At 46.8% G+C, this 66,437-nt stretch overlaps 1 protein-coding gene across 1 annotated transcript; it reads left to right on the plus strand.

Annotated features, from left to right (window-relative positions):
* The first annotated feature begins 34,304 nt into the window (after nucleotides 1–34,304).
* LOC133547905 (cholecystokinin receptor-like) lies at nucleotides 34,305–60,698 on the plus strand. The gene is made up of 3 exons (XM_061893390.1): nucleotides 34,305–35,008; nucleotides 45,707–45,955; nucleotides 60,037–60,698. The coding sequence occupies exons 1-3, from the start codon at nucleotides 34,786–34,788 to the stop codon at nucleotides 60,357–60,359; spliced, it is 795 nt and encodes a 264-aa protein (XP_061749374.1). The 5' UTR covers nucleotides 34,305–34,785; the 3' UTR covers nucleotides 60,360–60,698.
* The last annotated feature ends 5,739 nt before the right edge of the window (nucleotides 60,699–66,437 follow it).

Raw genomic sequence — 66,437 nt, forward strand, 5'->3', positions numbered from 1 at the left:
CATGTGTAGGCTGGCAGAGGCAGTTCAGCTCCCGGCTGGAATGCATGCCTCTGGGAGGCCTGGCTGCCTCTCATTATGTTTGTACCATGTTAGGCCTGATGAAGACTGAATAAAGTCGAAACGTTGCCTGTTCATCTGGATGGTAATTATTATTTCTTCATTTATTTTATTTTTCCATTTTTGAGCACTATTTTGACCTGGCTGTGGCTTGTGGCCTACTTAGCTCCACAGCTAATTAGCGGTAGCTCGCTGCTTTTGGTTCACAATAACCAATATTTTTGAACCTGCACAACCTCTTGCTGCTTCCAAAATGCTCTCATGCCGTGAATATTGGACTCTGCACGCGCCTGGAGGCCCCGGACCCCTCGGTGAGACACCTGGACACCGTAGGTGAGTCGCCATGACAACCACAAAATGGCTGGCCCCTATTTGACTTTAAATGACCCTAAAGGTCACTGGGCTAATTCGGCTTCACCATGCCCACTAGCAGCAATGTTGCTATCCATTATGCAACCACATTAGTGCAGAGGTTCACTCCCCATTTTACCACAAAAAAGAAGAATGTCAGTGAGGATTAACACAATTTTAATGAACATTGAGGTCCACAACACATCCAGCTCGCAGTCAAAAAGATGGCACGCAGCCCGCTGGAGCGGTCAAAAAGATGGTGCAAATCCTGCTTGAGTCACGTGACCTCTGACCCCGGATCAGCATCCTCCTCACGCCTGTGGCGCGTCCGAGCGCACAGGGATGGACAGCTACACGGTGTGTCTGGGCTCGACAATACCGCAACGAGTCCGCCGTCAGCACAGCAACCTGCGACCCGATAATCCGGCCCCCCCCAGCATGACCTCGAGGCCGCGTGAGGAAGAGCCAGAGAGAGCCACCCACTGCATAATGCCCAAGCAGGCAGCTCGGGGACAAGGTGCAGAGGACCAAAGCGAGCCAACTGACGGTACGACGAACCTGCGATGGAGGAGACCCTCAGACCGCCGCTTGGGGACCCCCTTCCTGCTGCTCAAGTGCGCCAGGCACGTGAGAGGTCATCCGGAGGGTCAGCACAATTGCCATCTTCCAACAGCCGTCAACCCACGTCAGTGGACGGGACACGGCCACGCTGACCTTCATAAACACTTCCACTGACATCCAGCGACAACGACCCCTCCACAAAGGTCATCTGGAGGGGTCATCCATCTTCACGCAGGGCACTACAGCTACCGCTTCCATCGTGAGTGTCTCTAGCGTTGTTGTCGTTGTGTGCCTGTTGTTTTTGGTCGGGGTCCCCCGGGACCTTGCGCGCAGTTTGGGCACCACCCTGGCAGTCCTTGACGGACTGTGCATTCCCCTAATCCCTTACCCTAACCCCAACCCCAACCCCAACCCTAAACCTAACCCGCCCGTGCCTCGGGACTGCCTCCTGGGGGGTGTCCTGCTGTTTGTGGGTTTTCTCGGGTGGACTCCGTGCCGGAAACACACAGGTGCAAAACAAATATCCAATAATAAAAAAATATATTTGTGTGGACATATTGGGTGAGAATTGGGAACAGATTCAATGTAATTCTCAAAAATTGCCATATTATGTGTTTTTGAAGTCCATATTGGATACTGCATAATTTATGGTATTTATAACATTATTATTATTTCTTTAATTTTGCCATAATGGTCTTTATTTACATATATATAGTGTCATTTTGCTATGTATATATATTATTTCTGTTTTATACCAGTCACCGGGTGATTTTGACAATATCTGCACTGGCCCTTTAAATCGGCATCCATTTTGTGTGCAAGAGCACGTCACCATGTGTAGGCTGGCAGAGGCAGTTCAGCTCCCGGCTGGAATGCATGCCTCTGGGAGGCCTGGCTGCCTCTCATTATGTTTGTACCATGTTAGGCCTGATGAAGACTGAATAAAGTCGAAACGTTGCCTGTTCATCTGGATGGTAATTATTATTTCTTCATTTATTTTATTTTTCCATTTTTGAGCACTATTTTGACCTGGCTGTGGCTTGTGGCCTACTTAGCTCCACAGCTAATTAGCGGTAGCTCGCTGCTTTTGGTTCACAATAACCAATATTTTTGAACCTGCACAACCTCTTGCTGCTTCCAAAATGCTCTCATGCCGTGAATATTGGACTCTGCACGCGCCTGGAGGCCCCGGACCCCTCGGTGAGACACCTGGACACCGTAGGTGAGTCGCCATGACAACCACAAAATGGCTGGCCCCTATTTGACTTTAAATGACCCTAAAGGTCACTGGGCTAATTCGGCTTCACCATGCCCACTAGCAGCAATGTTGCTATCCATTATGCAACCACATTAGTGCAGAGGTTCACTCCCCATTTTACCACAAAAAAGAAGAATGTCAGTGAGGATTAACACAATTTTAATGAACATTGAGGTCCACAACACATCCAGCTCGCAGTCAAAAAGATGGCACGCAGCCCGCTGGAGCGGTCAAAAAGATGGTGCAAATCCTGCTTGAGTCACGTGACCTCTGACCCCGGATCAGCATCCTCCTCACGCCTGTGGCGCGTCCGAGCGCACAGGGATGGACAGCTACACGGTGTGTCTGGGCTCGACAATACCGCAACGAGTCCGCCGTCAGCACAGCAACCTGCGACCCGATAATCCGGCCCCCCCCAGCATGACCTCGAGGCCGCGTGAGGAAGAGCCAGAGAGAGCCACCCACTGCATAATGCCCAAGCAGGCAGCTCGGGGACAAGGTGCAGAGGACCAAAGCGAGCCAACTGACGGTACGACGAACCTGCGATGGAGGAGACCCTCAGACCGCCGCTTGGGGACCCCCTTCCTGCTGCTCAAGTGCGCCAGGCACGTGAGAGGTCATCCGGAGGGTCAGCACAATTGCCATCTTCCAACAGCCGTCAACCCACGTCAGTGGACGGGACACGGCCACGCTGACCTTCATAAACACTTCCACTGACATCCAGCGACAACGACCCCTCCACAAAGGTCATCTGGAGGGGTCATCCATCTTCACGCAGGGCACTACAGCTACCGCTTCCATCGTGAGTGTCTCTAGCGTTGTTGTCGTTGTGTGCCTGTTGTTTTTGGTCGGGGTCCCCCGGGACCTTGCGCGCAGTTTGGGCACCACCCTGGCAGTCCTTGACGGACTGTGCATTCCCCTAATCCCTTACCCTAACCCCAACCCCAACCCCAACCCTAAACCTAACCCGCCCGTGCCTCGGGACTGCCTCCTGGGGGGTGTCCTGCTGTTTGTGGGTTTTCTCGGGTGGACTCCGTGCCGGAAACACACAGGTGCAAAACAAATATCCAATAATAAAAAAATATATTTGTGTGGACATATTGGGTGAGAATTGGGAACAGATTCAATGTAATTCTCAAAAATTGCCATATTATGTGTTTTTGAAGTCCATATTGGATACTGCATAATTTATGGTATTTATAACATTATTATTATTTCTTTAATTTTGCCATAATGGTCTTTATTTACATATATATAGTGTCATTTTGCTATGTATATATATTATTTCTGTTTTATACCAGTCACCGGGTGATTTTGACAATATCTGCACTGGCCCTTTAAATCGGCATCCATTTTGTGTGCAAGAGCACGTCACCATGTGTAGGCTGGCAGAGGCAGTTCAGCTCCCGGCTGGAATGCATGCCTCTGGGAGGCCTGGCTGCCTCTCATTATGTTTGTACCATGTTAGGCCTGATGAAGACTGAATAAAGTCGAAACGTTGCCTGTTCATCTGGATGGTAATTATTATTTCTTCATTTATTTTATTTTTCCATTTTTGAGCACTATTTTGACCTGGCTGTGGCTTGTGGCCTACTTAGCTCCACAGCTAATTAGCGGTAGCTCGCTGCTTTTGGTTCACAATAACCAATATTTTTGAACCTGCACAACCTCTTGCTGCTTCCAAAATGCTCTCATGCCGTGAATATTGGACTCTGCACGCGCCTGGAGGCCCCGGACCCCTCGGTGAGACACCTGGACACCGTAGGTGAGTCGCCATGACAACCACAAAATGGCTGGCCCCTATTTGACTTTAAATGACCCTAAAGGTCACTGGGCTAATTCGGCTTCACCATGCCCACTAGCAGCAATGTTGCTATCCATTATGCAACCACATTAGTGCAGAGGTTCACTCCCCATTTTACCACAAAAAAGAAGAATGTCAGTGAGGATTAACACAATTTTAATGAACATTGAGGTCCACAACACATCCAGCTCGCAGTCAAAAAGATGGCACGCAGCCCGCTGGAGCGGTCAAAAAGATGGTGCAAATCCTGCTTGAGTCACGTGACCTCTGACCCCGGATCAGCATCCTCCTCACGCCTGTGGCGCGTCCGAGCGCACAGGGATGGACAGCTACACGGTGTGTCTGGGCTCGACAATACCGCAACGAGTCCGCCGTCAGCACAGCAACCTGCGACCCGATAATCCGGCCCCCCCCAGCATGACCTCGAGGCCGCGTGAGGAAGAGCCAGAGAGAGCCACCCACTGCATAATGCCCAAGCAGGCAGCTCGGGGACAAGGTGCAGAGGACCAAAGCGAGCCAACTGACGGTACGACGAACCTGCGATGGAGGAGACCCTCAGACCGCCGCTTGGGGACCCCCTTCCTGCTGCTCAAGTGCGCCAGGCACGTGAGAGGTCATCCGGAGGGTCAGCACAATTGCCATCTTCCAACAGCCGTCAACCCACGTCAGTGGACGGGACACGGCCACGCTGACCTTCATAAACACTTCCACTGACATCCAGCGACAACGACCCCTCCACAAAGGTCATCTGGAGGGGTCATCCATCTTCACGCAGGGCACTACAGCTACCGCTTCCATCGTGAGTGTCTCTAGCGTTGTTGTCGTTGTGTGCCTGTTGTTTTTGGTCGGGGTCCCCCGGGACCTTGCGCGCAGTTTGGGCACCACCCTGGCAGTCCTTGACGGACTGTGCATTCCCCTAATCCCTTACCCTAACCCCAACCCCAACCCCAACCCTAAACCTAACCCGCCCGTGCCTCGGGACTGCCTCCTGGGGGGTGTCCTGCTGTTTGTGGGTTTTCTCGGGTGGACTCCGTGCCGGAAACACACAGGTGCAAAACAAATATCCAATAATAAAAAAATATATTTGTGTGGACATATTGGGTGAGAATTGGGAACAGATTCAATGTAATTCTCAAAAATTGCCATATTATGTGTTTTTGAAGTCCATATTGGATACTGCATAATTTATGGTATTTATAACATTATTATTATTTCTTTAATTTTGCCATAATGGTCTTTATTTACATATATATAGTGTCATTTTGCTATGTATATATATTATTTCTGTTTTATACCAGTCACCGGGTGATTTTGACAATATCTGCACTGGCCCTTTAAATCGGCATCCATTTTGTGTGCAAGAGCACGTCACCATGTGTAGGCTGGCAGAGGCAGTTCAGCTCCCGGCTGGAATGCATGCCTCTGGGAGGCCTGGCTGCCTCTCATTATGTTTGTACCATGTTAGGCCTGATGAAGACTGAATAAAGTCGAAACGTTGCCTGTTCATCTGGATGGTAATTATTATTTCTTCATTTATTTTATTTTTCCATTTTTGAGCACTATTTTGACCTGGCTGTGGCTTGTGGCCTACTTAGCTCCACAGCTAATTAGCGGTAGCTCGCTGCTTTTGGTTCACAATAACCAATATTTTTGAACCTGCACAACCTCTTGCTGCTTCCAAAATGCTCTCATGCCGTGAATATTGGACTCTGCACGCGCCTGGAGGCCCCGGACCCCTCGGTGAGACACCTGGACACCGTAGGTGAGTCGCCATGACAACCACAAAATGGCTGGCCCCTATTTGACTTTAAATGACCCTAAAGGTCACTGGGCTAATTCGGCTTCACCATGCCCACTAGCAGCAATGTTGCTATCCATTATGCAACCACATTAGTGCAGAGGTTCACTCCCCATTTTACCACAAAAAAGAAGAATGTCAGTGAGGATTAACACAATTTTAATGAACATTGAGGTCCACAACACATCCAGCTCGCAGTCAAAAAGATGGCACGCAGCCCGCTGGAGCGGTCAAAAAGATGGTGCAAATCCTGCTTGAGTCACGTGACCTCTGACCCCGGATCAGCATCCTCCTCACGCCTGTGGCGCGTCCGAGCGCACAGGGATGGACAGCTACACGGTGTGTCTGGGCTCGACAATACCGCAACGAGTCCGCCGTCAGCACAGCAACCTGCGACCCGATAATCCGGCCCCCCCCAGCATGACCTCGAGGCCGCGTGAGGAAGAGCCAGAGAGAGCCACCCACTGCATAATGCCCAAGCAGGCAGCTCGGGGACAAGGTGCAGAGGACCAAAGCGAGCCAACTGACGGTACGACGAACCTGCGATGGAGGAGACCCTCAGACCGCCGCTTGGGGACCCCCTTCCTGCTGCTCAAGTGCGCCAGGCACGTGAGAGGTCATCCGGAGGGTCAGCACAATTGCCATCTTCCAACAGCCGTCAACCCACGTCAGTGGACGGGACACGGCCACGCTGACCTTCATAAACACTTCCACTGACATCCAGCGACAACGACCCCTCCACAAAGGTCATCTGGAGGGGTCATCCATCTTCACGCAGGGCACTACAGCTACCGCTTCCATCGTGAGTGTCTCTAGCGTTGTTGTCGTTGTGTGCCTGTTGTTTTTGGTCGGGGTCCCCCGGGACCTTGCGCGCAGTTTGGGCACCACCCTGGCAGTCCTTGACGGACTGTGCATTCCCCTAATCCCTTACCCTAACCCCAACCCCAACCCCAACCCTAAACCTAACCCGCCCGTGCCTCGGGACTGCCTCCTGGGGGGTGTCCTGCTGTTTGTGGGTTTTCTCGGGTGGACTCCGTGCCGGAAACACACAGGTGCAAAACAAATATCCAATAATAAAAAAATATATTTGTGTGGACATATTGGGTGAGAATTGGGAACAGATTCAATGTAATTCTCAAAAATTGCCATATTATGTGTTTTTGAAGTCCATATTGGATACTGCATAATTTATGGTATTTATAACATTATTATTATTTCTTTAATTTTGCCATAATGGTCTTTATTTACATATATATAGTGTCATTTTGCTATGTATATATATTATTTCTGTTTTATACCAGTCACCGGGTGATTTTGACAATATCTGCACTGGCCCTTTAAATCGGCATCCATTTTGTGTGCAAGAGCACGTCACCATGTGTAGGCTGGCAGAGGCAGTTCAGCTCCCGGCTGGAATGCATGCCTCTGGGAGGCCTGGCTGCCTCTCATTATGTTTGTACCATGTTAGGCCTGATGAAGACTGAATAAAGTCGAAACGTTGCCTGTTCATCTGGATGGTAATTATTATTTCTTCATTTATTTTATTTTTCCATTTTTGAGCACTATTTTGACCTGGCTGTGGCTTGTGGCCTACTTAGCTCCACAGCTAATTAGCGGTAGCTCGCTGCTTTTGGTTCACAATAACCAATATTTTTGAACCTGCACAACCTCTTGCTGCTTCCAAAATGCTCTCATGCCGTGAATATTGGACTCTGCACGCGCCTGGAGGCCCCGGACCCCTCGGTGAGACACCTGGACACCGTAGGTGAGTCGCCATGACAACCACAAAATGGCTGGCCCCTATTTGACTTTAAATGACCCTAAAGGTCACTGGGCTAATTCGGCTTCACCATGCCCACTAGCAGCAATGTTGCTATCCATTATGCAACCACATTAGTGCAGAGGTTCACTCCCCATTTTACCACAAAAAAGAAGAATGTCAGTGAGGATTAACACAATTTTAATGAACATTGAGGTCCACAACACATCCAGCTCGCAGTCAAAAAGATGGCACGCAGCCCGCTGGAGCGGTCAAAAAGATGGTGCAAATCCTGCTTGAGTCACGTGACCTCTGACCCCGGATCAGCATCCTCCTCACGCCTGTGGCGCGTCCGAGCGCACAGGGATGGACAGCTACACGGTGTGTCTGGGCTCGACAATACCGCAACGAGTCCGCCGTCAGCACAGCAACCTGCGACCCGATAATCCGGCCCCCCCCAGCATGACCTCGAGGCCGCGTGAGGAAGAGCCAGAGAGAGCCACCCACTGCATAATGCCCAAGCAGGCAGCTCGGGGACAAGGTGCAGAGGACCAAAGCGAGCCAACTGACGGTACGACGAACCTGCGATGGAGGAGACCCTCAGACCGCCGCTTGGGGACCCCCTTCCTGCTGCTCAAGTGCGCCAGGCACGTGAGAGGTCATCCGGAGGGTCAGCACAATTGCCATCTTCCAACAGCCGTCAACCCACGTCAGTGGACGGGACACGGCCACGCTGACCTTCATAAACACTTCCACTGACATCCAGCGACAACGACCCCTCCACAAAGGTCATCTGGAGGGGTCATCCATCTTCACGCAGGGCACTACAGCTACCGCTTCCATCGTGAGTGTCTCTAGCGTTGTTGTCGTTGTGTGCCTGTTGTTTTTGGTCGGGGTCCCCCGGGACCTTGCGCGCAGTTTGGGCACCACCCTGGCAGTCCTTGACGGACTGTGCATTCCCCTAATCCCTTACCCTAACCCCAACCCCAACCCCAACCCTAAACCTAACCCGCCCGTGCCTCGGGACTGCCTCCTGGGGGGTGTCCTGCTGTTTGTGGGTTTTCTCGGGTGGACTCCGTGCCGGAAACACACAGGTGCAAAACAAATATCCAATAATAAAAAAATATATTTGTGTGGACATATTGGGTGAGAATTGGGAACAGATTCAATGTAATTCTCAAAAATTGCCATATTATGTGTTTTTGAAGTCCATATTGGATACTGCATAATTTATGGTATTTATAACATTATTATTATTTCTTTAATTTTGCCATAATGGTCTTTATTTACATATATATAGTGTCATTTTGCTATGTATATATATTATTTCTGTTTTATACCAGTCACCGGGTGATTTTGACAATATCTGCACTGGCCCTTTAAATCGGCATCCATTTTGTGTGCAAGAGCACGTCACCATGTGTAGGCTGGCAGAGGCAGTTCAGCTCCCGGCTGGAATGCATGCCTCTGGGAGGCCTGGCTGCCTCTCATTATGTTTGTACCATGTTAGGCCTGATGAAGACTGAATAAAGTCGAAACGTTGCCTGTTCATCTGGATGGTAATTATTATTTCTTCATTTATTTTATTTTTCCATTTTTGAGCACTATTTTGACCTGGCTGTGGCTTGTGGCCTACTTAGCTCCACAGCTAATTAGCGGTAGCTCGCTGCTTTTGGTTCACAATAACCAATATTTTTGAACCTGCACAACCTCTTGCTGCTTCCAAAATGCTCTCATGCCGTGAATATTGGACTCTGCACGCGCCTGGAGGCCCCGGACCCCTCGGTGAGACACCTGGACACCGTAGGTGAGTCGCCATGACAACCACAAAATGGCTGGCCCCTATTTGACTTTAAATGACCCTAAAGGTCACTGGGCTAATTCGGCTTCACCATGCCCACTAGCAGCAATGTTGCTATCCATTATGCAACCACATTAGTGCAGAGGTTCACTCCCCATTTTACCACAAAAAAGAAGAATGTCAGTGAGGATTAACACAATTTTAATGAACATTGAGGTCCACAACACATCCAGCTCGCAGTCAAAAAGATGGCACGCAGCCCGCTGGAGCGGTCAAAAAGATGGTGCAAATCCTGCTTGAGTCACGTGACCTCTGACCCCGGATCAGCATCCTCCTCACGCCTGTGGCGCGTCCGAGCGCACAGGGATGGACAGCTACACGGTGTGTCTGGGCTCGACAATACCGCAACGAGTCCGCCGTCAGCACAGCAACCTGCGACCCGATAATCCGGCCCCCCCCAGCATGACCTCGAGGCCGCGTGAGGAAGAGCCAGAGAGAGCCACCCACTGCATAATGCCCAAGCAGGCAGCTCGGGGACAAGGTGCAGAGGACCAAAGCGAGCCAACTGACGGTACGACGAACCTGCGATGGAGGAGACCCTCAGACCGCCGCTTGGGGACCCCCTTCCTGCTGCTCAAGTGCGCCAGGCACGTGAGAGGTCATCCGGAGGGTCAGCACAATTGCCATCTTCCAACAGCCGTCAACCCACGTCAGTGGACGGGACACGGCCACGCTGACCTTCATAAACACTTCCACTGACATCCAGCGACAACGACCCCTCCACAAAGGTCATCTGGAGGGGTCATCCATCTTCACGCAGGGCACTACAGCTACCGCTTCCATCGTGAGTGTCTCTAGCGTTGTTGTCGTTGTGTGCCTGTTGTTTTTGGTCGGGGTCCCCCGGGACCTTGCGCGCAGTTTGGGCACCACCCTGGCAGTCCTTGACGGACTGTGCATTCCCCTAATCCCTTACCCTAACCCCAACCCCAACCCCAACCCTAAACCTAACCCGCCCGTGCCTCGGGACTGCCTCCTGGGGGGTGTCCTGCTGTTTGTGGGTTTTCTCGGGTGGACTCCGTGCCGGAAACACACAGGTGCAAAACAAATATCCAATAATAAAAAAATATATTTGTGTGGACATATTGGGTGAGAATTGGGAACAGATTCAATGTAATTCTCAAAAATTGCCATATTATGTGTTTTTGAAGTCCATATTGGATACTGCATAATTTATGGTATTTATAACATTATTATTATTTCTTTAATTTTGCCATAATGGTCTTTATTTACATATATATAGTGTCATTTTGCTATGTATATATATTATTTCTGTTTTATACCAGTCACCGGGTGATTTTGACAATATCTGCACTGGCCCTTTAAATCGGCATCCATTTTGTGTGCAAGAGCACGTCACCATGTGTAGGCTGGCAGAGGCAGTTCAGCTCCCGGCTGGAATGCATGCCTCTGGGAGGCCTGGCTGCCTCTCATTATGTTTGTACCATGTTAGGCCTGATGAAGACTGAATAAAGTCGAAACGTTGCCTGTTCATCTGGATGGTAATTATTATTTCTTCATTTATTTTATTTTTCCATTTTTGAGCACTATTTTGACCTGGCTGTGGCTTGTGGCCTACTTAGCTCCACAGCTAATTAGCGGTAGCTCGCTGCTTTTGGTTCACAATAACCAATATTTTTGAACCTGCACAACCTCTTGCTGCTTCCAAAATGCTCTCATGCCGTGAATATTGGACTCTGCACGCGCCTGGAGGCCCCGGACCCCTCGGTGAGACACCTGGACACCGTAGGTGAGTCGCCATGACAACCACAAAATGGCTGGCCCCTATTTGACTTTAAATGACCCTAAAGGTCACTGGGCTAATTCGGCTTCACCATGCCCACTAGCAGCAATGTTGCTATCCATTATGCAACCACATTAGTGCAGAGGTTCACTCCCCATTTTACCACAAAAAAGAAGAATGTCAGTGAGGATTAACACAATTTTAATGAACATTGAGGTCCACAACACATCCAGCTCGCAGTCAAAAAGATGGCACGCAGCCCGCTGGAGCGGTCAAAAAGATGGTGCAAATCCTGCTTGAGTCACGTGACCTCTGACCCCGGATCAGCATCCTCCTCACGCCTGTGGCGCGTCCGAGCGCACAGGGATGGACAGCTACACGGTGTGTCTGGGCTCGACAATACCGCAACGAGTCCGCCGTCAGCACAGCAACCTGCGACCCGATAATCCGGCCCCCCCCAGCATGACCTCGAGGCCGCGTGAGGAAGAGCCAGAGAGAGCCACCCACTGCATAATGCCCAAGCAGGCAGCTCGGGGACAAGGTGCAGAGGACCAAAGCGAGCCAACTGACGGTACGACGAACCTGCGATGGAGGAGACCCTCAGACCGCCGCTTGGGGACCCCCTTCCTGCTGCTCAAGTGCGCCAGGCACGTGAGAGGTCATCCGGAGGGTCAGCACAATTGCCATCTTCCAACAGCCGTCAACCCACGTCAGTGGACGGGACACGGCCACGCTGACCTTCATAAACACTTCCACTGACATCCAGCGACAACGACCCCTCCACAAAGGTCATCTGGAGGGGTCATCCATCTTCACGCAGGGCACTACAGCTACCGCTTCCATCGTGAGTGTCTCTAGCGTTGTTGTCGTTGTGTGCCTGTTGTTTTTGGTCGGGGTCCCCCGGGACCTTGCGCGCAGTTTGGGCACCACCCTGGCAGTCCTTGACGGACTGTGCATTCCCCTAATCCCTTACCCTAACCCCAACCCCAACCCCAACCCTAAACCTAACCCGCCCGTGCCTCGGGACTGCCTCCTGGGGGGTGTCCTGCTGTTTGTGGGTGTTCTCGGGTGGACTCCGTGCCGGAAACACACAGGTGCAAAACAAATATCCAATAATAAAAAAATATATTTGTGTGGACATATTGGGTGAGAATTGGGAACAGATTCAATGTAATTCTCAAAAATTGCCATATTATGTGTTTTTGAAGTCCATATTGGATACTGCATAATTTATGGTATTTATAACATTATTATTATTTCTTTAATTTTGCCATAATGGTCTTTATTTACATATATATAGTGTCATTTTGCTATGTATATATATTATTTCTGTTTTATACCAGTCACCGGGTGATTTTGACAATATCTGCACTGGCCCTTTAAATCGGCATCCATTTTGTGTGCAAGAGCACGTCACCATGTGTAGGCTGGCAGAGGCAGTTCAGCTCCCGGCTGGAATGCATGCCTCTGGGAGGCCTGGCTGCCTCTCATTATGTTTGTACCATGTTAGGCCTGATGAAGACTGAATAAAGTCGAAACGTTGCCTGTTCATCTGGATGGTAATTATTATTTCTTCATTTATTTTATTTTTCCATTTTTGAGCACTATTTTGACCTGGCTGTGGCTTGTGGCCTACTTAGCTCCACAGCTAATTAGCGGTAGCTCGCTGCTTTTGGTTCACAATAACCAATATTTTTGAACCTGCACAACCTCTTGCTGCTTCCAAAATGCTCTCATGCCGTGAATATTGGACTCTGCACGCGCCTGGAGGCCCCGGACCCCTCGGTGAGACACCTGGACACCGTAGGTGAGTCGCCATGACAACCACAAAATGGCTGGCCCCTATTTGACTTTAAATGACCCTAAAGGTCACTGGGCTAATTCGGCTTCACCATGCCCACTAGCAGCAATGTTGCTATCCATTATGCAACCACATTAGTGCAGAGGTTCACTCCCCATTTTACCACAAAAAAGAAGAATGTCAGTGAGGATTAACACAATTTTAATGAACATTGAGGTCCACAACACATCCAGCTCGCAGTCAAAAAGATGGCACGCAGCCCGCTGGAGCGGTCAAAAAGATGGTGCAAATCCTGCTTGAGTCACGTGACCTCTGACCCCGGATCAGCATCCTCCTCACGCCTGTGGCGCGTCCGAGCGCACAGGGATGGACAGCTACACGGTGTGTCTGGGCTCGACAATACCGCAACGAGTCCGCCGTCAGCACAGCAACCTGCGACCCGATAATCCGGCCCCCCCCAGCATGACCTCGAGGCCGCGTGAGGAAGAGCCAGAGAGAGCCACCCACTGCATAATGCCCAAGCAGGCAGCTCGGGGACAAGGTGCAGAGGACCAAAGCGAGCCAACTGACGGTACGACGAACCTGCGATGGAGGAGACCCTCAGACCGCCGCTTGGGGACCCCCTTCCTGCTGCTCAAGTGCGCCAGGCACGTGAGAGGTCATCCGGAGGGTCAGCACAATTGCCATCTTCCAACAGCCGTCAACCCACGTCAGTGGACGGGACACGGCCACGCTGACCTTCATAAACACTTCCACTGACATCCAGCGACAACGACCCCTCCACAAAGGTCATCTGGAGGGGTCATCCATCTTCACGCAGGGCACTACAGCTACCGCTTCCATCGTGAGTGTCTCTAGCGTTGTTGTCGTTGTGTGCCTGTTGTTTTTGGTCGGGGTCCCCCGGGACCTTGCGCGCAGTTTGGGCACCACCCTGGCAGTCCTTGACGGACTGTGCATTCCCCTAATCCCTTACCCTAACCCCAACCCCAACCCCAACCCTAAACCTAACCCGCCCGTGCCTCGGGACTGCCTCCTGGGGGGTGTCCTGCTGTTTGTGGGTTTTCTCGGGTGGACTCCGTGCCGGAAACACACAGGTGCAAAACAAATATCCAATAATAAAAAAATATATTTGTGTGGACATATTGGGTGAGAATTGGGAACAGATTCAATGTAATTCTCAAAAATTGCCATATTATGTGTTTTTGAAGTCCATATTGGATACTGCATAATTTATGGTATTTATAACATTATTATTATTTCTTTAATTTTGCCATAATGGTCTTTATTTACATATATATAGTGTCATTTTGCTATGTATATATATTATTTCTGTTTTATACCAGTCACCGGGTGATTTTGACAATATCTGCACTGGCCCTTTAAATCGGCATCCATTTTGTGTGCAAGAGCACGTCACCATGTGTAGGCTGGCAGAGGCAGTTCAGCTCCCGGCTGGAATGCATGCCTCTGGGAGGCCTGGCTGCCTCTCATTATGTTTGTACCATGTTAGGCCTGATGAAGACTGAATAAAGTCGAAACGTTGCCTGTTCATCTGGATGGTAATTATTATTTCTTCATTTATTTTATTTTTCCATTTTTGAGCACTATTTTGACCTGGCTGTGGCTTGTGGCCTACTTAGCTCCACAGCTAATTAGCGGTAGCTCGCTGCTTTTGGTTCACAATAACCAATATTTTTGAACCTGCACAACCTCTTGCTGCTTCCAAAATGCTCTCATGCCGTGAATATTGGACTCTGCACGCGCCTGGAGGCCCCGGACCCCTCGGTGAGACACCTGGACACCGTAGGTGAGTCGCCATGACAACCACAAAATGGCTGGCCCCTATTTGACTTTAAATGACCCTAAAGGTCACTGGGCTAATTCGGCTTCACCATGCCCACTAGCAGCAATGTTGCTATCCATTATGCAACCACATTAGTGCAGAGGTTCACTCCCCATTTTACCACAAAAAAGAAGAATGTCAGTGAGGATTAACACAATTTTAATGAACATTGAGGTCCACAACACATCCAGCTCGCAGTCAAAAAGATGGCACGCAGCCCGCTGGAGCGGTCAAAAAGATGGTGCAAATCCTGCTTGAGTCACGTGACCTCTGACCCCGGATCAGCATCCTCCTCACGCCTGTGGCGCGTCCGAGCGCACAGGGATGGACAGCTACACGGTGTGTCTGGGCTCGACAATACCGCAACGAGTCCGCCGTCAGCACAGCAACCTGCGACCCGATAATCCGGCCCCCCCCAGCATGACCTCGAGGCCGCGTGAGGAAGAGCCAGAGAGAGCCACCCACTGCATAATGCCCAAGCAGGCAGCTCGGGGACAAGGTGCAGAGGACCAAAGCGAGCCAACTGACGGTACGACGAACCTGCGATGGAGGAGACCCTCAGACCGCCGCTTGGGGACCCCCTTCCTGCTGCTCAAGTGCGCCAGGCACGTGAGAGGTCATCCGGAGGGTCAGCACAATTGCCATCTTCCAACAGCCGTCAACCCACGTCAGTGGACGGGACACGGCCACGCTGACCTTCATAAACACTTCCACTGACATCCAGCGACAACGACCCCTCCACAAAGGTCATCTGGAGGGGTCATCCATCTTCACGCAGGGCACTACAGCTACCGCTTCCATCGTGAGTGTCTCTAGCGTTGTTGTCGTTGTGTGCCTGTTGTTTTTGGTCGGGGTCCCCCGGGACCTTGCGCGCAGTTTGGGCACCACCCTGGCAGTCCTTGACGGACTGTGCATTCCCCTAATCCCTTACCCTAACCCCAACCCCAACCCCAACCCTAAACCTAACCCGCCCGTGCCTCGGGACTGCCTCCTGGGGGGTGTCCTGCTGTTTGTGGGTTTTCTCGGGTGGACTCCGTGCCGGAAACACACAGGTGCAAAACAAATATCCAATAATAAAAAAATATATTTGTGTGGACATATTGGGTGAGAATTGGGAACAGATTCAATGTAATTCTCAAAAATTGCCATATTATGTGTTTTTGAAGTCCATATTGGATACTGCATAATTTATGGTATTTATAACATTATTATTATTTCTTTAATTTTGCCATAATGGTCTTTATTTACATATATATAGTGTCATTTTGCTATGTATATATATTATTTCTGTTTTATACCAGTCACCGGGTGATTTTGACAATATCTGCACTGGCCCTTTAAATCGGCATCCATTTTGTGTGCAAGAGCACGTCACCATGTGTAGGCTGGCAGAGGCAGTTCAGCTCCCGGCTGGAATGCATGCCTCTGGGAGGCCTGGCTGCCTCTCATTATGTTTGTACCATGTTAGGCCTGATGAAGACTGAATAAAGTCGAAACGTTGCCTGTTCATCTGGATGGTAATTATTATTTCTTCATTTATTTTATTTTTCCATTTTTGAGCACTATTTTGACCTGGCTGTGGCTTGTGGCCTACTTAGCTCCACAGCTAATTAGCGGTAGCTCGCTGCTTTTGGTTCACAATAACCAATATTTTTGAACCTGCACAACCTCTTGCTGCTTCCAAAATGCTCTCATGCCGTGAATATTGGACTCTGCACGCGCCTGGAGGCCCCGGACCCCTCGGTGAGACACCTGGACACCGTAGGTGAGTCGCCATGACAACCACAAAATGGCTGGCCCCTATTTGACTTTAAATGACCCTAAAGGTCACTGGGCTAATTCGGCTTCACCATGCCCACTAGCAGCAATGTTGCTATCCATTATGCAACCACATTAGTGCAGAGGTTCACTCCCCATTTTACCACAAAAAAGAAGAATGTCAGTGAGGATTAACACAATTTTAATGAACATTGAGGTCCACAACACATCCAGCTCGCAGTCAAAAAGATGGCACGCAGCCCGCTGGAGCGGTCAAAAAGATGGTGCAAATCCTGCTTGAGTCACGTGACCTCTGACCCCGGATCAGCATCCTCCTCACGCCTGTGGCGCGTCCGAGCGCACAGGGATGGACAGCTACACGGTGTGTCTGGGCTCGACAATACCGCAACGAGTCCGCCGTCAGCACAGCAACCTGCGACCCGATAATCCGGCCCCCCCCAGCATGACCTCGAGGCCGCGTGAGGAAGAGCCAGAGAGAGCCACCCACTGCATAATGCCCAAGCAGGCAGCTCGGGGACAAGGTGCAGAGGACCAAAGCGAGCCAACTGACGGTACGACGAACCTGCGATGGAGGAGACCCTCAGACCGCCGCTTGGGGACCCCCTTCCTGCTGCTCAAGTGCGCCAGGCACGTGAGAGGTCATCCGGAGGGTCAGCACAATTGCCATCTTCCAACAGCCGTCAACCCACGTCAGTGGACGGGACACGGCCACGCTGACCTTCATAAACACTTCCACTGACATCCAGCGACAACGACCCCTCCACAAAGGTCATCTGGAGGGGTCATCCATCTTCACGCAGGGCACTACAGCTACCGCTTCCATCGTGAGTGTCTCTAGCGTTGTTGTCGTTGTGTGCCTGTTGTTTTTGGTCGGGGTCCCCCGGGACCTTGCGCGCAGTTTGGGCACCACCCTGGCAGTCCTTGACGGACTGTGCATTCCCCTAATCCCTTACCCTAACCCCAACCCCAACCCCAACCCTAAACCTAACCCTAACCCTAACCCTAACCCTAACCCTAACCCTAACCCTAACCCTAACCCTAACCCAGTAGGCACAGACTCGCAGTTAAAAAGATGTTTACATCCTGCAATCAGTGCAAAGCCAGCCTGAAGAGGTCAAGAGACCGAAACGCGTCGCTGGATGGCAGGACCAGTCATGTCCGCTACTAATTAGGCTGTTTGTGTCTGACGCAGCATGCGCACCTTTCAGGGTCTTCGGGGGGTTCCGGGGTTGGTGTGGGCGTCGCCCGGGCGGGCTGCAGACGGACTGTGCATTCCCCTTCCCCCAATCCTAACCCTAACCATAATCCTAACCAAGCCTGTGCCTCCAGTCCGTCTGGGTGGCGTCCCATCATTCGTGGGCCTTCTGGGGACTTTGTTGTGGTGTGTGTGTTGTTGGGGGGCCACAAGTTGAGTACCGAAACTTGTTTTAGACACAACAATAAACAGGAGTCGGAGAAACATCAAAGCAAACATTTTAATGCTTTCAAAAAACACCATAATACTTACCTGTGTGTTTGTCCACGTTGTGATGCACATTGTATGTCGAGTAGACACATCACAACTGTAGGATTAGTTTGGAGAAGTCAAACATCGACGCTGCAGTGTTGAGCTGGAGCCCCGCCCACTGCAGACCTCCCTATATATTCTCCTCCTGCTCAAAACGGCACAGAACTCTCCAGCAGTCGTATGGAGCACATCCTGCTGTAGAGAAAAATAGAGTAGCCGTAAGTCTAGGGGATTAGAAGTGCCCCACCTACTAGGGAATTAGAAGTGTCCCAGTAGGCACAGACTCGCAGTTAAAAAGATGTTTACATCCTGCAATCAGTGCAAAGCCAGCCTGAAGAGGTCAAGAGACCGAAACGCGTCGCTGGATGGCAGGACCAGTCATGTCCGCTACTAATTAGGCTGTTGGTGTCTGACGCAGCATGCGCACCTTTCAGGGTCTTCGGGGGGTTCCGGGGTTGGTGTGGGCGTCGCCCGGGCGGGCTGCAGACGGACTGTGCATTCCCCTTCCCCCAATCCTAACCCTAACCATAATCCTAACCAAGCCTGTGCCTCCAGTCCGTCTGGGTGGCGTCCCATCATTCGTGGGCCTTCTGGGGACTTTGTTGTGGTGTGTGTGTTGTTGGGGGGCCACAAGTTGAGTACCGAAACTTGTTTTAGACACAACAATAAACAGGAGTCGGAGAAACATCAAAGCAAACATTTTAATGCTTTCAAAAAACACCATAATACTTACCTGTGTGTTTGTCCACATTGTGATGCACACACCATGTCGAGTAGACACATCACAAATGTAGGATTAGTTTGGAGAGTCAAAAATATCGACACTGCAGTGTGAGCGTGAGCCCCGCCCACTGCTGACCTCCTATATATTCTCCTCCTGTTCGAAACGGCTCAGTACTCTCCGGCAGTCGAATGGAGCACATCCTGCTGTGGAGACAAATAGAGAAGCCGTAAGTCTCGGGGATTAGAAGTGCCCCACCTACTAGGGAATTAGGAGTGTCCCAGTAGGCATAGACTTGCAGTGAAAAAGACGATTTCGTCCTGCAATCAGTGCAAAGCCAGCCTGAAGAGGTCAAGAGACCGAAACGCGTCGCTGGATGGCAGGGCCAGTCATGCCCGTCACTAATTTGGCTGTGAGTGTCTGACGCAGCATGCGCATCTTTCGGGGTCTTCGGGGGGTTCCGGGGTTGGTGTGGGCGTCGCCCGGGCGGGCTGCAGACGGACTGTGCATTCCCCTTCCCCCAATCCTAACCCTAACCCGAATCCTAACCCTAACCCTAACCCATATATATAGTACTTGTTTTGCTATGTATATATATTATTTCCATTTTATACCAGTCACCGGGTGATTTTGACAATTACAGCACTGTCACTTTAAATGGTCATCCATTTTGTGTGCAAGAGCACGTCACCATGTGTAGGCTGGCAGAGGCAGTTCAGCTCCCGGCTGGAATGCATGCCTCCGGGAGGCCTGGCTGCCTCTCATTCTGTTTGTACCATTTTAGGCCTGATGAAGACTCATTAAAGTCGAAACGTTGCCTGTTCATCTGGATGGTAATTATTATTTCTTCATTTATTTTATTTTTCCATTTTTGAGCACTACATTTGGTCTGGCTGTGGCTTGTGGCCTACTTAGCTCCACAGCTAATTAGCGGTAGCTCGCTGCTTTTGGTTCACATAACCAATATTTTTGAACCTGCACAACCTCTTGCTGCTTCCAAAATGCTCTCATGCCGTGAACATTGGACTCTGCACGCGCCTGGAGGCCCCGGACCCCTCGGTGAGACACCTGGACACCGTAGGTGAGTCGCCATGACAACCACAAAATGGCTGGCCCCGATTTGACTAAAAATGACCCTAAAGGTCACTGGGCTAATTCGGCTTCACCATGCCCACTAGCAGCAATGTTGCTATAAAATATGCAACCACATTAGTGCAGAGGTTCACTCCCCTTTTTGCCACAAAAAAGAAGAATGTCAGTGAGGATTAACACAATTTTAATGAACATTGAGGTCCACAACACATCCAGCTCGCAGTCAAAAAGATGGCACGCAGCCCGCTGGAGCGGTCAAAAAGATGGTGCAAATCCTGCTCGAGTCACGTGACCTCTGACCCCGGATCAGCATCCTCCTCACGCCTGTGGCGCGTCCGAGCGCACAGGGATGGACAGCTACACGGTGTGTCTGAGGCCGACAATACCGCAACGAGTCCGCCGTCAGCACAGCAACCTGCGACCCGATAATCCGGCCCCCCCCAGCATGACCTCGAGGCCGCGTGAGGAAGAGCCAGAGAGAGCCACCCACTGCATAATGCCCAAGAAGGCAGCTCGGGGACAAGGTGCAGAGGACCAAAGCGAGCCAACTGACGGTACGACAAACCTGCGATGGAGGAGACCCTCAGACCGCCGCTTGGGGACCCCCTTCCTGCTGCTCAAGTGCGCCAGGCACGTGAGAGGTCATCCGGAGGGTCAGCACCATTGTCATCCTACAACAGCCGTCGTCACATGCCAGCGGACGGGACACGGCCACGCTGACCTTCATAAACACTTCCACTGACATCCAGCGACAACGACCCCTCCACAAAGGTCATCTGGAGGGGTCATCCATCTTCACGCAGGGCACTACAGCTACCGCTTCCATCATGAGTGTCTCTAGCGTTGTTGTCGTTGTGTGCCTGTTGTTTTTGGTCGGGGTCCCCCGGGACCTTGCGCGCAGTTTGGGCACCACCCTGGCAGTCCTTGACGGACTGTGCATTCCCCTAATCCCTAACCCTAACCCCAACCCCAACCCCAACCCTAAACCTAACCCTAACCCTAACCCTTAGGGTTGGGGTAAGGGTTTGGGTTGGGGTTAGGGTTGGGGTTAGGGTTGGGGTTGTGGTTGGGATTGGGGTTAGGGTTGGGGTTAGGGTTGGGGTTGTGGTTGGGACTGGGGTTAGAGGGTAGGTCTTAGGCATAGATAGACAGTTGGTTGGGGTTAGGGTTGGGGTTAGGGTTGGGGTTAGGGTTGGTGTTAGAGGGTAGGTCTTAGGGATAGAAAAGACAGTCGGTTAGGGTTAGGGTTGGGGTAAGGATTTGGGTTAGGGTAAGGGTTAGGGTAAGGGTAAGGATTTGGGTTGGGGTAAGGGTAAGGATTTGGGTTGGGGTTAGGGTTGGGGTAAGGGTTTGGGTTGGGGTTAGGGTTGGGGTTAGGGTTGGGGTTGTGGTTGGGATTGGGGTTAGGGTTGGGGTTAGGGTTGGGGTTGTGGTTGGGACTGGGGTTAGAGGGTAGGTCTTAGGGATAGAAAAGACAGTCGGTTAGGGTTAGGGTTGGGGTAAGGATTTGGGTTAGGGTAAGGGTTGGGGTTAGGGTAAGGGTAAGGATTTGGGTTGGGGTAAGGATTTGGGTTGGGGTTAGGGTTGGGTTAGGGTAAGGATTTGGGTTGGGGTTAGGGTTGGGGTTAGGGTTGGGGTTGGGGTTAGGGTTGGGGTTGGGATTGGGGTTAGAGGGTAGGTCTTAGGCATAGAAAGACAGTCGGTTAGGGTTGGGGTAAGGGTAAGGATTTAGGGTTAGATTTAAAGAGAAAGAGAGACGGGTAGGATTCAGGCATAGAAAGAAAGGCGGTTAGGGTTGGGGTTAGAGGGTAGGTTTTAGCCATAGAAAGACAGTCGGTTTGGGGTTAGGGTTCGGGTTTGGGGGTCAGGGTTGGGGTTGTGGTTGGGATTGGGGTTGGAGGGTAGGTTTTAGGCATAGAAAGACAGTCGGTTGGGGTTAGGGTTGGGGTTAGGTTTAGGGTTGGGGTAAGGGTAAGGATTTGGGTTGGGGTTAGGGTTGGGGTTAGGGTTGGGTTTGGGGTTAGGGTTGGGGTTGTGGTTGGGATTGGGGTTAGAGGGCAGGTCTTAGGCATAGAAAGGCAGTTGGTTAGGGTTGGGGTAAGGGTAAGGATTTAGGGTTAGATTTAAAGAGAAAGAGACGGGTAGGATTCAGGCATGGAAAGAAAGTCGGTTAGGGTTGGGGTTAGAGGGTAGGTTTTAGGCATAGAAAGACAGTCGGTTGGGGTTAGGGTTGGGGTTAGGTTTAGGGTTGGGGTTGGGATTTGGGTTAGAAGGTAGGTCTTAGGCATAGAAAGACAGTCGGTTGGGGTTAGGGTTGGGGTTGGGGTTTGGGGTTGGGGTTAGGGTTGGGGTTAGGGTTGGGGTTGGTTTAGGGTTGGGGTTAGGGTTGGGGTTGGTTTAGGGTTGGGGTTAGGGTTGGGGTTGGTTTAGGGTTGGGGTTAGGGTTGGGGTTGGAGGGTAGGTCTTAGGCATAGAAAAGACAGTCAGTTAGGGTTAGGGTGGGGGTAAGGATTTGGGTTAAAGTAAGGGTTGGGATAAGGATTTGGGTTGGGGTTAGGGTTGGGGTAAGGATTCGGGTTGGGGTTAGGGTTGGGTTAGGGTTCGGGTTGGGGTTAGGGTTAGGGTTGGGATTCGGGTTAGGGTTAGGGTTGGGGTTAGGTTAGGGTTTAGGTTAGGGTTGGGTTAGGGTTAGGGTTAGGGTTAGGGTTGGGGTTAGGGTTAGGGTTGGGGTTGGGGTTAGGGTTTAGGTTAGGATTGGGGTTAGGGTTAGGGTTTAGGTTAGGGTTGGGTTAGGGTTAGGGTTGGGGTTGGTTAGGTAAGGTTAAAAAATAAAAATACTCCTCTGAAACTCATAATCCTAACCCTTAGGGTTGGGGTTGGTGTTAGGGTTGGGGTTGAGGTTGGGTTAGGGTTGAGGTTAGGATTATGGGTTAGGGTTGAGGTTAGGATTATGGGTAGGGTTTGGGTTAGGGTTGTGGTTGGGGTTGAGGTTGGGTTAGGGTTGAAGTTAGGATTATGGTTAGGGTTTGGGTTAGGGTTGGGGTTGGGGTTGAGGTTGGGTTAGGGTTGAGGTTAGGATTATGGTTAGGGTTTGGGTTAGGGTTGTGGTTGGGGATAGGGTTGTGGTTGGGGTTAGGGTTGGGGTTGGAGTTAGGGTTGGGTTAGGGTTGTGGTTGGGGTTGGGGTTAGGGTTAGGGTTAAAAAAAAAATACTCCTCTGAAACTTAGAGGTTGTGCACGGGCTCAGGTGGTCTCATCCTCCCAGATAAAAGAAAAGGGGATAAAAGAAGGGGGGGTTGAAAAGTAGGGTTAGGGTTCGGGGATTAGGGCTAGGTTTAGTGATAGGGTTAGTTAGGGTTAGGTTTAGTGGTTGGGTTAGTTTTGGGGTTGGGTTTAGGGTTAGGGTTGGGTTAGGGTTGTGGTTGGGGTTGGTTAGGTAAGGTTAAAAAATAAAAATACTCCTCTGAAACTCAGAGGGTGTGCACGGGCTCAGGTGGGCTCATCCTCCCAAATAAAAGAAAAGGGGATAAAAGAAGGAGGGGGTGGTTTGAAAAGTAGGGTTAGGGTTCGGGGGGGTGTTTGTGAGGTATCTGTAGTTATTGTTTGTATGAAAAAGGAGTTGTGGTTATGTTCAGGCATATAGGGAGGTATAGTTGAATTGAGAGAAAAAGTTATGGTTATGATTGTAATGATGTAATATGGTGCAAAAATGAGAATATGGTAGTGTGGAGGAAGTGGAAAAGGGGGGGGGGGGGTAGGGGGTGAAGGGAAGGAAAAGAAAAGTAAAATATGTATATGCACCCTTCCCTGGAATGTAAAATATCTAAAATCCTTGCAGAGCCCACCCCTATACCGTAGAAGATAATTAAAATAGGCGTTTCCAACTGGAGTGGTAGTTAAAATTCACTAAAAGACCTTGGAATTGATGAATCTATGGATGAAGAAAAGGGAAAGTTAAAACAAGCATATATTACATCACACAATGAAATAGAAACCCATACAAAGTGCTGTTTGTTGTCCACAGGAATTTGTACGTGGAGGACCTCTACTGGCCGAAAAAAGGAAGTGCTATCCCCCATACAACTGGGGCTACGTTGGAAACATCATGCTGTAAAAAAATAAAAAGTCATGCCAAAATAACACTCTTTTTGGGGGGGAAGTGCTTGAGTTGAAATAAATAACATATATAAAAGTGAAGAATAAATAAAAAATAAAAGCAAGTAAAATTGAGATTATGTAATTCAAATTGAGTGGAATTGCCTTCATGATTTGTGTTTAATGGTAAAAAAAGATAAGGATAAACTGTAGTGTTTATTATAAGGGGTTCTCCTATGGAAAGGAGAATGACCCAGAAATCAATCAATCAATCAATCAATCAATGTTTATTTATATAGCCCCAAATCACAAATGTCTCAAAGGACTGCACAAATCATTACGACTACAACATCCTCGGAAGAACCCACAAAAGGGCAAGGAAAACTCACACCCTGTGGGCAGGGAGAATTCACATACAGTGGGACGCCAGTGACAATGCTGACTATGAGAAACGTTGGAGAGGACCTCAGATGTGGGCAACCCACCCCCTCTAGGGGACCAAAAGCAATGGATGTCGAGCGGGTCTAACATGATACTGTGAAAGTTCAATCCATAGTGGCTCCAACACAGCCGCGAGAGTTCAGTTCAAGCGGATCCAAGACAGCAGCGAGAGTCCCGTCCACAGAAGACCATCTCAAGCGGAGGCGGATCAGCAGCGTAGAGATGTCCCCAACCGATACACAGGCGAGCGGTCCATCCTGTGTCCCGACGAGCGGTCCATCCTGGGTCTCGACTCTGGACAGCCAGTACTTCATCCATGGTCATTGGACCGGACCCCCTCCACAAGGGAGGGGGGGACATAGGAGAAAGAAAAGAAGCGGCAGATCAACTGGTCTAAAAAGGAGGTCTATTTAAAGGCTAGAGTATACAGATGAGTTTTAAGGTGAGACTTAAATACAGATGACGTCACTTCCTGTTCATTCTACGACCGCTGGTGTGGTAGCCATGTGGTACATGAACCATTAAAACAAACGTGATTAAAAGATCTTCCCGGATTCTAGGGGCAAGTCCGCAGGGTGGGGGAATAAAATAACATGTAATAAGACCTTTGGAATTGGAATAGAAAGAAAGGACATAAAATACTCTATGAAATTTGGTAGTATCTAAAATATGGTAGCCGATGCTAGGCTAATGCCCCTTGACCCACGTGACAGGGGAGGATGCCGTTATGAATCGATAAGTGCTATAAAACAAAGTTAGAGGTAAGAAGTGCCATAATTGGTAAAAAGTGCCATAATTGGTAAAAAGTGCTAAAACTACATAAAAACACACCTAGACATAATAAATAACACACCAACTTCTAAAAGATAAATACAGAAAATCACACAAATAACGGTGCGTGCACGGCCTTCTGCCCGGGTATAATGGGGGTAAATAAACCGTTACCAATCTATGTATATTTTTTATGATGCAGAAACTTTCATATTGAGGCCTAGGGGCTCAATAGTATTTAAATTATTAATCCAAATGTTTTCTGTCCTTTTCCTTTGGAGTAAGGACCAGTCCCTCTTACTCTCCAATCCAAATGTCTGTATGTTAATTATTGTATGCATTTGAAAATGCATATACAGGAGGCTGTCCCTATTCCCTGTTTTGATTTTGTATCTATGTTGTTTAATTCGTTCTTCTAGGGTATTTTTTGTTTCCCCAATATAGATACTCTTACATTGTAGACACCTGATACCGTAAACAACATTGCTGGTTTTCAATCCTATGTTTTGCCAGACGGGGGCGCTCTTACCCGACAACGGGTTGGTAAGTAACTTCAGGTAAGTAAAATATTCTATATTACAGGGTTTTTGTTCCATCTTAGAATGTACTAAGATGTCCCTGAGATTTTTATTTCTCCTGTAAGCAGAAATGATCCAGAAGTCCCTGAGAGCTATGTTCTGTTCCAGGGCCTCCTAGAAGTGAGTTCTCAGTCGGGAGCCGAGCCTTACCGTGGACAGAGAGAATGTGGACACGAAGGGGATCAAAGGTCGGTCATCCGTTTTCTTCTGGTAGATATCCGATTTACCAAATGATTCCCTAACCTCAGTCCTAATGTGTCTCAAGGGTTAGGGTTGGGATTTTTGTTGGGGTTAAGGTTTGGGTTAGGTTAGGGTTATGTTTGGGGTGGGGCAATAGGGTTAGGATTAGTGTTTGGGTATTGTTAAGGTTAGGGAATGGGGTTAAATGCAGGGTTATGGTTAGTGTTAGGGTTGAGGTTAGGGATGCTACAGGGTTAGGGGCACTCTAACCTGGGTGTGAATTTTTTAACCATTATTTGGACTTATTCTGACTATGACATTTTGTCACCCACTTCAATCAATATTTATTCACATAGCCCTAAATCACAAGTATCTCAAAGGGCTGCCTAAGCCACAAAGACATCTGCGGTAAAGAGCCAACATAAGGGCAAGGAAAAACTCACCCCAGTGGGACATCGATGACAATAACTATGAAAAACCTTGGAGAGGATCGCATATGTGGGAGACGGGTCAGCAGCACAGAGATGTCTCCAAGCGATGCACAGGCAAGCGCTAATCCCGGGTCCTGACTCTGGACAGCCAGCACTTCATCCATGGCCATCGGACCTGTGTCTCCCCCATCCCCCCTCCACAAGGGAGAGGGGGTAGAGGAGAAAAGAAAAGAAACACACTTCAGGTGTGACTTTGTTACGTGAGTTTTGGACATGTTGGCCATCCCGGGATGCGTGCGGCTGGCGGCGGGACTTGTGGCAATCGAACCTTGGTGTGTATTTAGAAAATTTTTTGGACTTATTTAGATTTTTTTGAAATGTTCTCCCCTCCTTCAGGTTTGACTTTGCTGGTGTGTTTTGTACATGTCGGGCACCCCGGAGTGCATGCGGCCGGCAGCAGGACTTGTGGCACTCTAACCTGGGTGTGGATTTTGAGCATTTTGTGGACTTTTGCCTACTTTCCCAACCTTTCTCCCCCACTTCCAGTATGACTTTGCTGGGTGCGTTTTGGACATGTTGGGCATCCCTGGACTCAGGAGGCCAGCTGCGGGACTTCGTTTTGCCCCTCCAAGCTTCTCCATTTGTTTATAATGCCAACTTTCTGCTGGATCTACTCTCTATTTTGTGTAGGGAAAAAAATAGACGGCAGCAGTGAATGTTTGAAAATCGACCCCCCCCCCAAAAAACACGGCCCACGGCCGAACACAGCCTGCCGGCGTCCAGAATCCGGCCCAAGGGGAAGTCTCCATTTTTTTTTCAAATGTATTGTTTATTTGTCCGACCGCTTCTATGTGGCCTGTCAGGCTTGCCCCGGACAGTTTGGCTATGTTTCAGTTTTCCCTCTGCATTTTTCTTTGTTTCCTGTCTTTAGTTCCTGTCAGCACTCTTATTTTGGTTATTCCCTGATTGTCTCCTTGAGCGGTTTTTCCCCTCAGCTGTGGCTGATTGGCTGATTTTGCCCCACCCAGCTCCCTCTCTTTTGCTGGAGGGAACATTACAACATGACTTGGGCCAATACTACTATCCTCAGAGTGCAAAATGACACACCACAGCGAGCTGCTAGCATTAGACTTGCTGATGATGTCGGTCTTGTGACCCCCTCCATCCAGCTTCGGGAAACACAGACATGGGCCGAGAACCCGAAGGATTGACCCCATGGCACCTGCTACACATCTGGAACACAGAATGACAGACGACAGCACAGCAGACCTGCGGCTGACACTCCTGCTACCCGCAGCAAAAAGCCTAACATAGAAAAATGGCAGTGCGAGGACAAAAGCAGCAGACCCGCACACAGCTCCCGGCTGGAGACTTCCTTCGGTCTGTTCCAGGAGCATCAGATACAAGCGGAGACATTCGGTGAGCTTCCTACCTGAAGCAGCGCGCCTGGAACGCAGAGGGATGGACGTCATCCCACTAATTACATCAGGCCCATTAACAAAACGCCCGTCGCCCCGCCTTTTCCAGTCTCACCTGTGATGTCCAACGCCTTGAAGTCCACTATAGATGTCAGCACTGCTACGGAAGACTCCGCCATGAAAGTGCTGACACATTGGATCCAGCGGCTCATTTGGCGTCTTCATCAGCTCGATCCTTCGGGGGTACCAGTGACAATTGAATGTGTTTGATTGGGCTCTCCCGGGGGGCCTTGGTGGACCTAGCTTGAGTTCTAAGGGTTGTCGTGGACAGCGCGTTCCTTTGAGCTTTTGGGTTCTTCCTCCTAACCCAACCCTAAACCTAAACGTGCACCTCCCCATGCCCCACCCTAACCAAAAACTGCTAACCCTAACCCCCTTGACGGAAAAAAATCATTTTGACAGAAAATGAATAACACAACAACATACTATATAAAGAAAGGGCTATAGATAGAGTAGGTTGTATTAAGCATAAGTTCATAGGTATATATTATGAGTATAAAAATAGAATAGTGTGTACGCACATACACAAAAACCCATGTGTGTGTGTGTGTGTGTGGGTGTGTCCGTGCGTGTGTGTGTGTTGGGTTTCAAGTGTTTGTAAAATATAGTCTAAATATTGTATTATTGGAAACCCGCTGTGGATATTACAACGTGCTCTGTATCTTTGCTACGTTTATGAAGTTTGCATCAAAATGTGTGTTTAGTGTTCTTGTGAGACATGTAAAAAGGCCAACTCAATACCAACCCAAACCGGAGTCAATCACAAATCCAACTTCGGCCTTTCCATCTTCTTGGACCACTTTCAGGTAAGCCACAGCACCAATGGCCTTGCAGGATGCATCTGAAAACACGCACAACTCTGTGAGCACTGCATCGCACAGTGACTTTGCAGTGTACCTGCGTGGAATATGAATCTTGTTTAAGCCTTGAAGAGACTCTTTCCAAGTTTCCCACTTGTTCTTTTTGGCTTCTGGCAGGGGCGTGTCCCAGTCTGCTAACTCGCAGGTAAATTCTCTGAGAAGGGCTCTTCCCTGAATTGTGACAGGTGTGAGTATTCCTAGGGGATCAAAAACACTGTTTACTGTAGATAAAATACCAGGTCGAGTGAATGGCTTGTTTGTTGGTGATGCAAAGTATGTAAATGTGTCAGATGTAATCGCCCAGAGCAAACCTAAGCTCCGTTGTGTGAGTGTAAAGTCTCCACTCTAATCTAAGTCTTTGACCACAGGGGCACAATCTTGAGGGGAGAAGGCTTTGGTGACTTCCTCAGAGTTGGATACAAACTTGTGCAAGCGAAGGTTCGACTCAGCGAGTGAACACTTTGTCCTTTGGAGCAGGTCAATGGCCTCACCTTCAGATGGTAGAAATACCAAGCCATCGTCCACATAAAAGTGCCTTTCCACAAACCTGACAGTATCATCTCCGTGCTGCTGTGCACCTTCCCTGAAGGCCTTTCGCAGCCCATAGATTTCCACAGCAGGAGATGGTGTGTTGCAAAAACACGTGGACCCTAATGCGATACTCAATAACTGGCTTCCTGAGATCATTGTCCTGATGCCACAAGAAACGTAGGAAATTTTGATGATCTTAATGCACCAAAAAACAATGAAACATCTGCTGGATGTCTGCCATAATCGCAACTCTTTCCTTTTGCCCATCAAGGAGTTGTTGAGGTTGGGTCCAGAGAGTAGCACGTAATTTAGGGAAATACCTGCGTGTTGGGCGCTGGAGTCAAAAACGACTCTGATCTGGTCAGGTTTTCCATCCATCCATCCATTTTCTACCGCTTATTCCCTTTTGGGGTCGCGGGGGGCGCTGGCGCCTATCTCAGCTACAATCGGGCGGAAGGCGGGGTACACCCTGGACAAGTCGCCACCTCATCGCAGGGCCAACACAGATAGACAGACAACATTCACACTCACATTCACACACTAGGGCCAATTTAATGTTGCCAATCAACCCATCCCCAGGTGCATGTCTTTGGAAGTGGGAGGAAGCCGAAGTACCCGGAGGGAACCCACGCAATCACGGGGAGGACATGCAAACTCCACACAGAAAGATCCCGAGCCTGGATTTGAACCCAGGACTGCAGGAACTTCGTATTGTGAGGCAGACGCACTAACCCCTCTGCCACCGTGAAGCCCCTGGTCAGGTTTTCGTGGGTGGTATACGCCAAAGGATGGCAAATACCAGCACTTTTCATCTTTCCTCAATGGCGGCGCTACCTCTGCATGCTTGTTGGTTATGAGCTTTTCTGTGAATGTGACATACTGTTCCTGCATTCCCGGTTTCCTTTGGAGGGTTCGTTGAAGTGACATGAACCGCTTGATTGCCTGGGCCTTATTGTTTGGCAAACATTGACGTGGTTTCTTAAATGGGAGTGGAGCGACCCAATTGTTGGATCCATTTCTGTAGGTTTGGATGTCCATGATCTTTAGAAAGAGGAGGTCATCCATTGATGGAGCAGGTTTGTTGTCATGTTCAGTTTGGTTGAAAACTGTCGATCCCAGCATCCTTTCTTGTGATTTGCAGGACTGGTTGAAGGTTTGTTGCTTCTTAACACACATGAGGCTAGTGCAGTGTAGAAAGATGGAATGACGTCCATTTTCCCAAACGTTTGTTTTCATTGAATTAATTGTTGGTTTGTGTGTATTGCCTAAACACACTTCTCCCATCACCACCCGGCCTAAATCCAGACGTTGTGCAAAAGGAGCGTCGTGTGGTCCATTTACTTGCTGTATGACCTTGTGTGCCCCGATTACATCTCTTCCAAGGAGAAGGAGTAGTTTGGCTCCGGGGTCCAATTCAGGGATGTGTTTGGCAATGTGATGGAGATGGGGTTGATGCAAAACTGCAGTTGGTGTTGGGATCTCATTCCGATTATTTGGAATCTCTTGACACTTGAGGAGTGTTGGAAGTGAGATGCGAACTTTACCATCTAGGGACTCAATCTGGAAACCCTCAGCCTCCCTGCCGTGTGCCTCTACAAGGCCAGAACAAGTTCTGAGATGATAAGTGATTGGTTTGCTGTCCACATTGAACATTTTAAACAATTCTGGTCTTGCCAATGATCTTGGTCCTCCAAAATTACATAGGCTTTGATGGCCTTGTCCTTGAAGTCTTTATGGTACATTTTCCCATCCATCCATCCATTTTCTACCGCTTATTCCCTTTCGGGGTCGCGGGGGGCGCTGGCGCCTATCTCAGCTACAATCGGGCGGAAGGCGGGGTACACCCTGGACAAGTCGCCACCTCATCGCAGGGCCAACACAGATATACAGATAACATTCACACTCACATTCACACACTAGGGCCAATTTAGTGTTACCAATCAACCTATCCCCAGGTGCATGTCTTTGGAGGTAGGAGGAAGCCGGAGTACCCGGAGGGAACCCACGCATTCACGGGGAGAACATGCAAACTCCACACAGAAAGATCCCGAGCCTGGATTTGAACCCAGGACTGCAGGACCTTCGTATTGTGAGGCAGACGCACTAACCCCTCTGCCACCGTGAAGTCCTATGGTACATTTTAGTAAGGCATATTTTTCAGCATGATTGCCCCCACTGACCTTGACCGCAAACATCTGTACAGCTCGTGCTAGCATCAGGCATGTTATACTGTTCTTCTCCCTCTCCGCCATCCTCTTTAAGAGATGGAGGAGCCTTGGCCATTTGAGGGGATGGACCATGATGCATTGCTGCCTCATCATGAGTGCTTCCACATTCCTAACACCTCACAGAAGACTGGCAGTATTTGGCGAGATGTGAAACTGAGGAACAACATTTAAAACATATCCCTTTTTCCTTCAAAAATGCCTTTCTAACATCCAGGGATTTGTTTCGGAATGTCCTGTATCCCTTAAGAGAGTGTGGTTTGTTGTGTAGAGGACAACATTCATTGGGGTCACTATTGGTTGTTAAAGTGTCTGTTTTGTGCACTGTGATGGGTCTTAGGGTTAGGGTTAGAGTTAAAACCTTTTGCAACGTGTTTGTCAAGGTTAGCAGTTGTATTGTACTGTTAGGTGAAACTGGGGTCATTTCGTTTCTTTGCCTCGGAGCACACAAAAACACAGAAGTAGTGGAAGGGAGGGAAGCAACCATTATTATGTTCTTTGTACAAAAACCCAGAAGATGTCCATTTTTCTTGAAGGCTTTAAGGAAGGTTGTCCACAATCGACCTAATTCCACGTGACGTATCCAGATAGGACAAGCCGGTGACATAGCCGTCCTTGAAACCTTGAATTTCCATGAGCAAATCTCCCAGTTTGCGTAGCTCAGTGTTGTCTTTATTAGAAATTTTGGGGAAATTGTCCAGCCGATCAAATAGTGATTTTTCAACGATTTCAGGGGCAGCATAACAGTCACGCAGTCTCTCCCATGCTTTGTGTAGAGCCAGTTCTGGATGGTTTACATACATTGAGCGGATGCGTCTCACATGTTCTCAAGACTCCTTACCAAACCACTTTGTCATGAGGTCTAGTTCTTGGGTCGTTGTGAGGTGAGCACCGCTGACCGCTGTAGTGAATGACGACTCCCATGCGCGATAATCTTCTGGTTTATCGGCGAAGAAGTACAGTCCTGAGGTGATGAGATCTCGTGTTGCCAAATAGTGGGCCAATGGTTCCACTGAAGACGGCGTGCTGGCTTGTGGAACCTGTCGGGGAACATAGGGCGGAACATGTATGTTTGAGCCAGACTGTCTTTTTTCTTCGAAGTTTGTCATAGCTTTAACTGGTTCATTTAAGTTTGGTGTGGATAAGTGGGATTCTTTATGGCTCTTAAAGTTTGTTTTATTAGGACTGGGTTGCATATATGGAGTATTTTCATCCAGATGCCAGGTGTTGATAGTAGCTTGTGTTAACGGACACAGCTGGAGATGCCAACTGCTCTTGAAGGTCGATCTGTGATTGAACGTATTCACTGGTGCGTTCAATTTTTGCCTTTTCAGATTCAGATTTCCTGTCTTCGCCTGTGGATTGTGCTCCCGTAGCCTCCTCCAACACTTGAGATTCCGACTCAGCTGCGTCTGCTTCTCGTTGTAGTGTCAGCACTTCTAATTCTGTGCTTATTCTCGTTGTTTCTAATTGATTATGAGCCTTTGTTCCATTTTAAGCTTAGCTTCTTGGTTTGCGTACAACGCTTGTACTTTCGCGGCTTCTGCTTTAGCTCTAACAAGAGCTGCGCTTGCTGTGGATACTGACGTTTTGCTGCTTCCACTGTGACTTGTCGCCATGTTGATACCGTAGGGCAGCCGAAACGTGCCTTTTTCACTTTAGTGTTCTCGTGAGACGTGTAAAAACGCCAACTCAACACCAAGCCAAACCGGAGTCAATGAAGAGAACGTCGTTGTAAGCTTGACCATTTACTTTTGACAATTCTTCATAGACAAGATGGTGAAAAACTGAAAAGAACAAAGAGACACAACACACAACACACTTATTGCCTCTGTACATATTTGTCTACAATGACATATAAATGTAACGGTAATGTCTGAAAATGTCCAGCAGAGGGAGACTCCCGTCTGCCTAAATGACTTGAACACATTGTATCTAGTTCGACAATTATGTTTAACATATCGGCACTATTACACTTTTTTAAACGTGTCTGACATCTTATTAGATTATTAAAGACGACTTACGGCATTGCTTCTTCGCCGCTTTGTGTAGGATGGCAACAGAAAGTACTACAGAAGACCACAACATGTATCTCTAGCTTTCGAACAAATACCGGCAGTCAAACAACAGGAAGTAACTTAGCGGAAGTGACATCATCTAACTGCTGTTTACCGATTACAGCGTACAACAAATATAAACAACTCTAACTCCAAATAAATAGCACTGCAAATACTAATACAAAATATTATGAATTAATACAAAAATATTATCATGTAATTACGTAAATAATATTAACGGTTGACTTCAGGACAACACAGTGTGAAAATCAGTTTATAAATGAGAAAATGATGATGGTTGAAATTTGCTGACACTATACTAATCCTGCCACAAGGTGGCAATATCGACTGGTTCAAGATGGCGTCCCCACTCGCCTCAGTAGATGAGATGCTGGTTACTTCAATGACCGGAAGCCAGGCATATGCCAGTCTCCCCCCTGCTGGAGTACATCAGAAAATACACCTTTTGTGTGCAATTCCTAGTTTGTCAGGTATTCTGCTGCAAACTTGGTGAAACAAATGAACTACCTCATGAAACATTAATCAATAATACACACACGCTTGATGCTTGTGAATGTTATGATGCAGTTCATGAGAGAGAGAGAGAGAGAGAAACAGAGAGAGAGAGAGAGAGAGAGAGAGAGAGAGAGAGACAGGGGAGCGAGAGAGAGAGAGAGAGACAGGGGAGCGAGAGAGAGAGAAAGACAGGAGGGAGAGAGACAGGGGAGACAGAGAGAGAGAGTGACACAGAGAGAGGGAGAGACAGAGAAAGAGATGGAGAAGTAGAGAGACAGACAGAGAGGGAGAGACAGTGAGAGATGGAGAAATAGAGAGAGAGGGTGGGAGACAGACAGAGAGAGAGAGACAGATAGATAGATAGAGAGAGAGATGGCGAAGTAGAGAGAGAGGGGGAGCGAGGGAGAGTGACAGAGAGAGAGGGAGGGAGAGAGGTAGAGAGACAGAGAGAGGAGAGACAGAGCGAGCAAGAGATGGAGCAGTAGAGAGAGGGGGAGAGAGACAGAGAGAGATGGAGAAGTAGATAGAGAGGGAGAGAGAGAGAGAGAGTGGAGAGAGTGAGAGAGGGAGGGAGAGAGAGGTAAAGAGAGAGAGAGAGGTATAGAGAGCGAGGCTGCAGTAGACCAGGTTTATGACTTCAGTCTGCAGACGTCGTGCGTCGACATTCAGCACCTTCAAGCTTGCTAGTCGATGTTCTACTGCCTTATTGAAAAGATTTATTTTGTTGCCACTTGGCTTGAAGTTTCTCTGACAAAGGAGACCGTGGGCGTGAAGATGTCCCTGAAGGAGGTGAAGCTATGGAACATGTCCCTGCAGGAGGTCCAGCCGTGCAACATCAGCCTGACACTGAGCAGCAAGAATATGAGCTGCACAAGCCAAGCAATAGTTCCTAAAGCCGCCAACAGAGCCAAAGGTAAGTCTCCCCTCTTCTCATCAAGCATTCTCTTCACTCCTTCCATTCATCCTCCATCACTCTTAATGCTCTTCATAGTAAAATTGCACAAAAATTGCAAGTTGACATTTTGTTATGGTTTTTTGATGTCATGCCTGATTTCAAATGCCATCAGCAGGCCAGGTGTGATATCACTTTTGGAGTAATAGCAACCTTAACATATGAACATCTTTATGTTCCCCTTCACATTTGCAGCAAACATCTTTTGCTACACTGAATAAATGATTCATGCTGTGTGCTGCATCACATTTGCCGTATGGCAACAGAAACATTATGGTCTGCATCACATGTGCCGTATGGAAACAGAAACATAAATGATTTGCAGAAAATAACCCATTTCTGTAGTGATAGATGAATGTCAGTTACATTGAAGTTGAATGTTTATTCAAATTATAATATACCATCTCCAATGGGAAATAAATACATATTTTTGGAAACCACTTCTACTAATGTATACAGACAAAGACTGTTTACTCCAAAGATACTCATGAAAGGCCTACGGAAATGAGATTTTCTTAATTAAACGGGGATAGCAGGTCCATTCTATGTGTCATACTTGATCATTTCGCGATATTGCCATATTTTTGCTGAAAGGATTTAGTAGAGAACATGCACGATAAAGTTCGCAACTTTTGGTCTCTAATAAAAAAGCCTTGCCTTTACCGGAAGTAGCAGACGATGTACGCGTGACGTCACCGTTTGTGGAGCTCCTCACATCCTCACATTGTTTATAATGTGAGCCACCAGCAGGAAGAGCAATTCGGACCGAGAAAGCGACAATTTCCCCATTAATTTGAGCGAGGATGAAAGATTTGTGGATATTGACAGTGAAGGACTAGAAAAAAAATAAAAATAAAATGAAAAGCGACGGCTCCAGGTGGCGGCAGTGTGAGCATTTCAGATGTAATCAGACACATTTACTAGGATAATTCTGGAAGATCCCTTACCTGCTTATTGTTTTAATAGTGTTTTAGTGAGATTTTAAAGTCATACCTCAAAGTCGGAGGGCTGCGGTGAACACGCCAGTGTCTCTGAGAGAAGCCGAGGATCCAAGCTCACAGCTGCCTTTTTTGACAGCTACTGGAAGAGGAATAATCCACTGATGTCTCCGGTAAGATATATATCACAATTTTCCCATCCAAAAACATGCTGGTTGACGTAGAGAAACATGTTCGCTTGACCGCTCTGTGTAAAAGATTCACAACAAACAAAGAAACACCGGCTGTGTCTCGGTGCTAAAGGCAGCTGCAATACACCGCTTTCCACCTACAGCATTGTTCTTTATAGTCTCCATTATTAATTGAACAAATTGCAAAAGATTCAGCAACACAGATGTCCAAAATACTGTGTAATTATGCGATGAAGAGAGACGACTTTTAGCCGTAAGTGGTGCTGAGCTAATATGTCCCCTCCAACCAATAATGTGACAAACACACATCATCATACGCGTCATCATTCCGCAATGTTTTCAACAAGAAACTCCGCATGTAATTTAAAATTGCAATTTAGTGAACTAAAGCGGCCGTATTGGCATGTGTTGCAATGTTAAGAGTTCATCATTTAACATGCGCCAGGTATATGATTTGTGTCTGCCTTCAATTAGAGCTGGGTGAAACTTGATCCCCAATGGTTACTTTAACCACCTGGTCAACATTGTGACATCACGTGTGACCCTCCCCCTGCCGTCAATCAAAACGACGGAGAGGTTTATTATTTTGCTCCCAATGTGTGTAAACCAGGGGTCTTGTTCCACAGCCACACAGATCACACTAATGGTGGCGATACAAACATCTTCAACACTTCCACCAACACGCGCCACACTCCGTGAAACCACATTAAACAATGACAAACCCACACTTCAGGAGAACATACGCCCTGCAAAACACCACAAAGGCCACACAACACCCACCCACAATGCAATGCATCCACAACTCCTGGCTACACCGTCCATACACCCGCTTGGCATTGTCGATTTGAGGCCTAGCAGGCGCATGTTCCCCAAAACTTTTCCATCCATCCATTTTCTACCGCTTGTCCCTTTCGGGGTCGCTGGGGGTGGTAGAGTCTATCTCAGCTGCATTCGGGCGGAAGGTGATGTACACGCTGGACAAGTCGCTACCTCATCGCAGGGCCAACACAGATAGACAACATTGACACTCACATTCTCACACTCGGGCCAATTTAGTGTTGCCAATCAACTTATCCCCAGGTGCATGTCTTTGGAGGTGGGAGGGGCCTATCCCCAGGTGCATGTCTTTGGAGGTGGGAGGGGCCATCCCCAGGTGCATGTCTTTGGAGGTGGGAGGGGCCTATCCCCAGGTGCATGTCTTTGGAGGTGGGAGGAAGGCGAAGTACTCGGAGGGAACCCACGCAGTCACGGGGAGAACATGCAAACTCCACACAGAAAGATCCCGAGCCCGGGTTTGAACTCAGGAAGTTCATATTGTGAGGCACATTCACTACCCCCTGTACCATCGTGCTGAAAAAACTTTGTCTCCCACAACTCGGAATTCTTCTCATCTTCATCAAAGCATAATCTGTTCCTTTGGCCTCCAACTTCCCTCCTGGGCTCATAACCTGTTGGTTCCATCCATCCATTTTCTACTGCTTATTCCATTTGGCGTTGCGGGGGGCGGTTGTGCCTATCTCAGCTACAATCGGGCGGAAGGCGGGGTACATCCTGGACAAGTCGCCACCTCATCACAGGGCCAACACAGATAGACGGACAACATTCACACTCACATTCACACACTAGGGACCATTTAGTGTTGCCAATCAACCTATGCCCAGGTGCATGTCTTTGGAGGTGGGAGGGGCCTATCCCCAGTTGCATGTCTTTGGAGGTGGGAGGGGCCTATCCCCAGGTGCATGTCTTTGGAGGTGGGAGGGGCCTATCCCCAGGTGCATGTCTTTGGAGGTGAGAGAGGCCTATCCCCAGGTGCATGTCTTTGGTGGTGGGAGGGGCCTATCCCCAGTTGCATGTCTTTGGAGGTGGGAGGGGCCTATCCCCAGGTGCATGTCTTTGGAGGTGGGAGGGGCCTATCCCCAGGTGCATGTCTTTGGAGGTGAGAGAGGCCTATCCCCAGGTGCATGTCTTTGGAGGTGGGAGGAAGCCGCAGTACCCGGAGGGAACCCACGCATTCACGGGGAGAACATGCAAACTCCACACAGAAAGATCCCAAGCCCGGGATTGGACCCTGACTACTCAGGACCTTCGTATTGTGAGGCAGAAGCACTAACCCCTCTTCCACCGTGAAGCCCTAACCTGTTGGTTGTGTCATTTAAATAGAGTAGGTTAACCGTGTAATGATATATTCTGGGGGGAATAATATAAAGAAAACTTTACCGGAACTCGAACAGAGGCATAATATAAAAAACACACTCCTTTCAGTGTAAGAGCATACAGATTCCAATACCATAAAAGAGAAAGGAATAAATGATTGCCATGTTAAGGGTACACATCCCTCACCTCCCAGGAGATGATCAAGGGTGATGGGTCAAATGCAGAGAATAATTTTGCCACACCTAGTGTGTTTGTGACAATCATTGGTACTTGAACTTTAACTTAACATACTGATCCAAGTCTTCCTCCACATATACACCACCATCTGATGTATTCTTCCACGGCCCGTGTATTGTGTAAATAATATGATACTTAGTGTAGTGTGGTCATGATGTTTACACAAATGAAGAACATTTACATGAGCATTGCGGCCCTGAACGCTTTCAGTCTATGTGTTTAAAGGATTTGTAGTAATTTTAGCTTCTGCTTGCCTGCTTACCTTTAAAAATCTAGAGATAGATAGAGCTCATGCACTGCGCATTGTTTATTCTCCCATTTCCCAGTTAGCAGCCTTTTGGTCTTTGAATACACTCAAAATAGAAACGATGAACTCAATTATATCAATATATATTGACTTTTTAAATCATTAAATGCAGCTGAGCTTGTAAGATCTGAAAGGTCCATGTAATGTAGGTTCAATGTATTTCTCCCAAGAGAAGAACTAATTGAGTTGGATAAGTTGTCTCAGCAGCAGCACTGATGTCAAGGAAGTCATTTGCCACAACTTTAATGCAAACCTACTGCAGGGATAAGAAGAAGGCACATATGGTTATTGTACAAAGCACAAGCTGTGCTGAGTATTAAACTATACTAAATAAAGCAGCACAGTGGACAGGGGTTAGAGCATGTGCCTCACAATACAAAGGTACTGTGTTTGATCCCCGGGCTTGGGGTCGTTCTATGCCCCTCCCACCTCCAAAGACATGCACCTGGGGATAGGCCCCTCCCAGCTCCAAAGACATGCACCTGGGGATAGGCCCCTCCGACCTCCAAAGACATGGACCTGGGGATAGGTTGATTGGCAACATTAAATGGTCCCTAGTGTGTGAACGTTGTCTATCTGTGTTGGCCCTGTGATGAGGTGGTGACTTGTCCAGCGTGTACACTGCCTTCTGCCCGAATGCAGCGGAAATAGACTCAAGCACCCTCCGTGACACCAAAAGGGACAAGCGGTATAAAATGGATGGATGGAAAAATACTAAATAAATGTCAATAAACGTCCGCATACAACGCAGCCAATGGAAGCTCCACTGTTCCACCCATGCAATCCGATAAATAACCATTCAAAAAGCGACAACAATACTGAATTTACCTTTCATGACTTGACAATTAAGTGATATTGTTATTCATCGGCAGTCACTCGAACGAGGATGATGATCCTCCTGGTAGGGGTGTATCCCTTTATGGAGGATGCCTGTGCATGACTTAGTTTAAGGTGGGGAGACTGGTGCACAGACAGTCACCACACCATCCTAGACAGAATTGGGTCAGGGTCCAGTGGCATGGAGTCCAAGACAACTGGGGAACCTTTTCTGCTGCAGCCTTTTTAACGCCATCACAGCTCTTGTGGTAGTTCTTATATCTACTGTCTTCTGCCTGCTCCGCCGTTGAAGTCTTAACCGTATCCTTGGCTAGGTGGCAGTCAGGTACTAGGCCTTTGCCAAGGGCCACCTGGGGTAACAGTAGTAAAGGGCTTAACCTCCTAGTGCCCCACGACCCCATAGAGGACCTTCCACTACCGGATGCACTTTAACGTCATGCCCAGGACACATATTGTCATGCCCAGGACACAATATTGTTATCATAAGCGCTAACAAAGACACACTATTCATAGCCACTGCCGTGTCTCCCTATGTTTACACCATGGAGTGGTCCGCTGTTTCCTCGCTTCCCTGGTGCCTGTAAGCTTATTCTAGATCATAAATCATGCATCTCACCTTGACTTGAGACATCTGTGTAGGTAATCTGACAAGTTAGGACACTTCGACTTGGAACTGGTGAGAACGACACAAAAAGCCCTTGTTTCCCCCCCCATTTCTATGCGAGGATTATGAGACATTCTTCACCTAAATAGGAATACATGAACATCCTAGCAGTCTGCATATCCTAATGAAAGCTTCCATTGTACAGGAAGTGATGTTTTATTTTGTTTGTTGACTCTCACAAACTCTGCAGTGAGCAGAAATCATTGATTGTAAAAAAAAATAGATTAGATTAGATAGTACTTTATTTATTCCGTCAGGAGAGTTCCTTCAGGAAAATTACAATTTTCAGCACAATCCCATTCAAGATCAGACAAACATTACAGGGAGACAGAACAGGATCGCTGATGGGTCTGCCGGCTTCCAGCGTCCCTTACAAAGAAGATGACATACAGGTAAACGGATAGAAGATTAAAAAAAAATAAGCAAAAGTGATGCGTTTTTTAAATGAATGTGCCACGTATGCTTAAAATGATCACAATAGGTAAGTTTTAAATGTTAGGGGCTCTATAGGCAGGATTGACCAGCTCCCATAGGGTCTATTGTAAGCGGACTTTTGATCGCATTAGTTTAATATTTACAATGCATTTTTAAAAATCCATCCATCGTCATATCTTTCATACTGATGGTGAATGATAGGCAAAATAAATAAAAAAAAGTGCAGTTGCCCTTTAACAATGTGTACTTTTATGCAGGTGTACTTTCCAATTGTTACCTCAATTGGCTTCATACTGTCAGACGCTAACTCTTTGTGGGACACTTTGGATGTTGAAGCGCTGTCCCTTTTATGCTTTGCTGGAAGTCCTCTCCCATTTTCAGCAATTATTTTGCCTGGATTGTTTTCTTCCCCCCGGTCACCGCCCACTGCTTTGCTCCAGACTTTGGGATATCTGACTGACCGCCACCCTGAATCAGGGTGCTCAGTCCAGACTTTAGGACATCTGCGTGACAGCCATCCTGAATCAGGGTGCTCAGTCCAGACTTTGGGACATCTGCGTGACAGCAGTCCTGAATCAGGGTACACAGTCCAGACTTTGGGACATCTGCGTGACAGCCATCCTGAATCAGGGTGCTCAGTCCAGACTTTGGGACATCTGCCTGACCGCCATCCTGAATCAGGGTGCTGAGTCCAGACTTTGGGACATCTGCATGACCGCCATCCTGAATCAGGGTGCTCAGTCCAGACTTTGGGACATCTGCATGACAGCCATCCTGAATCAGGGTGCTCAGTCCAGACTTTGGGACATCTGCATGATCGCCATCCTGAATCAGGGTGCTCAGTCCAGACTTTGGGACATCTGCGTGACCGCCATCCTGAATCAGGGTGCTCAGTCCAGACTTTGGGACATCTGCATGACAGCCATCCTGAATCAGGGTGCTCAGTCCAGACTTTGGGACATCTGCCTGACCGCCATCCTGAATCAGGGTTCTCAGTCCAGACTTTGGGACATCTGCGTGACAGCCATCCTGAATCAGGGTGCTCAGTCCAGACTTTGGGACATCTGCCTGACCGCCATCCTGAATCAGGGTTCTCAGTCCAGACTTTGGGACATCTGCCTGACCGCCATCCTGAATCAGGGTTCTCAGTCCAGACTTTGGGACATCTGCCTGACCGCCATCCTGAATCAGGGTGTTCAGTCCAGACTTTGGGACATCTGCCTGACCGCCATCCTGAATCAGGGTGCTCAGTCCAGACTTTGGGACATCTGCATGACCGCCATCCTGAATCAGGGTGCTCAGTCCAGACTTTGGGACATCTGCATGACCGCCATCCTGAATCAGGGTGCTCAGTCCAGACTTTGGGACATCTGCATGACCGCCATCCTGAATCAGGGTTCTCAGTCCAGACTTTGGGACATCTGCCTGACCGCCATCCTGAATCAGGGTGTTCAGTCCAGACTTTGGGACATCTGCCTGACCGCCATCCTGAATCAGGGTGCTCAGTCAGTGCAGTGCTCAGCCTTTCTCGACCTCGTCCTGTCACATGCTTTCACTCTCAAACTGAATGATGCTGTGCTTCTGTGTCCATGCTTTCCTGCAATCCATGATGCTTAAGGAATCAACCTTTGTGGAACTAACCTCTTGTTCAACAAGGTTTTATATACACCAAGTCATGTAAGAGGCACATTCATAATAAGAAGTCATATGTAAGTATTTTCATCATTTTAAGCATTTATTTCACAGACGCATCACAACGCCCGCTTGTTTCTTCAACTGATTACGACATACTCAAGACATCATGAGAGACAAACATAAATGAATATCATTTATTGGACAACGTGGGATGCCAACTGTTAGTATTTACTGTTTTCTCCTTTAGATGAAGAATGGCTCACAATCCTTTTACAATCTTTTTCACTATTTTGGGGTAGGGTTAGGGTTAAGGTTAACCCCCAACCTTTACCCTAACACTTTTACTATCAAGGTGAGCGATATGCACCATTTATGGGTTAGGTTTGGGGTTATGGTTAACCACCAACCCTTACCCTAACACTTTTACTATCAAGGTGAGAGACATGATTTTAAATCTACAATACATTTTTGCGGGCTCCCAGGCAAGAAAGGAGCTCACCAGCTAAAGATGTCAATATAGGACGTTGTCTCTCTCAATGTGCCGCTAAATGTAAGTCCTTAATGTTAGCACTTATAAAACCAATATTGCTAATACCTTGTTCATATTTAGGTCACAACATGTAAATAAAGTTTTGTTGGTACTTTTTGGATTTTTATGTATTGGGATTTTCGGTTGAAACAGAAGCATTACTCCCTTTGGCTCCATTGTAAGTTTATTTGCCAGTTAGAATGTGTGATTTAAAAAAAAAGGACGTGTGTTCCTCCCTCTCACAAGGATTGTAAATTGTAGTCAAAATTCTACAAAAAAAAGGCAGTTCCATTTTAAGGCTACTGTATTATTGCTGTATTGTCGACATACAGAATACTTGGTAAAAACTTTGTTATGTGCAAAATGAGGTGACAGGAATGTTAAGGTTAAACACACTTACTGTAGTGGAACACAAAAATAATGCTCAAATGTTGAAATCATATTTTTTACGACAAATTGGTATTTTTACGCGCATGTAGTATGTCAAGTAACACGCAAATATCAAAAATACTTACATAATACATTCGGTTGAGTGTCTTTAAACTATTCATGTAAACATCCACTGTAACAACAGGGGGAAAAAACTGATGTTTTGTTAAGTGTATTTTAACTTCCTGATAACCAGTGTCTTCTGCCATGGACATTTTTGTATTAGTTTGGAAAATGCTGATTCTCTGCACGTTCACTGAACAATATAAGTATCTCACAAATTCATGTCTGGCTTCTTGCTTTTACATTAACCACATTTCCAGTGAATAATTACACAAGTTACTTCTCATATTATGCCTTTTCTGTTTTAGACGTCACAAAGTGCAGTTTCAGCAAACTTTTTTTTGTATGCCTGTGTTTCAAAATGAGTACCACCAAAATGAAATAATTGCCAGTCTGCTCCTTTATTAGACTGACGAGAGACTCCAGCATGTTTTCCGCTTCATCCTTTTTGTCTTCATTGTAAAGCCAAAATGCATCCACACTTCTGATGTAAATGTCGCAGTCGTTGTCTGTACAGGAGATGTACTTTAGTACTCAATAGCAGCAGGAAAAACCACACTGCCAAGTTCTTGTTCAATGTCGTGACATTGGCACGGTCATTCTGAAATGGCAATAACGCACTAATTACAACTTCGTTATATACCTAATATTGAGCTTAACTAAATGGGAAATGTTTTATTTCAATATCCATTTTAAAGTTAAACAAATACTTTTGAAAGCAATGTGCTGTTTAGCCATTTTTTCTATGTCTTTCCCTTTCAAACTGGAAAATATTGTCATAAAGACACTTCAATCTATTGATTTTGTGACTTTGTACTCATATTTTCCTGTTAAGCAAAAAAGTTTCCTCTGTCTCTTTTCCCCAGGACATTTGTTATGAGTGTTTAGTAGGAGATGGATGTCACACACATGCTTTAACCTAAACACTATAAGAATAAATATACATTTTTCACAGTAGAGATTCCTGTTCTAATTTCATTTTGCCATTGTATTATTTGTCTTTGTCTGTCCTCACTGTGTCATATACTTTCTATAAACACTGCATTCTGTCCTCACTGTGTCATATACTTTCTATAAACAGTGCATTCTGTCCTCACTGTGTCATATACTTTCTCTAAATACTGCATTCCGTCCTCTGTGTCATATACTTTCTCTAAATACTGCATTATGTCCTCACTGTGTCATATACTTTCTCTAAATACTGCATTATGTCCTCACTGTGTCATATACTTTCTATAAATACTGCATTATGTCCTCACTGTGTCATATACTTTCTATAAATACTGCATTCTGTCCTCACTGTGTCATATACTTTCTATAAATACTGCATTCTGTCCTCACTGTGTCATATACTTTCTATAAACACTGCATTCTGTCCTCACTGTGTCATAAACTTTCTATAAATACTGCATTCTGTCCTCACTCTGTCATATATTTCCTATAAATACTGCATTCTGTCCTCACTCTGTCATATACTTCCTATAAATACTGCATTCTGTCCTCACTGTGTCATATACTTTCTATAAACACTGCATTCTGTCCTCACTGTGTCATAAACTTTCTATAAATACTGCATTCTGTCCTCACTCTGTCATATACTTTCTATAAATACTGCATTCTGTCCTCACTGTGTCATAAACTTTCTATAAATACGGCATTCTGTCCTCACTGTGTCATATACTTTCTATAAATACTGCATTCTGTCCTCACTGTGTCATAAACTTTCTATAAATACTGCATTCTGTCCTCACTCTGTCATATACTTTCTATAAATACTGCATTCTGTCCTCACTGTGTCATATACTTTCTATAAATACTGCATTCTGTCCTCACTGTGTCATAAACTTTCTATAAATACGGCATTCTGTCCTCACTGTGTCATATACTTCCTATAAATACTGCATTCTGTCCTCACTGTGTCATATACTTTCTATAAATACTGCATTCTGTCCTCACTGTGTCATAAACTTTCTATAAATACTGCATTCTGTCCTCACTCTGTCATATACTTTCTATAAATACTGCATTCTGTCCTCACTGTGTCATATACTTTCTATAAATACTGCATTCTGTCCTCACTGTGTCATAAACTTTCTATAAATACGGCATTCTGTCCTCACTGTGTCATATACTTCCTATAAATACTGCATTCTGTCCTCACTGTGTCATATACTTTCTATAAATACTGCATTCTGATGCAGATGCTGTCAATCACATGTTTGACCATGTTCTCTCCCTAGAGATGGAATCAGTGCGTATTCTGCTCTACACGCTCATCTTCATCATCAGCGTATTTGGAAACCTCCTCATCATCACTGTCCTGATTCTCAACAAGCGTATGAGAACGGTCACCAACTCTTTCCTGCTCTCGCTTGCCCTGAGTGACCTGATGATGGCCATCTTCTGTATGCCCTTCACCCTCATCCCCAATATACTGGAGGATTTCATCTTTGGTGCCGCCATGTGCAAGATAGTCACCTACTTTATGGGTGAGAAAACTTTGTTTACAAGTTGGCTTGAACTAAACTGAGTGTTTTTTCATGTATTTCTTACACCGACATTAGCATCAGGAAAGAGCATATTAATCACGAAGAATTCTGTTTATTGTGTGAAACTTACTTCTGATTAATCTCGTGTTGAAACCGTTGGAATGTCAGTATTGTAGTTGTTGATTCACTTTAAAATTCCAACAATTTTTAGAGGGATGCACGTTTGACTGCATGTGTGTCCTCCATCCATCCATCCATTTCCTACTGCTTGTCCATTTCCGGTTCGCGGGGGGTGTTAGCGCCTAGCCCTAACCCTAACCCAACCATCACAGGGCCAATACAGATAGACAACATTCACACACTAGGGACCATTTAGTGTTGGCAATCAACCTATGCCCAGGTGCATGTCTCTGGAAGTGGGAAGGGCCTATCGCCAGGTGCATGTCTTTGGAGGTGCGAGGAAGCTGGAGTACCCGGAGGGAACCCACGCAGTCACGGGGAAGACATGCAAACTCCACACAGAAAGATCCTGAGCCCGGGATTGAACTCACAACCTTTGTATTGTGAGGCACATGCACTAACCCCTGTGCCACCATGCTGCCCCGCATGTGTGTCCTATGTAAAATTATTTGCAGCTTCATTTTATTTTGAAATAAGAAAACTTTTTTTTTTCTTAATTTTGCTTTTAGTGCAGTACTACTCGGTTATATTCTGTTATGCCCCTCAGGAAGAAGAAAATATTTTGCGCTCCGCCATGACTATAATAGTATATAATTATATACAATATAATTGGTTATAACTGTACCTTTACATAACATTGTAAGAGTATTAGCATTAAAGGAAAGAGCACCCCAGCATCTCACCGTGATTACAGTGAAGCCAAGTGCTGCATTTGTCATACTTTAGTATGGAGGAAAAAAAGCATGTTCCCCAAGGTCACAGGTGACCCCCCCGGGTCACCCCCCCCCCCCCCCCCCGGAGGGCCCGACCTACTAGTTGAGAAGGACCGTTGTAGTCAGTCCAAATAATGTGTTTGTCACACACCCAGACATACAACACACTGTAAAGGTGGTAAGTGCCACAGTTTAGAGGTCGCTGGTAAGGATTAAGACGCCATACTCCTTATGTTGTGCTTTGTCATATCTCAAGTATCATGAAGAACATTTGGGACACACACACACACATAAAGGGTGACCGGTGCAATGGACGTCGAGAGGGATATTGGCAAAAAAGCCATTATCGGACAACTCTGGAAGTGTTTGGCTGGAACCCAAGATGCGAGACCGAGTTTTGACTTGTTAATAAAATAAATACTTATTTACAAGCCCAGGATTTGCAAAAGTACAACAAAAACGGGCAAAAGGTTCGTGCAGTCAAAAAGGTAATGTAAGAAGAAAAAGCGAAGCAAAATGCCTGAAGAGATCGTGCAAAAGTGAAAAGAGAAAATGTGGCAGCCAGGAGCTGACCCATAAACCAAATTTAAAAAACAACAAAACGCAAGTTCAAAATACAACAGTTTCATTATTAAACATACCTAACCCTAACCCAGTATGGGTGAAAATTTGCAAATGAGTTAAATATTAAGAAAAGAAAGGGCAAAAATCTGATGGTGTTGCTATTGCTGGCAAAGCAAATCCCCAAAGAGCAGACTTACCTGCTGTGTAACTTCAATGCAAGGCTTGTTGCAGACCTCATGTCTTGATCATTGCACCACCAACTGACCTCAAACACATCTCCAAACCCGCAGCTCTCTCTCCCATTTACGCCTCAGAGTTTGTTACGCGCTTAAAGTTAAAGGCATTTAACGCCCAGTTAAGTGGGGGGAAAGTGCATAAGTCGTGACTAACGGCAGTTTCATTATTAATAAGGATTTTTCCTTTTTTTGGACTGTGTAAAAATAGTGGAACATGGAAGTTTCCTAACACTTGTACATGTCATTGAAATCCATAAAAAACGTAACACTTTAAATTTGAAAAGGCTTGCCAATCCCGGGCTCGGGATCTCTCTGTGTGGAGTTTGCATGTTCTCCCCGTGAATGCGTGGGTTCTACTCCGGCTTCCTCCCACCTGGGGATAGGTTCCTCCCACCTCCAAAGACATGCACCTGAAGATAGGTTGATTGGCAACACTAAATAGTCCCTCGTGTGTGAATGTGAGTGTGAATGTTGTCTATCTGTGTTGGCCCTATGATGAAGTGGTGACTTGTCCAGGGTGTACCCCGCCTTCCACCCAAATGCAGCTGAGATAGGCTCCAGCACCCCCGTGTCCCTGAAAGGGTCAAGCGGTAGAAAACGGATGGATTAATACAGTATTTCTGGTTTAGTTTTGGATGGGATGCGGCAATGCATGCTTGTTGTGTGTACGTGTGTTGCCATAGTGATGTGGTGTGTGTATGCTCAGGCGACAGCATTTTTGTTCCTGGCTAGAGGTAAAACTGTATATAAAACTTTGTTTCACTTATTATTATAACCACAGGGATGTGTGTTGTGTTGTGTGACAAGAGTTATTTTTAGCACAAATGTTTGTGAAGGTGTGAGGCGACAGGATGAGCTCGCCAGCTCCGTGTGTGTTTTTATGTGCTCGTGCTTGCGAGGGGGAGCTGATGGGAGAATACTTCCCATTCAAGAGCAGATTGTGACATGCTGTCAAAAATGCAGACAAAAATATCTAAAGAGTTGGAAAAAAAGGAACCAGCAGAACAAAAGCGACTGCCTTTGTCTTCCCGCACCTACCCCAACAGTGCTGGGATGGTACAACATCCAGAGTATATTTTGCAGCAAACCAATGTGGTCCAATAGCTGGTTTGAAGCCATTGCAGCTCTAACTAGCTCCCATACCAGAAGAAAAACTACAAAAAATCCCAACCAACAGGACTTGACATATATCTTCACATGCGAACATTGTGAAGATCCTGCATGATAAGGAGCAACAACCCTCCCCCAAACCTCCTTTCCACCCTTGGCTTCTGCTTCTTTGGAGACCGTGGGTAAACAGCTCCTGCCGTCAGCGAGAGTCTGGAATCTGCTTTCTAAGGGGGGCTAGTATTGGCATCTGTGCAGCTGGGGATCTACAGATCCCTCCAGCAAGGCTACCACCCCCAGCACTTACTCCAGCAAGGAGGCCGCCACCCGCCTCTTCATGAGAGTAGGCACCTTTAGCGCCACTTCCAGTCTTGCCTCCATTGGGCCCGACGCCCCTTTCAGCTTTGCTTCTAGTGGGTTCCATGCCATCTACAGCTCCGTCTTTGGTGGGTCTGATTGAGACGCAGCATCCTGCTCTGCATCCTGGTCTGCATTCTGCTCAGCTTCCAGCTCACCTGCTGCAGAAGCGCCCGCCTGGCATCTCGCCCTTCTCGTCTGCTGCAGAAACACCAGTCTTGCCTGCATTCCTCCTCATCTGCCGCAAAGATGGTTGTTTAATGGACGCCCTCTGAGCCATCGGCAGTGTGGACCTTGACAGCTGCTGGTTACGCATTCCCACTCATGTCCACCTCCTTGTTAGCCACAGTGGTGGTCGTTCCGTGGACGCTCGCCTCGCCAGCTGCAGTGGCATTTGACTCTTCCCCGCTGACGACAAAAATACATATCCAGGCAATCCACACACTGGATTGCCTGGATATGTTTGATCCCTCCACCCTCCTGTAACTTTGGACTTACTCTGTTTTTATTTTGATACGTATGGGATCCTTACCCAAAAGGGGAACTGCACTTGTTTATTTTATTTTGCCTATCATTCACAATACTTATGTAAGAGAAGAACACATTTTTTTCTTTCTTTTCTCTCTGGCACTCAGCGAGGGTGGACGCTACCCTTTCCTCTTCCTTATCTCTCCTGCTTGCTTCTTTGTTTTGTCTTGTCTTAACTTTCTTGTTGTCTCTTTTTGTACTGCTCTCCAAATCCAAACATTGGAACTATTAACTAGCCTCAACAAAATTGACAAGATCTTGGGTTTGGGGGAACCTGCTGTCATGACGAAGCGGTTGTTGCTGGACACACGACAGACTCTTGGGAGAAGAAGGAGGAGTGCTGCGTGCCTGGCGACCCTTTTCTGTCGAGGACGTGAAGATGTCCACCTATTCGGAATTAGGACAACAGGACATCTGCTGATTGGAGTAAGTGTTGCTCTGGTTTGTCCACAAATTGGAAGTTGCTGGCAGTCTTCAAAGTACCCCAAAGCTGCCACAAATGATTGGAGGATGCGGGAAGAACTGTGGATTACATCGGACTGTCTACCCCGCAGGTTTGAGGACCAGTCATAGACAATTTTAGAGAGAAAAGCAAATTTTATTTTCACTTGCATAAAAAATCATTTTAACTTGGATTGTTTCTCTGGCTTCGAGACTCTCCCAAAGGACAGCGCAGCGAAGACACAACAAACTTCCTTTTTGTCTCTCATGGACACACACCTGTTGTTATTGACTTTGGACTAGCGACTGCAATACATCAAGGCCGCGGAACAGATACACACTACGGGCTTACACACACACACACACACACACACACATCCAAGAAAATTTACGCCACACATACACACCCCATCCACCCCCAACCCAACGCCCTCAACACAAATCCCATAGGGGTGATGAATGGATGGTCAGCGCCTGAGAGCTGCGGCCTACCACCATGACCTTGAACTACCTTCCCTCTGTTGCTAGATATCTCGAGATGCATGTTGTAATATGTATATGTGCTTTGCTATGGAGGTTTTATCCCACTCCAGACTGGGCCCCCTTAGGAGCCCAGTCTGGATTGTAGTTTTTTACTCATCCTTCCCCAGCGTTTACCTTTTTCCCATCTTTTACGGGGCGTCTTATGGCGACCCGTCAGCATTCTTGTTCTGTAACCCTGTACACTGTTTGTTTGTCTAATCTTCAACAGGTTTGTGCTGAAAACAAAGTTTCATTGTACTTGTGCAATGGCAATAAAGACCTATCTTATCCTCCTATCCACTTGGACATGGCCCAACACTGTGTCATAGTAAATAATATGATCAAAAGTCCGCTTCCTTTAAAGAGAGGGTACAGTAACGCCCTGCTTGACAGTTAAGTTTTGAGTTTTTGCGTTTCCTATGTATGGTGTTTTAGTTCATGTGAAGCACTCTTAGTTTGGTTGTACTTCCTGTTTTGTGTGTGTTAGCCTACAGTAGCTTTACTACCGCCTCTGAGCGCTGCTCCACACACCTGTTTCATATGAACAATCAAGACTATTTTGGTTAAGCCGTGGCTATTTTCCTTGTCGGTACATTGTCTACTGATGGATGCTGTTGAGCGCTGTTCGCTTGTTTGAGGCTTCCAAGTATGTTAGTTTCCACTTAGTCCTCGTTTTTTTGTGCATTCCCAAAGGGAGCTGGGCTTTAGAAAGCCAGAATGCCTATAGTGGCGGAAGCTTCCTTCTATGCACTGAAATTCGCGAGTGTCCTGGAAAAATTCTGAGGGTTGGCAAGTATGGTGCCTGTACTGTACTTGTGTCCATTAAAATACTATGCTAAATGCACAGCTAAGATTTTTTAAAAAAGTGTGTTGCTTCACTGGTGCCGACTCAAATATTAGACAATGATAAATGTTGCATGTGTATTGGAGTTAAAGCTACACCACTGTGTGTATTTGGTTTGAGCTCATAGAAAACTGTCAAATACTTTATATTCATTCAAATGAATAATTATTGATCAGGAATACTGTGATGAGATGGTGACTTGTCCAGGGTGTACACCGCCTTCTGCCCGATTGTAGCTGATATAGGCACAAGCGCCCCCCGCGAACCCAAAGGGAATAAGCGGTAGAAAATGGATGGATGGATGATTAGGAATAAAGAGAGAGACATCGGCTTCATATAGATTTAATTTAATGAATAAGATTCACTGGAGTAATAGCTAACAGGATAAAACAGTAATTAAAACAATGCTTAAAAAGACGGTCACAGTAATTTAAGGTCAATAGGGTAATTTTGTCTTAGAGTCAAAGGTATAGTATAGAAAATAATATGCTTTTATTGTCAAGGAAATTGCGAAATTGAAATAGTGTTTTTGAGTCAATTTATAAGGAGAATGTGTGTGGGGAAATAATATAACAAAATAATAATAATAATAAATAAAAAAAATGTAATATTTGTGTGGTGTTATTGTATAGTAACAATATTGGTTTTCAGTAATGTGGTATTGTTTTGCAGTACAATCGTATTGTGTTCTTAACACAAGAAAGAGGTAATACGTACATAACGAGGACGATTGACTCTGCTCCTGTCAAACTAAATCTTCCTGTTCTGCAGTATTGTAAAAATAAATATGTTCCATGGGAAATTATTTGGCCCATCATTCTCTGCAGTGTAATATATTTTGACTCGCCAAAATATATTAAACTGCAGAAGGTAATAGACCAAGCATCACCAACCACCACATTTCCCAAAAGCTGAAAGCTGAATCCCAAAATGTGAGCGACACAACAGAGAGCCTCTCATGGACGATGCAGCAGACTGAGGTGGTTTGTCCTGGACAGTGAGGAGCATCACAGACACAACAAGAGGACACTCTTCAAGATGGCAGAGGACCTGTTTGATGGGATTAAGAGAAGCGAGGAAAGGACAACAGTTTTACCAAGACATTGTCACATCTATCCTGAGAGGAAGCAAAGGAGTTTGGGAAACAGGAGAAACCCTTCTGGAAAGAGTCCTCCCACCACCAGCAAGAACTGCAGATTCTCCAACCAAAATCACAAACTCTGCAAGAAGAGGTGACATGAAAGATGGAGCTTAAAATACAAAAGCAAAAGCAGTGAAGTTGTCACGTTGTGTAAATGGTAAATACAAACAAAATGCAGATCTTTTTCAACTTATATTCAATTGAAAAGACTGCAAAGACAAGAAATGTAACGTTCAAATTGGTAAACTTAATTTATGCAACTATTAGCTCATTTGGAGTTTGATGCCTGCAACATGTTTCAAAAAAGCTGGCACAAGTGGCAAAAAGAGTGGGAAAGTTGAGGAATGCTCATCAAGGACTTATTTGGAACATCCCACAGGTGTGCAGGCTAATTGGGAACAGGTGGGTGCCATGATTGGCTATAAAAGCAGCTTCCATGAAATGCTCACTCGTTCACAAACAAGGACGGGGCGAGGGTCACCACTTTGTCAACAAATGCCTGAGTAAATTGTGTAAGAACAACATTTCTCAACCAGCGACTGCAAGGAATTTGGGGATTTCACCATCTACACTCCATAATACGCTCTCGGCGTTTATTTGTCTTTACAACATAATACACAGGATGGTTTTGTCATGACATGCTTACGTCTCCTCCTCTCAACGGGAAATGACGCGGAGACAAAAACTCCACTCTTGCTATTTTCTGTGTTGGCCCTGCGATGAGGTGGCAACTTGTCCAGGGTGTACTCCGCCTTCCGCCCGATTGTAGCTGAGAGAGGCACCAGCGCTCTGCGACCCCAAAAATGGGATTAAGCGGTAGAAAATGGATGGATGGATGGATGTTCCTGACTTCAGATTGTGGTCTCAGCTACAGAGGAATTTTAGCACGTCTTCGAACTGCTGTTGGTCAGTGAGAGCCACAGATTTGCTGAAAAGAACAAACTAGAAGCATCAGTGAGACTAGCGACTAAAGCAGTTGCCTAGCAACCCAAAGCCACGCGAAGATCAATCTGCAGGAGTTTGGGAGTGTTTTTAGACCACAGAGAGTGATCTCCTTTGACAACTCCAATTGAGCTCTGATCAGCGCAAGGTACCAAACTGTTGAAATGTACAAGTTAAAAGTGTTGGCAAGTGTTTTTACTTTGTTTAAAGCGTTGAAAACTGCCATATACAGTAAATCAGGTACTGTGTCATCAATGGCAACTAGCTAGCCTTGCAGATTAGCCTTTAATGATTTTGTAGACTCGAAATAGATCAGGATGAATATATTTCAAATATGGGAAGCCAACCTTTGACCCAGCACACTACTTTTTGCACTCAAATGAGACAATGACTTTTTTTCACATATATGGAACAGTTATGGAAAACTTTGAAATGATTTCAGTAATGACAAGTGTCTCTCTACTTCCCTGACCATCAATTAGATTTGCCCTTTTACTTGCTACATAAACACTCTCTGCGATTGTTTGGCTGCACAACAATGTGATCTTGGCCTGGGCTTTTGTAAAAACAAAAGTAATTAAATACATATTTAATAACATTTATGTAAATATTTATTTTTCATTTAAATCTTTCAGTTATAGAATATTGTGTCATAAAAGTTGAGATGAATAAGTGTTGCTGTCAATGTTAAATAATAGGGATCTTTGAATCAAGTTAGGAACGTGTAACACAAACTGGGTCACGGCGCAGAGTCGAACACACGTTTCTTCGGCAGCTGGAGCTGCTGGCACCTCCGCTGACAGCGCACTCAGACATGCCCCTGCTCGCACTGAGTGCAGCACGCTCACGCAGTGATGAGTCTGCAGACAATCAGTAATCAACACACCTGGTGTGGATGAGAGGGAGCGGCATGAAGACCAGCGTATCCGAGGAACCTTTGCCAGAACGTCACTAACCTTCCAGTAAGCATCACGTCTGGCATTCCCTTCTCCCGTGATTTACTCGCCCTTGTTTTGCCCTCTCTCTTTCTCCGTGTTTCCCTGGTTCATGTACATTGTGTCTTCCACAGCTACTCCCCTGTCTTCCATGATCGTGACGTGTCACTTGACACCCACCCGGATTCCTGAGTGCCCTCCTTGATCCACGACCACCCTGCTCGGACCCAGACCACGTTGCCTCACTCCTGCCCACGACCTCTTGCCTGTCCACAAACTTCACATTGCCCCTCGTGATTCGACGAAATATACAACCAACACTCACAGACAACAACCCCTGGTAACATTTACATTAATAATATTGCACATAGTCTACACTCATTCACTTAGAGTAGCATACACACTCCACATATTCATCAAAGGTTTAAATAAGCCCTGTGAAACCGCAGTTCTGCCCTGGTTGTCGCCTCCTTCCCTTCTCTGTACATAACAGTACGTTCTGGCCACAAAATGTCGGAACAAGGCGACAACGGCAAGCCCCAGTCCCGGACATCCAGAATTTCCGACCTGGCTATCCTTGGCTCCGTCGTGAGCGAACATCAGGTTTGTTTTTCTGCCTTTGAGGACAACCTAGAGAAAGCCTTTACTCGTCTATATTCCAGGCTGGACATCATATGCCCTTGGGCCAGTCCAGGACCTGTGGTACCTCCGCATGCTTCTCAAGTCCGGGGACCTGAACACAGTATTCTGGAACAAGAGCCCAGGATTGCCAGTCCTAGACCCTTTGATGGGACTTTAAACTATGTAGAGGGTTTTTGTTTTTTTGCCTTGCTTTCCAGTCCAGCTCTCAAGTGGGCTACTGCCGGAGTCGACAGGACCGTGGGGCTCAACTCCCACTATTCTGAGTTCCGTGCTAAATTTCGGCCCTTTTTTGATCACCCCAAGGATGGGGGGTACGAGGCCGGACGTCTGCACTCCATCTCACAGGTCTCACGCTCCGTGGCAGCCTACACCCTAGAATTCCGGACCTTGGCGGCGGACAGCGGTTGGGATGACCGGGCGCTCCAAAGCGCATTCCATCGCGGCCATTCTGAGGAGATTAAGGACGGTCTGCCGAGAGACAGACCTAATTCCTGCAAGGACCTCATCGAACTGGCCCTCCAATTCGACATAAGACTTTGTGAATGGACAGCAGAGCGAGACCAGAGAGCTGGCTCTAGGAACCAAACTCTGCCTACCTTCGAGGCAGAAGTGGAAACATACCGTTCCCCTGCTACCACAAAAGGCAACCCCAGAGCCCATGCAGTTGGAAAGGACACGTTTTCCCATAAAGGAAAGGGAGAGGAGGTACAGGCAGCGCCTCTGCCTCTACTGCGGTCTTGCCGGACATATCCGGTATAATTGCCCTGCGAAGCCAAAAGATCAGGCTCACCAGCAGAGGGGATCCTGGTGAGCCATACTTTATTCCCCCATAAAGAAGAAAAGCCCAATATATTGCTACCCGCTACTCTGGCCTGGGACAAGAGAAGCATTCATGTGTAGGCATTCATGGACTCTGGAGCTGACGAAAGTCTTTTGGACTACGTGTTCGCCCGGCAGATGGGCATTCCCCTGATCTCCCTGGACAAGACGCTGTCTGCACAGTCCCTAGATGGACGACCATTGGGCCCCATCAAGTACCGTACGGAGCCCCTTTCCATGACCATTTCTGGTAACCACAAGGAGACATTCAGTTTATGGGTGATGGAAGCTCTAGTATCCCCACTTGTTGTAGGAAGATCTTAGCTTCATCACCACAACCCCCATATCTCTTGGGCTTCCAGCAGAATTCTGGCTTGGAACACACCCTGCATGGCCGACTATCTTGGGTCAGCATCTCCTCCGGTCCACCACTCCACTACCACGACTCCCCAGGCCAATCTATCCTTGGTTCCTGCTTGCTACCATGACTTAGCCGAGGTCTTCAGCAAGGTACGTGCTCTGGGACTACCCTCATATAGACCCTACTACTGTGCCATTGAGCTACTCCCTTAACGCTACCCAGCCGTCGATCCTCCTTTACAAATTGTCTCTTCCAGAGAAAGAGGCTATGAAGAATGACCTCACTGAGAGCCTTGCCTCGGACATCATTACCCCGTCCAAGTGTCCACTGGTGGCGGGATTCTTTTTTGTGGCCAAGAAGGATGGGTCCCTCCGCCCCTGCATTGATTACAGTCACCTAAACAACACCACCATTAAGAATAAGTCCCCTCTTCCACTACTCAACTCTTCTTTTGAGTCCTTGGCACCTGCAACCATATTCACCAAACTGGATCTCCGTATTTAGTTTAAGACATTAAACTTGTCAGCTGGGACAGGTGTAATATTGTCAGCTGGGACAGGTGTAATCCAGTCAGCTGGGAAAGGTGTAATACAGTCAGCTGGGACAGGTATAATACAGTCAGCTGGGACAGGTGCAATATTGTCAGCTGGGACAGTTGTAATATTGTCAACTGGGACAGGTATAATACAGTCAGCTGGGACAGTTGTAATATTGTCAACTGGGACAGGTATAATACAGTCAGCTGGAAAAGTTGTAATATTGTCAACTGGGACAGGTGTAATACGGTCAGCTGGGACAGGTATAATACAGTCAGCTGGGACAGGTGTAATATTGTCAGTTGGGACAGTTGTAATATTGTCAACTGGGACAGGTGTAATACGGTCAGCTGGGACAGGTATAATACAGTCAGCTGGGACAGGTGTAATATTGTCAGTTGGGACAGTTGTAATATTGTCAACTGGGACAGGTGTAATATTGTCAGTTGGGACAGTTGTAATATTGTCAACTGGGACAGGTGTAATATTGTCAGCTGGGACAGGTGTAATACGGTCAGCTGGGATGGGTGTAATAATGTATGCTGGGACAGGTGTAATAGAGTCAGCTGGGACAGGTGTAATATTGTCAGCTGGGACAGGGGTAATACGGTCAGGAGGGACAGGTGTAATACGGTCAGCTGGGACAGGTGTAATATGGTCAGCTGGGAAAGGTGTGATACTGTCAGCTGGGACAGTAGGGTGCGTGACTTAGTTTAACGTGGGGAGACTGGTGCACAGACAGTCTTCAGCCATCGCAGCCATACGCGGTCACTCAAACGAGTATGACGATTTTCCTGGTAGGGGTGTATCCCTTTATGGAGGATGCCTGTGAGTGACCTTGTTTAACGTGGGGAGACTGGTGCACAGACAGTCACCACACCATCCTTGACAGAATCGGGTCAGGATCCAGTGGCATTGGAGTCCAAGACCACTAGGAACCCTTTTCTGCTGCAGCCTTCTCCCGCCATCGCAGCCGTTGTGCTAGTTCTTACATCTACCGTCTTCCGCCTGCTCCGCCGTTGAGGTCTTCACCGTATCCCTGGCTAGGGGGCAGTCAGGTACTAGGCCTTTGCCAAGGACCACCTGGGGTAACAGCAGTAAAGGGTTTAACCTCCTAGTGCCCCAAGACCCGATAGAGGGAGCCTCCACTGCCGGGTGCACTTTAACGACATGCCCAGGTGTAATACGGTCAGCTGGGACAGGTGTAATCATCGGCGCTCACTTGAACGAGTGTGAGGATCTTCCTCGTAGGGGTGTATTCCTTTATGGAGGATGCCTGTGCGTGACTTTGTTGAACATGGGGAGACTGGTGCACAGACAGTCACCACACCATCCTAGACATGACTTAGTTCAAGGTGGGGAGACTGGTGCACAGACAGTCACCACACCATCCTAGACATGACTTAGTTCAAGGTGGGGAGACTGGTGCACAGACAGTCACCACACCATCCTAGACATGACTTAGTTCAAGGTGGGGAGACTGGTGCACAGACAGTCACCACACCATCCTAGACATGACTTAGTTCAAGGTGGGGAGACTGGTGCACAGACAGTCACCACACCATCCTAGACATGACTTAGTTCAAGGTGGGGAGACTGGTGCACAGACAGTCACCACACCATCCTAGACATGACTTAGTTCAAGGTGGGGAGACTGGTGCACAGACAGTCACCACACCATCCTGGACATGACTTAGTTCAAGGTGGGGAGACTGGTGCACAGACAGTCACCACACCATCCTGGACATGACTTAGTTCAAGGTGGGGAGACTGGTGCACAGACAGTCACCACACCATCCTAGACATGACTTAGTTCAAGGTGGGGAGACTGGTGCACAGACAGTCACCACACCATCCTAGACATGACTTAGTTCAAGGTGGGGAGACTGGTGCACAGACAGTCACCACACCATCCTTGACAGAATCGGGTCTGGATTCATTGGCATGGAGTCCAAGACCACTGGGAACTCTTTTCTGCTGTACCTTCTTCCGCCATAGCAGCCGTTGTGGTAGTTCTTAAATTTTCTGTCTTCCTCCTGCTCCGCCATTGAGGTCTTCAACGTATCCCTGGCTAGGGGGAAGTCAGGAACTAGGCCTTTGCCAAGGACCACCTGGGGTAACAGTAGTAAAGGGCTTAACCTGCTAGTGCCCTAAGACCCCATAGAGGATGCACTTTAACGACATGCCCAGGTGTAATACGGTCAGCTGGGACAGGTGTAATATTGTCAGGTGCTTACATGTGGTCCAAGAATGCTCAGCTAGCTTTTGTGTTTGCTGAGGCGCATGAGAAATGAGGGGAAACACTGCTCTGTTCCCATTGGCACAAGATTTGAAGAAATCCAGTGCACCAAATCCACATTCCTCCTTGTTTCTTGGTTCCTGCAATTTTAGGTAATACATGCATTTTAGTAAGTGATTTTCATAAACCAATCCTGAGAACAGTTTCTTCAAGATGGAGGGTCATTGATCAGTCCTCAAACATGTTTCTTGTAAACAGACTAGAAATGCCTACGGCTGTTATATTCCTTACATGCAAAAATGAGACTACATGTGTCTAGCTTGGACAGGTTGCATCAGCAAAATAATGTTTACTATATGTTGCAGCCAAAGATGATGCTGCTGGCGTTGTCTCATGGCTCTCATTTGTAACTGCTGCTGACATCCAGGTTTACTGTAGGATCATTGTGGTTTTATGTCTCATTTTGTACAAAAGGAATGCATGAAGATGTACTAACATCCTTACAGGAAGAATTACCCCACCATTAAGTGGGAAAAGGGACGGCGTGGCGGAGTGGGAGAGTGGCCGTGCGCAACCCGAGGGTTCCTGGTTCAAATCCCACCTAGTACCAACCTCGTCACGTCCGTTGTGTCCTGAGCAAGACACTTCACCCTTGCTCCTGATGGGTGCTGGTTGGCGCCTTGCATGGCAGCTCCCTCCATCAGTGTGTGAATGCGTGTGTGAATGGGTAAATGTGGAAGTAGTGTCAAAGCGCTTTGAGTACCTTGAAGGTAGAAAAGCGCTATACAAGTACAACCCATTTATCATTTATTTAAAAGAGTGAAAGGATTCATGTTATACTTGGTTGAGGAGATGACTGAAGGAATGTTCAACATTCCTAAGCCTCTCAGAGGCAGATATACCTTTTAAACAATTAGATGTCCCTTAGATGGACCCGGGTATTAAACATATTGCCTGTTTTCTCCACCTTTTAGGACTCTCCGTCAGCATCTCTACCTTCAGCCTGGTGGCAATTGCCATTGAGCGATATAGTGCCATCTGCAACCCACTGAAGTCCAGAGCATGGCAAACCAAATCCCACGCATACCGTGTTATTGCGGCTACCTGGGTGCTGTCACTCCTTATCATGATTCCTTATCCCGTGTTCAGCATCATCAAGACTTTCCCCAAGGCCAATGACACTGTGGGCCGCATGTGCCGCCTCCACTGGCCCAGTCAACAAGCTGAGCAAACTTGGTATGTATGCATTATCCATCCATCCATCCATCCATCCGCATGTTGTGGGACACAGTGTTAAAAACACATTTGTTGATTCCGCAGTATTGCAGTTTCAAAATCCTCACATAATACCATCACATGTTACGGTATTAAACAAAATCTTGCTCAGTGTAGTTTTTTCTGGCGCTTTTGCGTTGGCCGATCTTAAAATAAAGTATTTCTCACAAAATCATCTGCAGAGCAAGGGAGTGGCACGGCGGGGCCCTAGAAAGTGGGAGAAGGGTGTTTGTAGTAGATAAGAGGAATTGTTTTTTCTAACATATGATGGAAATGTAATCAAAATCTGTCCATAACTTTTTGATTGATGTTGCTAACTAACCTGGAGAAAACATCACCTCTTTGGCGGAGGTTATAAAGTCTGCGTACAGCAAAGCAAAGCGCGCCACCTTTTCTCCAGCGTTTCCAAGCCGTCACAGAGCCGGTGATGGCGCACAGCGGGGAAAGGAACGCGCCCTTTGGGAACGCTTACACTGCACACCGCAGGAAGCACGAGTATTTCCAGAAGGTACTTAAAAAAACATCACCCGTAAAATACATTTCAATCCTGTCAGGCTCAACATCACTTTGTGAGGTATTTACATTATTAAAAGTTCAATTCTCAGTTAACTTTTCTGAGAAACATCATTTTCCAAACTGATGACATCTGAACAGAACACTGCTTCTGAGGAAGTCAAAGTTGATATTATCGTTAAAAATTATGTTCAAATTATCAATTTACAAACCCTGTTTCCATATGAGTTCGGAAATTGTGTTAGATGTAAATATAAACGGAATACAATGATTTGAAAATCCTTTTCCACCCAAATTCAGTTGAATGCACTACAAAGACAACATATTTGATGTTCAAACTCATAAACGTTTTTTTTTTTTTGCAAATAATAATTAACTTAGAATTTCATGGCTGCAACACGTGCCAAAGTAGTTGGGAAAGAGCATGTTCACCACTGTGTTACATCACCTTTTCTTTTAACAACACTCAATAAACGTTTGGGAACTGAGGAAACTAATTGTTGAAGCTTTGAAAGTGGAATTCTTTCCCATTCTTGTTTTATGTAGAGCTTCAGTCGTTCAACAGTCCGGGGTCTCCGCTGTCGTATTTTACGCTTCATAATGCGCCACACATTTTCCATGGGAGACAGGAAAGTACCCGCACTCTTTTACTACAAATCCACGCTGTTATAACAAGTGGCTTGGCATTGTCTTGCTGAAATAAGTAGGGGCGTCCATGATAATGTTGCTTGGATGACAACATATGTTGCTCCAAAACCTGTATGGACCATTCAGCATGAATGGTGCCTTCACAGATGTGTAAGTTACCCATGCCTTGGGCACTAATACACCCCCATACCATCACAGATGCTGGCTTTTGAATTTCGCGCCTATAACAATCCAGATGGCTATTTTCCTCTTTGCTCTGGAGGAGGCCACGTCCACAGTTTTCAAATATAATTTCAAATGTGGACTTGTCAGACCACAGAACACCTTTCCACTTTGCATCAGTCCATCTTAGATGCACTCGGGCCCAGCCAAGCCGGCGGCGTTTCTTGGTGTTGTTGATAAATGGGTTTTGCTTTGCATAGCAGAGTTTTAACTTGCACTTACAGATGTAGCAACCAACTGTAGTTACTGACAGTAGTTTTATGAAGTGTTCCTGAGCCCATGTGGTGATATCCTTTACACACTAAAGTCTGTTTTTGATGCAGTACCGACCAACGGTCCGTAATATCATCGCTTACGTGCAGTGATGTCTCCAGATTCTCTTAACCTTTTGATGATTTAACAGACCGTAGATGGTAAAATCCCTAAATTCCTTGGAATAGCTCGTTGAGAAATGTTGTTCTAAAACTGTTCGACAATTTGCTTACAAAGTGGTGACCCTCACCCCATCCTTGTTTGTGAATTACTTAGCATTTCATGGAAGCTGCTTTTATAGCCAATCATGGCACCCACCTGTTCCCAATTAGCCTGCACACCTGTGGGATGTTCCAAATAAGTGTTTGATGAGAATTTCTCAACTTTATCAGTATTTATTGCCACCCTTTCCCACTTCTTTGTCAGGTGTTGCTGGCATCAAATTCAGAAGTTAATGATTATTTGCAAAAAAAAAAAGAAATGGTCATCAGTTTGAACATCAAATATGTTGGGTTTGTAGCATATTCAACTGAATATGGCTTGAAAAGGATTTGCAAATCATTGTATTCTGTTTATATTTACATCTAACACAATTTCCCAACTCATATGGAAACGGGGTTTGTAAAAGACACAGAACTTCATCTCCCACTGTCTGCCATACTTCTTTTTTCATGATCAAATGCTTTCTTGAAATGGATGAAACTGATGTATATGTATTTGTCCAAATCAATATCTGGTATTGTATCAACTTATGCTATGTACATGCATACAATTTACATGTGATGCGTCACATAGCTTGCACGTTCTTATTTCTCTTTACATGTTCGAAAGGGAGTAGGAAGAAGAAAGGCTCATTTATTCCTGCCCCTTTTCTACTTCATATCAATTTATAATACCTATGTTCACTTCCTGTTGTCATCTTGTAACACAGTCTATAGTCAATTTCCAAATATAGCAGTTCTTCAGATCCATTCTGATTCTCATAATGAGATGAATTATATACAATTTTCAATAAAGTTCAAGATATTAATCTGCATTTCTCTACTGTGTAGTTTGTGAACATGTGTAGTTTGAACAGTCTTTTGAAGTGAATCATATTGCTGCTTTGTTTCATTTCTTTCTCTAATTCATTCCATCATTGAATTCCACATACAGATATGCTAAAAGTTTTAAGTGTCGAATGTACATACAAATGTTTTAAAATAAACGGTTACATTTATCCTCTTCTTTTAAGAAGAATTGTTGTACATTCTTGGGTCACAGTTTATAGTTTGCTTGTACATCATTTTAGCTGGAGTTAGAATTGTGGACTGTTCAGGGTGGCTCTGTGTGCCTGGTGCATTCTGTCCAGGAAGGTGGAGTTCTCTCCAGCATTCTGGTCAAACCAGTCCTTGTGTTTCTTGGTTTTGAAGCCAATGGCTTGGGCTGCAGTGTCAAAGAGGATGGTGGATAGAGAAGTCCACTTCTCATCCATCCCAGACTCGGAGGTGATAAGCGGCTTAATATCTGCCAGCTTCTCAGCTAGGGAGTGACGTAAGTTGTCACGGGTGTCGGTGCTGGAGAGTCTGGCACAGTTGAGTGCTTTCCTCTTTGGGCCACCATGACGTGCTATGGGCCGGATATGCATTCTGACCTTTGTCAGAATCATGCGGTGGTTGGTCCAGCAGTCTGCCCCTCGCATAGCTCTTGTAATGAGCACGTCCCGGAGGTCAACCCGCCTTACGACTGCGTAGTCGATCAGGTGCCAGTGTTTGGACCTTGGATGCATCCAGGATAGGGGTGTAACGGTACATGTATTTAAAATCAAATCAAATCAACTTTATTTATAAAGCACATTTAAAATTTACCACAAGACCGAGCAATAATACGAAGACCGAGTATTTGTATTGAACCGTTTTGGTACGGGGGCTTCGGTTCGGTTCGGAGGTGTATCAAACGAGTTCCACACGGACATATTAAGTAGCGCGCCGCACGTTATGTAAACAATGCACACAGAGACACCGTGGATTGATTAACGTAGACCCCGACTTATAAACAAGTTGAAAAACTTATTCGGGTGTTTACATTTGGTGGTCAATTGCACGGAATATGTAGAGTACTTTGCAATCTACTAATTAAAGTTTCAATCAATCAAAAAAACAACAACACACGGCATGCTAGCAATGACTGGTAGGTAGACTGACCACACCTCCTCTTTTTACGGGATATGTCCTCTTTTGCGGAGCTGTCCAGGTGGAGTTTCTTAAATGCCTCAAATGTCCGGCATTTTAAGTTGGGATTGCGTGTATTTTCAATGTACGTTCAGGGTTAAGAAGGGGCTAAAACAAACCCAAAAGTGGTGCACGCAGCGTTAACATTGGTGAGGGAGGGGCAGAGACAGAGAGTTATGATAAACGCGCATGCGTCGCCAGCCTCTGCTTTTTATCCATTGATTAATCAGATTTAATTTTTGATTATCTATAGCAGGGGTGTCAAAAGTGTGCCCCGGAGGCCATTTGCGGCCCACAGCTAATGTTTTAAAGGCCCACGGCAAATTCTAAAAATACTATTAAAATAAACAAAAAGATAAACAAAAGTGAAATAAAAAAGCTTAAAGGCTAAATGTAATTTACAAAAAGTTGCAACGTTGACTAATAAAACAAAGCTTTTTTTTTTTTCAAACTGTCATTGCTCAAAACATAATATTGAATCAAAATCAATGCTATTATGAATTATTGACCTACCCAAGTTTCCGATTACTTCACATCAAATATTCCACTAAGAAACATATTTTTGGTGGAAGATTTAGCAAATTTGTTAAATAAATAACCAAAAAAATGTATATTTTGTTGTTTTCTTACTGTACCGAAGATGAACCGAACCGTGACCTCTGAACCGAGGTACCTTCCGAACAAAAACTTTTGTGTACCGTTACACCCCTAATCCAGGATGCCTCATATTTGTTCTTTTGTTGGAGATGGTGTTTGTGATGGGATGATCGTGTTCCGCACAGAGACTAAGGCCTTTGCGGTTGACTTTTCCAATGCCCTGGGTGCCGATCACACCATTCCAGTTTTGCGAGTTCTTTCCGACTCTTGTATGGAAATCACCAAGCAGCATGGTTTTGTCACTCCTCGGGATGTGACTGAGAATGTCATCTAGTGCCTGGTAGAAGCAGTCCTTCTCTTCATCATTGGATGGCATAGTTGGTGCAAAGGCACTTACCAAAGTGACATGTCTGCATTTTGCAAGGGGGATGCGAAGAGTCATGGGCCTTTCACTGACACCCACTGGTGATTTTGTGAGCTTGAGCACAAGGCTGTTCTTGATTGCAGAACCAACTCCGTGAAGGTGTGGGCCGCCCATGGGTCATCCTTTCCAAAAGAATGTATAACCCTCTCCTACTTCATTGAGTGAGCCTTTCTTGGGGAGTCAGGTCTCACTGAGTGCTGCCACATCCACATGGTAGCGCTTTAGCTCGCTGGCAACAAGTGCTGTTCCGGGCTGTGGTCTGTCCGGACTGGCATCCAGGAGTGTCCTTATGTTCCATACTGCAATTTTAAATGGTATTATCTTTGTTTTTCGACCGTGTAATGGAATCTCCCGACAGGTGCGGTTTCCTGTCCGGGTACTGTGCGGAGTGGGCAGTTTTTAGGCCACCTTTTCAAGGCCTTTCCCCAATTGGGGTGAGCAGTGCAGTCCCTAAATAAGGGCTGCTCAGACGCACAGGAGTCTGCCGGAAACAGCTGCCACTCAATTCCAGCCGCTAACGACCGTTGTCCTGTGCCGCTGACGGGCAGAGTTCCAGCTAAGTGCTTCCAGCACCTTCAAACCTGCCCCCGTTACTGGACGCTCCATCACCGCTAGACTGTGGAGCTCCGAGACTCAGGTGAAGAAGATACCTGCGCAATGATGGTTTTTAGAGTGGTACGAGGGGTGCGCTTTTCCCAACGCCACTGCCTTGATTGTAAGGAGATGGTTCCAGTGGCAAAGGAGACCTTAGACGACCAGCATCTTCTTACAACAGCGGGAAGCTGCCGGAATCCAGGTTTTTGGGAAACCGCCTCAAAGCGTGAGGCTGCTTTTCTGTCAGGGTGTGCTCCCTTAGCTTTTGTCCACTTTTACAGCCATTGTGGTGCTTTTCACTGCTACCATCTTCTGCCTGCTCCACCTTTGAGGTCTTTGGGATTACTCTTAGTCTGGACTCTACCTTTCGACCTGTTTGGCTTGGGTGACCCTGCCAGGAGTACAAGACTCCAACCGACATAGCTCTAGGGGTCATGGGGACGCGTAAAGTGCCCCACCACGGTAAGGTGGTGATCCTGTCCGCACACACACACACACACACACACACACACACACACACACACACACACACATGCACACACACACACACACACACAGTATTTTTTTTTAAGTAGGGCACTTTCAGGAATTTTGCACTCTGACATCACCCCCAACTCCCTCAAGTCCTCCTGCTTAGAAT

Source organism: Nerophis ophidion, unplaced genomic scaffold, assembly GCF_033978795.1.
Source record: "Nerophis ophidion isolate RoL-2023_Sa unplaced genomic scaffold, RoL_Noph_v1.0 HiC_scaffold_274, whole genome shotgun sequence".
NCBI lineage: Eukaryota > Metazoa > Chordata > Actinopteri > Syngnathiformes > Syngnathidae > Nerophis > Nerophis ophidion.

Excerpts from the sequence above, each read along its gene's own strand:
- LOC133547905 (XM_061893390.1), top strand. The coding sequence starts at position 34,786 with ATGTTCTACTGCCTTATTGAAAAGATTTATTTTGTTGCCACTTGGCTT. Across the intron at positions 35,009-45,706 it reads AGCCGCCAACAGAGCCAAAG|AGATGGAATCAGTGCGTATT; the intron begins GTAAGTCTCCCC and ends TTCTCTCCCTAG. Across the intron at positions 45,956-60,036 it reads GATAGTCACCTACTTTATGG|GACTCTCCGTCAGCATCTCT; the intron begins GTGAGAAAACTT and ends TCCACCTTTTAG.